The sequence below is a fragment of the Macaca fascicularis genome, chromosome 14, assembly GCF_037993035.2.
Source record: "Macaca fascicularis isolate 582-1 chromosome 14, T2T-MFA8v1.1".
Taxonomy (NCBI): Eukaryota; Metazoa; Chordata; class Mammalia; order Primates; family Cercopithecidae; genus Macaca; species Macaca fascicularis.
The window spans coordinates 12,982,990-13,053,091 of record NC_088388.1 but is presented as its reverse complement, the minus strand read 5'-3'; the positions used below and the strand labels follow the sequence as shown (position 1 = coordinate 13,053,091).

The window sequence follows — 70,102 nt, the reverse complement described above, 5'->3', positions numbered from 1 at the left end:
TAAGTCCTGCTGCAAAGTGATCTGTTTCATTTTAACTCAGCTCAGCTTGATCTCAGACTCTCTCTTGCTAGGAAGTCTATTACAGCCCTGGGCCTCTCAGCATGCACACTGGGAAAATTTCCATAGCTCCTGCTTCTGGTAACAGCCAACCCAGGCTGTCTGCTGAAGGCAGGGCCAGAGGCTGGAGCTGGGCTGTAGGAGGGCCAGGGATGATCTCCAACGCCCAGTCTCCCCGGGGTCACTCTCACCCTCCCAAGCCCACTTTCCATAGCTGAGTCAACTTTATGAAACATACATTTCGTCTCATCCCTTCCTTGCTTAAAACTCTTAATGCCTTCTTGCCATTGCCTTTGGAACAAAACAGCAAATCTTTGGCATAGTTCCAGGTCCTGTGTGCTCCTTTCCCTTAAAACCTTCCCTTCCTCACTCTGATCCCACTGCCCTGAGCTCCCTCCACCCTGGCTCCCACGGCCACGATAACCCAAGTGCTTTCCCACCTGAGACTTTGCACATGTTGTTTCCTTTGCCTGGGTTGCCTTTCCCTCTTTCTTGCCTTGCTAACACCTAGCATCTGCAGACGTGGCTTAAATGTCACTTCCCAACCAGGTGCGGTGGCTCACACATATAATCCCAGCACTCTGGGAGGCCGAGGTGGGCAGATGAACTGAGGTCAGGAATTGGAGACCAGCCTGGCCAACATGGTGAAATCCCATCTCTACTAAAAATACAAAAAATTAGCTTGGCGTGGTGGCGGGCACCTGTAATCCCAGCTACTCGGGAGGCTGAGGCAGGAGAATCGCTTGAACCCAGGAGGCAGACGTTGCAGTGAGCTGAGATCACGCCATTGTATTCCAGCCTGGGCAAAAAGAGTGAAACCCACCTCAAAAAAAAAAAGTCACTTCCCTGTAAAAGTGATCAGCCCTCCCTGACCACTCTCCCATAGAGCCTGGGCCCACCTTATCCCTCATGGTACTTGGCACGACTTGTAACGACACATTTAAGTGTTTCAGATTCACAAGGGCAGGGATGGTTATCGTATTTAGGGTTGAAGCCTGAGCAGAAAGAACAGGGCTTGGCACATAGTAGGTGGTCCCTAAATTGTTGCTGAATGAGTGAGTAGCGACGATGTTTTAAAAGGAAACAACTCAGATCGGATGAGAGTATGAGATGTGGATAGGGTTTGAGGAAGGCCACGTGAATGACAACAGGGGGGTCAGCTCCCACCCCCACCAACATTCCATCCTCCTCACATTTTGTCATGGGATAAGCAGGTGGATATCTCAAGTTTCTGGGAAGGAATTTCACCCTGTCCTGGCTCCTTTGCTGGATTTGTTTTTCTGACATTTCCCACGTAGCTACTTTGAAGCTAGGCAGTGTGCTAGGCTCCAGGGATACGGGTAGGCCTTCCTGGATGCTATCTGTTCTCCTGCGCCTGGCCCCATCCTTTCTTCCTCCCCCATCTCAACCCCAACAGCTACAGCTCAGCCTCTCTCTCCCAGCACCTCTTTCATTCCCACCCTGGGATTCCCGAACCCAGCCAGCATCTAAAGAGCTTCCTCGTTAGACAGATCATTTGACCGGAAAGCCCTGTGCCAACATATCCGAAGGGATCCTCCCTATGTTGCTGCACGAGAGACGGTGAATTCACAAGCCTTTACTGCAGTCTCAGGTCTCTGCTTCATGCATCTTCCTCTAAGGCCTTGGGGGTCTAAGCACAGCTCCTTCTGTTCTTTTCATTCACACTCGTCCAGGAGTGTTATTTTAATCTCACAGGTCTCCTGCCCCATCCATCCTCACCTGTCCCAAATGATCACTCCACACATTGCTGGTGGAAGTGTAAATTGGCACCACCCTAAGGAGCATGATGTGGCTGTTTCTGTCAAAACTTGAAGGGGTGGCCTGCCCCTCCACACCTGTGGGTGTTTCTCGTTAGGTGGAACGAGAGACTTCAGAAAAGAAATGAGACACAGAGACAAAGTATAGAGAAAGAAAAAGTGGGCCCAGGGAACCGGCGCTCAGCTTACAGAGGACCCACGCCAGCACCAGTCTCTGAGTTCCCTTAATATTTACTGATAATTATCTTTACCATCTTAAAGATAAGGGAGTGGCTGGACAATAGGATCATGGTAGGGAGGAAATCAGCAGTAAGACATATGAACAAAAATCTCTGTGACATGAATAAGTTTAAAGGAAAATGCTGTGCCTTGAGATGCATATGCAAACATCTCCATAAACCTTTGAGCAGCATTGTTTCAGCCTATCACATGGGGAGAAACCTTGGACAATACCTAGCTTTCCTAGGCAGAGGTCCCTGCGACCTTTGGCCTTGTACGTGTCCCTGGGTAGTTGAAATTAAGGGAATGGTGATGACTTTTAACCAGCAAGCTGCCTTCTGGCACTTGTTTAACAAAGACACATCCTGCACAGCCCAAAATCCATTAAACCTTGAGTCACCACAGCACATGTCTCTTGTAAGGACAAGGTTGGGGGAAGGGTCACAGATTAACAGCATCTCAAATACAGAACAAAATGGAGTCTCTTATATCTACTTCTTTCTATATAGACACAGTAACAGGCTGATCTCTTTCTTTTCCCCACAAAAACTAAAAATGCATATGCTGGCCGGGCTCAGTGGCTCATGCCTGTAATCCCAGCACTTTGGGAGGCTGAGGCAGGTGAATCACCTGAGATGAGGAGTTTGAGACCAGCCAGGTCAACATGGTGAAACCTCATCTGTACTAAAAATACAAAATTAGTCGGGCGTGGTGACACATGTCTGTAATTCCCAGCTACTTGGGAGGCTGAGACAGGAGAATCTCCTGAACCTGGGAGGCAGAGGTTGCAGTGAGCCAAGATGGCGCCATTGCACTTCAGCCTGGGCAACGGAGCGAGATTCTGTCTCCAAGAAAAGCAAAAGAATGATCAATGTTCAAGACGATAAATATGCTAATTACTCTGATCTGATCACTAAACATTATATGTACGGAAACACCCCTATGTACCCATAAATATGGACAATTATTACATTTGAATTAAAAACAAAGGAGCCAGGCACAGTAGCTCACGGTGTAACCCCAGCACTTGGGAAGGCCAAGGTGGGAGGACGGCTTGAGCCCAAGAGTTCAAGACCAGCCTGAGCAACACAGCAAGACTTCATGTCCATTATTTTTAATAAATAAATAAGAGGAAAAGAACGAAGATATATATTATAAGAGAATATTCATAGAGCACTGTTCCTAAGAACCCCACACTGGAAGCTACCCAAATGCCTAGGAACTGAAAAAGAGATAAGTAAAGGGTATATTGATGCAGTGGAATAATACATAGCAATGAACAGGACTGAGTAACAACTCCACACGACACCAGTCGCGGATGCCTCAACTAAACATGATTTTGAGCAAAGAAGCTCAATGCAAATAAAGTGCTTGTTATGTGGTACTGCTTATCAAAAGTACAAAAACAGGTGAAGTGTATCTTTGCTGTTTGGATATTAGAGTAGTGATATGCTTGGTTTGGCACTGGGGTAGTGACTGGGAAGAGCCTGGGGTGCGGTCCGGGGGTACCTGACATGCTCTTTTGCTGGGTCTGGGTTGTGGTTACATGCGTGTGCTTGGTTTGTGAAAATTCATCAAGCTATTTCTTACGATATGCACCTTTCTGTGTGCATACAATATTTCAAGAAAGGTTTAAAAATGATAACGTAGATTTCTAAAAAATTACTTGCAAAATACAGGACCACGGTATTTCTTTTAAAAGCAGGTTCAGGGTACAGATAAAGTAGCACAGCAGATGTGAGCTGAGCTCATCAAAACGGGTTGGTTGCAAAGCAACATGTGCCATATCTTGTGGTGCTATATTTGCAAGTAAACCAATATATTAATTTACTATGCTAACGGTGCTCAGCGCTGGGTAGCGGGGTTATAAGTCATTTCACAATTTTTCTTTACCTATGAATAATCTAAAATGATCGTGTATTACTTCTATAGTTGAGCCAAAAATGTTATCATAAATTTAACTTTAAAAACCTGCTTGCATCTTTGGAGAAACAGCCCAGCTCTGGGACTGGGGAGTAGAAAACACATTGTTCTCTTTGTTGTTGGAAGATCGTGTCCCTGGGGTGAGACCTTGATTGAAAGCTGCTAGGGGACCAGCCGCCACAATGCTTATCAGACCAGCTCGATAACACTTACCCTGCTTAAGTGCTCTGTCTCAGTCTTGCCATAATTGGGTTCCTTAGATCTCATTGCATTGCTTGATTTGATTCGTTCATGGAACATTTCTGAACACCTGGGCCCTTGGCAGGGGCTACCCTGCATCAGAGACACTGCAACCAGTGCCCCTGAAAGCCAGGCACTACCATACTGAGGACCAGGCAGGGCTAATGGCAAAATAAACGTTGTTATCTAATCTTTCTGCCGGGCCAGTCTGGTACAATGAGATGATGTGGCTTCCTTGCTGGCAGCCACAGATCAGCCCTGGCTGACAATCAGATCTCATGGGAGCATGTGATGGCAGAATCAGGATTCCCTTTTCCATCCCAAGGGTTCCTCTGGTAACAGGGGCTGAGTGGAATGGCTTCTCCAAGTGCTCCTGGGATGGAGGCTGCAGCCATCATGGAATGTACATGTCACACACTAACCCATGAACAGAAACCGGGTGGATGTACATGGTCACACAGTCTGGTCAGGGACCAGAGTCCCCTGAGACCCAGGTTCAGCTCCCACCTGTGTCATTACTTGGTTATGTGAACCTGCACTGATCACTTAACCCCTCTGAGCTATGTCATTTGGGAAAAACTGGGGGTAATCGTATAATAATTTTTTTTAAAATAATTCAAAGCATTCAGAAAAGCACAAAGAGCCACAGAAATATAAGCACTGCTGTGTTGAGGGAGGTTTGCAGATGACCTGACCAACAATGTCACCTTTCCCCTTTTCAGATCACTCACATTGCCTGAGCAGAAAACCACCTAGCAGAGCACTGAAAAGGTCTCAAAACACAGAAGAGCAAGAGGCAGCCAGGTGGATCTTTCTGGAGATTTCAACGAGGTGTCCAGTCCTGTTTTCTATTGCTGAAGACACTGATGACAATTTAACACACATTTCATGACTTACAACAACTCACATTGACTATCTCACAGTTTCTGTGGCTCAGGAATCCAGGCTCCATACAACTGAGGCCTCTGTCAGTCAGGGATGTCAGCCTGGTCTGTGGTCTCATCTGAGGCTCGACTGGAGAAGGATCTGCTTCCATGCTCACATGGTTGCTGGAAGGATTCAGTTACTTACAGATTGTCACACTGAAGGCCTCAGTTCCTTGCTGGCTGTTGGCTGGAGGCCACCCTTGGTTCCTTCCCCTTGGGCCTCTTTATAGGGCAGCTTTCTTTCTCAGAGCCAGCAAGGGGAAGAGTCTATACAGAGAGTGTGCTAGCAAGACACAAGCTATGGAGCCTGTATAATGTAATCGCAGAAGCAACGTCCCATCTACTTTGCTGTATCCTGTTGGTTAGAAGCAAGTCCTGCCTACACAAAAGGGGAGGGGATTACACAGGGGTGTGAACACCAGCAGCATGAATAATTGAGGGCCATCCTAGAGTCTCTCTGCCATACCCCTGAATTGGTGGCAGCAAGCATACCAGCGCCCCTCAGGATGCTAAAATCTCCAATGTGGAGAAACATTAACATCTTCACCAATCCGAGAGCTTCCCCTCAATGCGATCCAAATATCCATCCAGGTGGAAAGAAAGAGCCCCTTCCACACCAGCTTTCCCTTGAACTGATCACAAACGCACCAAAGGCACGGCCTATTCCTACCATGCTCAGGGATGTACCCCCAGCAGCTAGAGCATCCCTGCACGGTACACAGCGAGTGCACAATCAGGCATTCGAATGAATGTGTTAAGGTGCTTGCAGGTTTCTGCCTGGGGCATCTTCCTTCTGCTTCCCAAATATACTTCTCCTCTGCTCAAAATTCCCATGTGGGCCCAAGACAAGCTGTGCCCCCAAAACCAGCACCCATCCTTGGGCTCCAAACTCCCTCCCTTCCATCTGGTGGCAGCCTTGAGTGAGGGGATTCCATCTGGTGCCCCCAAAACTTAGGCAGGCATCGTCAGGACCATCAAGTTCTTCATATGACTGCTAGGATCAACCCATACTTAAGGTGATGGATACTCCAAATACCCTGACTTGATCATTACTCTTTCTATGCATGTAACACAATATCACAGGTACCCAAAAAATATGTAAAATATTATGTTTCCATAAAGAGAGAGAGGGCCAGGTGTACTGTGGTTCACTGTAATCCCAGCACTTTGAGAGGCTGAGGCAGGTGGATCACTTGACCCAAGCAGATGGAAACCAGCCTGGGTCACATAGTGAAGCCCTGTCTCTACAGAAAATACAAAAGTTAGCTGGGTGTCGTGGCTCATGCCCTTAGTCCCAGCTACTTGGAGCCTGAGGCCAGAGGACTGATTAAGCGTGGGAGGTTGAGGCTGCAGTAAGCCATGACCATGCCACTACATTCCACCCTGAGTGACAGAATAAGACCCTGTCTCAAAAAAAAAAAAAAAAAAAGAGAGAGAGAGAGAGAGGCTTGAGAGGGAGGAAAGAGAGAGGAAGAGAAGCAGGCACCTGAAGACGTGAACGTGGGAAATACAAGGGCTAGTCATACTGGAGAGAGATTGACAGTTAAAAAAACAAACAAACGGCCGGGCGCGGTGGCTCAAGCCTGTAATCCCAGCACTTTCGGAGGCCGAGACGGGGGGATCACGAGGTCAGGAGATCGAGACCATCCTGGCGAACATGGCGAAACCCCGTCTCTACTAAAAAAAAATACAAAAAACTAGCCGGGCGAGGTGGCGGGCGCCTGTAGTCCCAGCTACTCGGGAGGCTGAGGCAGGAGAATGGCGTGAACCTGGGAGGCAGAGCTTGCAGTGAGCTGAGATCCGGCCACTGCACTCTTGCCTGGGCGACAGAGCAAGACTCCGTCTCAATTAAAAAACAAACAAACAAACAAACAAACAAACAAAAGAAAAAATAATGAGCCCAGGATTCACATTTGGGGCACAAACATGTCAACTAACAGGGAAGTCTGAAATGTCCACGTGTTTCCTACTAACCACCACTGTCCCTGAACTTATTCACACTGCCCACTTCTGAATACTTACCTGGAGGCACTAGGGGTAACTTGGAGATTTTATAGAACCTGTAGCTCTTATGGCTGGACAGTCTGAGGATTCCCCAGGGGATGTGATTTCAGAACAAGACCCTGAGACAGGGCTTCCTATCTACCTGGGGACCACCCCACTCCCCTGTCCTCCTCCCCAGTAATTTATGCATCAGAGTTTTCACTCTACTTTGTCCACTGAATAAAAGCTCACAAAGTGGAGGATCCATTACGTTGGTAAGCATCCTCTTTTTTGTTGTTGGTGGTGTTGTTTGTTTGTTTGTTTGTTTGTTTTTTTGAGACGGAGTCTAGCTCTGTCGCCCAGGCTGGAGTGCAGCGGCAGGATCTCCGCTCACTGCACTGTCCGGAATTAGTTCCTTCCGGTGGGTTCTTGCTCTCGCTGAATTCAAGAATAAAACCTCGGACCCTCATGGTGAGTGTTACAGTTCTTAAATATGGTGAGCCCAGAGTTTGTTCCTTCACATGTTCAGATGTGTCAGGAGTTTCTTCCTTCCGGTGGGTTCGTGGTATCACTGGCTTCAGCAGTGAAGCTGCAGACCTTCTCGGTGAGTGTAACAGCTCTTAAAGGTGGCGTCCAGAGTTGTTCCTTCCTCCCGGTGGGTTCCTGATCTCACTGGCTTCAGGAGTGAAGCCGTAGACCTTTGCAGTGAGTGTTACAGCTCATGAAGGTAGTGCAGACACAGAGAGTGAGCAGCAGCAAGATTTATTGCAAAGAGCGAAACAGCAAAGCCTCCACAGCCTGGAAGGGGACCCGAGCGGGTTGCCGCTGCTGGCTCCGGTGGTCTGCTTTTATTCCCTTACTTGGCCCCACTCACATCCTACTGATTGGTCCATTTTACAGAGATCGGATTGGTGCATTTACAATCCATTAGCTAGATACAAAAGTTCTCCAACTCCCCACCCCATTAGCTAGACACACAGTGCTGACTGGAGCATTTACAAACCTTTAGCTAGCAACAGAGTGCTGATTGGTGCATTCACAATCCTTTAGCTAGACACAAAAGTTCTCCAAGTTCCCACCCGACTCAGAAGCCCAGCCGGCTTCACCTCTCACAACCTCTGTCTGCTGGGTTCAAGCGATTCTCCTGCCTCAGCCTCTCGAGTAGCTGGCATTACAGGCACCCACCACCATGCCCAGCTAACTTTTCTACTTTTAGTAGAGATGGGGTTTAGCTATGTTGGCCAGGCAGGTTTTGAACTCCTGACCTCTGGTGATTCACCTGCCTCAGCCTCCCAAAATACTGGCATTATAAGCGTGAGCCACGGCACCCAGCTAAGCATCCTCTTTCTAAGTCACTCACCCACGAGTATGAATTCTTTGCCCAGATTGCTTTGCTCCATTGTAGCTGATTTCAGCCCAGTTGTAAGCCTGGAGCACCTGGAGAAATCACACCCAGGTGGGATCCCAAAGGTGGAGAGGGTGGGAAGGGAGCAAAAGAAAGAGAAGGGGTGCAGAAAGAGAGGGACACAGATTCCAAAGAAATACCTGGCCGGTCGATCTCAAGTTTGCCTCCTCCAGGAAGGGAAGGCAGCATTCTGGCGGTGCTCTCTCCCTCCTCCCCCATGTACTGCGCACATCTCCTTCCCAGACTCAGCCCAGTTGCCACCAAAAGCAAGCTAGAAGTCCCATAGGCTACTCACATGCCCAACAACCCCACACAATGACACTAAACTGGGGAATTGTGTCCTGAGTCCCAAATGACCGACCCCCCAGTGTGCTGTGACTAAGCAGTGACCACAAGCAGTACCACCTATCACTGAGTCGGGGAGCTGCTCTCTAAGAACCCCAGCGGCGTGCCCCACGGGGACAAATCAGGCCACCTGGGGCTCCTTCCCATCTGTCTGTCCAATGCTGTGCTAAACACACTTGTAACCAACTTTGTGGAAATGCTCAGCTTGTAAAATGTTAATGTGGGCCCTTGTCAATGCTAAAGAAATAAGCCTGTGACTGGGCGACAGAACAAAACTCCATCAGAAGAAAGAAAAAGAAAGAGAGAGAGAGAGACAGAGAGGGAGGGAGGGAGGGAGGAAGAAAGGAAGAAAGAAAAGAAGGGAGGGAAGGAGGGACAGAGGAGGGAAGGAAGGAAGGAAGGAAGGGGAAGGGGAAGGGGAAGGGGAAGCAAAAGAAAAGAAAAACTAAGCCTTCAGGCCATTGCTTCTCTCTCCCTCTGCGGGTCAACCCCCATGGCAACCTCCCACCCCCGCCCCTGTCCGCAATGGCGCAAGGTTACAATGGAAAGTGCCTCCACTGGAACAGTCTCAGAACTGTTCTCGGGGCAGCGACAATCTTATCAGGAGCTTTTCTGTTTGGGATCAGGGGAACGGGTGACTTTCCAAGAGGCCGATAAGGCAGGACCCAAGTTGCATATAAGGGGCAGCTCATGCTGCTGCTCTGCACCTTCCTCCCGTCTTGCTTCTCCCTGGAGTTGGGACCTGGGAAGAACCATGAAGTGGCTGCTGCTGCTGGGTCTGGTGGCGCTCTCTGAGTGCATCATCTACAAGTGAGTCCCAGTGGCATGGGTGTGAAGACGCCTGCCTCTCACATCGCCCTTCTTTACTCCTGTGTCTTCCTTCTTCCCTTTTTTCTCTCTCTGTCTTTGGCTGTCTCCATCCCCCTTTTCTGCTTCTCTCTCCAACCTTTGGGAGGCAGCTCTGCAGACCTGGTTAAAACTCGGGCCCAGCCCGAGTCTGGTTCCCAGCTCCATCCCTAGTCAACTTAACTTCTTTGCATTATTGCACAGACGTGGGAGCATCTCCCTTCCTTCCATCTTCCTCTCTTAGACCAGCTGGTTAAGAGTCCAGCCTGGGTTTGGTTCCAGCTCCACCACTAGGCAGCTGAACTTCTTTGCATTATTGCACAGAAGTGGGAGCGTCTCCCTTCCTTCTTCCTCTCTTAGACCAGCTTCCCTTCCCTTCTGGGGCTGCCACAGAACCCGGTGAGCAGAATCCTTGCCTAATTCCTCTTCCTCCTCCAAACCACAGGGTCCCCCTCGTCAGAAAGAAGTCCTTGAGGCGCAACCTGTCCGAGCATGGCCTGCTGAAGGACTTCCTGAAGAAGCACAACCGCAACCCAGCCAGCAAGTACTTCCCCCAGGCAGAGGCGCCCACCCTGATAGACGAACAGCCCCTGGAGAACTACCTGGATGTGAGTGTGTGGGCAAGCGGCGGGGCCGGCTCTGAGGACTTGGCCGGCAGGAAAGAGTGTTTCCCTGGGGTCTTGGAGGATGGGCCGGGGCTCTGAGGCTCCAGGCAGTGACCCAGGGTCTGCCCCTAGGTGTCAGTGGCCCCGGGCAGGCAGGAAAGTTCACAGAGCTGTTGCTTCTTGTTCATTCATTCATTCCTTCACTTGTTCATGCAATGTTCATTTCTTCTGAGCGCCTCGTTAAATATCAGGGCCTCTGTGGGGCTCAGGAGGAAACAGCAGTGAGCAAAGTCATAGCCAAGGAGAGAAAGACAGTAATCAAGGAGTCTTGCAAAGCAATGAAAAGAACAGGCAGCAGGAGGACCACAGAGTGAAGGTGTCACACTACGAGACTCTGCCACTTGGGCAGGGAGCCTCCGCGGAGCCATGCAGGAAGAGCGGGAATATCCAATAGAAGACAGAACTCCGCACAGCCTGATCACTTGTGCCGAACCCTGTGCAGGCGGGAGCACAGGGCATTTGAAGGAGAGCCCAGAGGGAGGGAAGAAGGGTGCTGCAGACTGCGGCCCGAGGAGCCGAGGGGTGGACGGAGAGAGGCTCCATCCTAACTGCCACTGATTTATCTCAAACAGGGGGTGACAAAATCAGATCCGAGTTTCAGAAAGATCACTCTGACTTTATTATTTCAGAGCCGACAGCAAACACCCTGCCTTCCCACAGATATCGTATGTCCCCTCTGTGCCTGGCACAGGGCAGAGGGCACAGAGCAGTGATGCCTGTGGTTCAGAGATTGGCCTCCGCCATCCAGCAGACCTAGTGCAAATGTGGGTTCTAGCGCCTCTAAGTCACAGGACCTTGGCCAAGACATTTAAATCCTCTGAGCCCGTTTCTTGGTCTGGAAAACAAAAACACTAATATCTACCAACAGAGGTTGTTGCCAGGAATTCACGCAATCATGTTTTCTGGAGTGCTTAGCATGGGGTCTGGCAGGCCCTTGGTAAGAGGCTTAGTTAGTGCATTTATTTAGTTAACAAATATTTGGCAAATATTGGCACCTCTCTATGTGCCAGAGGCTATGCAAGTGGCCAAAACAATGGTGAATAATCAAAGTTCCTGGAGCTTATATTCTACAGGGGATGACAGATAAGCAAGCGTGGAAGATAATTTCAGGTACTGATGAGGGCCAAGACAAATTAATTAATTGGACTATGGGGAAAAAGAAGATCGAAAGGGAGCAAATTTAGATAAAGTGGTCACAGAAGGACTGTTGGTAGAGGGGACATTTGACTACACCCGAATGATTGATTTTTGAAAAAAAAGATCAGCCAAAGAAAGATCTAGAATAAACATTTTCCTAGCACAAGGAATAGCCAATGCTAAGGCCCTGGGGCAGGAGTGACTAGTCATCACCAAAGAACAGCAAGCAGACCAGTGTGGCGAGAACAGAGCCGGCAAGGGGGGAAAGTGCTGCCACTCAGAATAAAAATACTGGTTGGTTGGCTGAGGTGGGTGGATCACTTGAGGTCAGGAGTTCAAGATCAGCCTGGAAACATGGTGAAACCCTGTCACTACTACAAATACAAAAATTAGCCGGGCGTGATGGCACACACCTGTCATCCCAGCTACTTGGGAGGCTGAGGCAGGAGAATCACTGGAACCCAGGAGGCAGAGGCTGCAGTGAGCCGAGATCGTGCCACTGCACTCCAGCCTGGAAAACAGAGCAAGACTTGCCTCAGAAAAAAAAAAGAAGAAGAAAAATACTGGCAATGCCCTTTCTTGCAACCTGCTCACACATCTAGATGTAGAAATAAGAAAACCAGCCAGGTTTCCATCTTTAGGTGGCTTGCTTAGCTTCTGAAAAACAATTTAAGGCACAAGCACTTAAGCTGTCACTTGCCCGGTGCTAGAAGATTCCACCCCCATCCTCTGAGATTCCATCCTCTGAGAACATGTGCTGTAAGGATGGGAAGACTGTGACAGACAAGACAATGGCTGAAGAGGGAACAGCAGACTGTTAGATGCTTGTGGTGCTTAGGAGAGAGCAGAAGGTAAATTGGGGGAGCAATCAGGGAAGACTTCAAGGAGGAAGGGACGCCAGGGCTGGGCTTAGAAGGATGAAGGCAGTGGCTGGGAAGAGAAAGACAAGAACTGTGAGGAGGGAAGGAAAAGGTAGAGAGGGCAACCGAGGAGGTGACCCAGAGAGAGCCCCTAGGGAGGCCCTGACAGAGAGACCCCGGTCCATGAACTGTGCTGTCCCGGCCTCGGCAGGTGGAGTACTTCGGCACTATCGGCATCGGAACCCCTGCCCAGGATTTCACCGTGATCTTTGACACCGGATCCTCCAACCTGTGGGTGCCCTCAGTCTACTGCTCCAGTCTCGCATGCAGTAAGTTCCCAGCCTGCCCCACCCCACTCTCGCTCCCCAGCACCAGCTGACCCTGGGGAACCCTGGACACCCGTGGGCTTCTGACAGCTCCCACCTCAAGCCTGCTGGAGCCACTCGACAGGCATTTACTGAGCACCTACTACGTGCCAAGCACTGGGCGCAGGTGCTCCACGGGGTAAAGGGATGAGTGATACGATCCCTGCGGTCAAAGATTTTCCAGTCTGTGGGGAAGAGAGAAGCTCCCCAAAATACCCACAGCCTGGGAGAGGAAATGTAGGGGCCCAAAGCAAGACAGGGCCAACGGGCTGTAGAATAGCCCGCTAGGAAAGAGTCCAGTGTGAGGAAATGGCTCCAAAGCCTGGCCCGGACAGGCTAGAGGTGAGTGCTGAGCTCCTTTAAAAAAAAAAAAGAAAAATCATTGGTTGCTAATGAAAGAGAGCTTGTCTTTGGAAGTCATGAACAATGTGTGTTGTGGGTTCCTTCCTCTTCTAATGTTTTCACCTGAGTTTTAATTAAGATGGGGTGCCTGTGTCATCATCCACATAATGGGAGCACTGGCCGCGGGCTGGGGGGTGAAAGCGCTCGTCACTGGGTAGCCACCAGCCTGCTCAGCTCAATGTTGGCCTTGGGGAGTCCCCGGTAGGCCCTTGGGGTTTCCTGGGTACCTGCCATCAGTGAAGGGTCCCAGGAGTTCAATGAGACAGGACAGAACATGGGGTCTCTTGGGGTCCAAGGGTCTAGGGGAAAAGGTCACTGCTCACCTCCAGAGCCCTTCCTGGGGCCAGGGCACCCCATCCCAGGAAGACATCCCAGCCTGTGACCTTCACCCAGCTCTCAGAGACTGACAATCACTGCTTGCCGTTGCAGCCAACCACAACCTCTTCAACCCTCAGGATTCCTCCACCTACCAGTCCACCAGCGGGACACTCTCCATCACCTACGGCACCGGCAGCATGACAGGCATCCTCGGATACGACACTGTCCAGGTGGGCGCCTGCAGGCTGCCGCTGCATCCCGCCATCAGGCACCCCCAGAATCAGCTTATTCCAGCACGATGAGTCTTGGTGATCACAAAAGTAACCTGATTGGGGGTACGGGCTGGGGGAGAAGCAGCAGAGATGTCACAGACGTTGCTAGCTCGGGTGGCAGTGAGTAAAAGGGTGGGCTGCCGGGAGCCATAAGCCAGCCTCAGCTCCACCCAAGCAGAATGTTATGGAGGGTGGAGAGAGTCAGTAAAGGCTCAATTCTAACTGGCACCTCCTCCTCTTCCTCCTTCTCCCAACCTGCAGCCCCCCCACGTCCTCAAATCTCCACAAGCCCTCTCTGCTACTTTTGGGGCATGGCAGGGGTCAAAGGCCCTGATTCGCCCGGGGTCTGCTTTGCATTTCTTCATCCGTAACACAAACACACAGTGAATCTGTTCTCCAGCAAAATCTCACACTGAGTCATAGACCGTGGCCATCTGCAGATCAGCTGCCATGGTTACCTCCAGCAGAGGAACGAGCATTCCAGGAGACAGTCCCTCTCCCCTCCTTCTGGGCTGATGCCCTAGAAGCCAAGTCCTGCATGGGATGAACCAGGGCAGCTGTGGGCCTGAGGCTGGCACCCAGAGCTCAGTGGACATGACCTGATGGTGAACATCATCTCGGTTCCCCCACCCAGGTTGGAGGCATCTCAGACACCAATCAGATCTTCGGCTTGAGCGAGACCGAACCCGGCTCCTTCCTGTATTATGCTCCCTTCGACGGCATCCTGGGGCTGGCCTACCCCAGCATTTCCTCCTCCGGGGCCACACCCGTCTTTGACAACATCTGGGACCAGGGCCTGGTTTCTCAGGACCTCTTCTCTGTCTACCTGAGCGCGTAAGTTGGGTGGAGAGGGGCCTCCTCCCACCTCCCCCTCCAGAGGTCACAGTGTTCTGGCCCAGCAGCAGCTGTTCAAGGCTGGCTGCGATGGAGAGGGTCTTGGGAAGCAAGGGATTTGGAAAGTCAATTTTTGAGGCTAGAGAAATGTGTCTTTGGAGAGTGATAGTGCCAAGTCTCTCTCTGACGGGCCATGTGCACTCCATCTCATTTACCAGCATCTTTATCCCCTTGATGTGCACAACTCAAATGTCCTCAGCCATTTGCCCCTCAGTGCCAGTTCCCTCATCCTTGGCCCCCAAAGATGCCACTGAAATGAATACACTTGGCCAGACACGGTGGTTCATGCTTGTAATCCCAACACTTTGGGAGTCTGAGACATGAGGATCACCTGAAGTCAGGAGTTCAAGACCAGCCTGGTCAACATGGCAAAACCCTGTCTCTACTAAAAAATACAAAAATTAGCCAGGCGTGGTGGCAGGCACCAGTACACCCAGCTACTCGGGAGGCTGAGGCAGGGAGAATCGCTTGAGCCTGGGAGGCGGAGGTTGCAGTGAGCCAAGATTGTGCCACTGCATTCCAGTCTGGGCAACAGAGCGAGACTCCATCTCAGAAAATAAATAAATAAATAAACAAAGTGAATACACTTAAAACAGAACAAAATTCCATAACACAAAAATGAAAAGATTTGATCAAGATATATCATGGATGATGACATTTTTAAATCATGAAAGCAAGTTTCTTTTGTGATTTAATAAAACCTAGGTTCCATTTGTGACCGTGGGCTAATTCTAGGAATGAACAAAGAAATACATGAACAAACAAACAAATGAACAAAGAATAAATCAAATGTCAATTTGGGCTGAGTAGAGTGTTACGCAAGAATATCTGAGGGCATCATCCACTTTCTTAAGACACTCAACGTTCCTCTAACACTCACGAACGTCCTCGTCTTTTGAAAGGATTTGCCGTCATTCACTTGTTTCCTCGGTTCGTAACTACACATCTAGGTCCTCGCTATATAGCATTACACTGTGAGACGTTCACAGCAAAGGTGGGTGGGTTCAGTGAGGGGGTCATGTTTTATACATGGCCAGTTCTCCGATGACTGATTTCTTATTGCCATCTACATTTGTTCTGCATCTACCCTGAAACTGCAAAGATTTAGAAAATGAATATTGAAATAACAAGGACTCCTGCAATTTACAACAGGAAGGCTCTTTGTCATGTGTTCCTCTTGGCCAGTTGATGTTCAAGGTGGCTCTGAAACATAATCTGCCTTTATGAGCACTTAAATATTTCACGTGGGGCCGTTGTATCTCCCCAGCTAGATCTGAGTCTCTCAATCTGGGCATTATTAACATTTCAGACCAGCATAAGTCCTTGCCAGGGACTGTCCCATGCATTGTAGGACATTTGGCAGCATCCCCAGCCTCTAAACATTAGATGCCAGTAGCATCCACTACCCCCACCCAATCAATCCAAAATGTCTCCAGACATTCCCCTGGGGGCAAAACTGCTCCCAGCTAAGAACAAGAGATCTCCACCATCAAGTCCTTAAGAGCCGACACTGTCACCCATTCACATCCCTGGGGTCGCCATGGCAACTAGAGTGAGTACCACAGTGGAAACCACACATCAACCTAAAAGACCCGTGTTCTTCCAAACGTAGTTCCACCACTCCCCCGCTGTGTGACCTTGGGCAGGTGACCTCACCTCCCTCAGGCTCAGTGTCCTCATGGTAAGTGGAAATAACAGTGACAGTGTCCACTGCGTGGGCCCTGGCCTAAGAGGACAAGAAACCACATTTGTCACACCCCAGGACAGCCTGCCAAGTGCCCAATCAAGGGTAGCTCCGAGGAGCCAACAGCAGATGTTCACAGAAATGAACGAACAGAGAAATTCATGTCTTCTTCCCTCACTTTCCACAGCGATGACCAGAGTGGCAGCGTGGTGATATTTGGTGGCATTGACTCTTCTTACTACACTGGAAGTCTGAACTGGGTTCCTGTTTCTGTCGAGGGTTACTGGCAGATCTCCGTGGACAGGTGGGACTGCCACAGATAGGCAGCATCCAGGCCTGGGCCCCACATCCCATTTCCTTATGGATTCATAGCTAACCAGCTTTCCAGAATCCCCCCAGGGAGAGCTGACACAGGGGAACACACTCCAGGGGGAAGGCGGAAGTTGGCCCGGCCAGAGAAACCATAGAAAGACACGTCCCGGGCGGAGGAGGGAAGAGCTGTCTGGGAAGCCGAGACTCTGCAAGCGTCAGATAGCCAATGTCCTAATAGTCACGGAGGCAGAACAATCCACCGGCATCCCTGGGGAAAGCTGGGCAACCACCTGTCCACACATCTCAATTTAACGGGCCTGGGAACCAGCAATGCTCCTCCCACTCGAAGAAATGTGTCACTTTCAGTCTAGAAGTAGGGCAAAATGGCTAAGAAATTGTGTGAAGTCATTTCTCAAGAGTGAACAATTCTCCAGGACAAGGACTTTCGGTACTAAAACCGGGACCATCCCAGGCAAACCAGGACACATTGATCACCTCATGTCTGCCCAGCCATGCTAGCATTTCACCAGTTCCTCCAACTCCTGCCCCAGCCCTCTGGTCTCTGTCCCTCCCCGCATACCGTCCCCTGTTGATGTCCTCCTTCTCTCTTCACCTGCCTGGAATCCCTGGGTGTCTGCTCCCCTGGCTGCTTCCCTCCACCGCCTCTCACTCTGGACGCTGTTTTGTTCCCTGCCGCACGCCTGGCTTATCATCCTGCCCTTCTGCCACCATAACTTATCTTGCCAGCCAGGCCGGGAGCTCCCTGCAGCCTGGAACTGTGAGGCTGTCTGGTTTAGCTTTGCGTTTCCCATGCCTGGCAGAGAGTGGGCACTTGCAAAATATTTGTTGCATAAATGAATGCAGGATGAATGAATGTGTAAACGAGAGGAACAGAAATTTCACTCACTGGCCAATGGATGGGTGGGGAAGAAATGTCTGGGGTCACCTCCTGGTTCATCCTTGGAGAGATGTACCCCTGAGGGCTCAGGAACCTTCACTTGCTTCTTGCCCTCAGCATCACCATGAACGGAGAGGCCATCGCCTGCGCTGAGGGCTGCCAGGCCATTGTTGACACCGGCACCTCTCTGCTGACCGGCCCAACCAGCCCCATTGCCAACATCCAGAGCGACATCGGAGCCAGCGAGAACTCAGACGGCGAGGTGAGTCCAGCCCCGACGGCTCTGTTCTACACTCAAATAGTGGGTGTGCCAGGCACACGGGACCAAAACCCTTGTAACTTTTCTCACCTCACTCTTTCCAGATGGTGGTCAGCTGCTCAGCCATCAGCAGCCTGCCCGACATCGTCTTCACCATCAACGGAGTCCAGTACCCTTTGCCACCCAGTGCCTACATCCTGCAGGTGAGGGGGCTCTGGACCATCCACTAGAGGGGCTCACACAGAATGTGGCCACAGAGTCCCCTCTGCAGAGGGAAAGTGCGCTTCCACGAGCTGAAGCCGAGAGGCAGAGGCAGACGAACATCTGCCCCAGACAGCTCCGGAGGGAAGGAACAGATTGAAAACAAACGCAGGAATAAGAACTCGGATACAGCCCCCTAAGGGAACAAGTGAAGCAAAGGTTAATGGAGGGAAAAGAGGATTCTATTTGGATCCCTGGGTCCAAGTCCTGGGTCTGAATTACCAGCCCATTGATTCTCAGCAAGCCACAGCTCATCTCAGCCTCAGTTTTCTCCTCCAAAATGTAGACATGGCAGCTTTCCCCACCCTCAGAGTGCGGTTAGGTTAACCAAGTGAGACTGATCACATCCAAGTGAGACTGAGCTACCAAGGGTTGGGTAAAGGGAAATCCTCATTTCCACAGGCTGGGGCTTCCGACACTCCTACCATCTCTACCAAGTAGCAAATCTTTAGCTGTACGAGCCACAGGAAAACTCTCCCTTCTATTATTATAACGTCAGGTGGAAAACTGATTTTGCCAGTGGACTGATGTTACTCAACAAGAAGCACTGATGCCTGGGCTCCCCCAGTGATTCTGATTACATTAGGAGAGGGCAAGGCCTGAGCAATGGGATGGAGTTGCGGGAGTTCAAAGCTCCCCAGGTGACGTGCAGACAAGGTCACAGCCCAGTGACTTAGTGAGGCAAGAGGCTAACAGCTTCTCCGGTTTGCCCCTGGTCGGGATCAGAATAATCATGAGAAAAGGCTGTGTGGGCTGAGTTTTCACACTCCTTCCTACCAGCTGAATTCTCCCCAAGGCCTTAGCTCTGATGCTGATGTCAGGGTTCCTGTGCCTGCCAGAAACGCCAGATAATGTCCAGTAATGCGTAGAAACCAATCGTGCTGTGGACAGCTTCTACAGGCCGACTCCAGGCGAAGAACAGCCGAGTCCCTGGACACTGAGCCAGGAAGCTCCTCCTTGCACATGCCTTGCAGCTGGACATGGGCGCCCTGGATGTTTATCACCCAGTGCCTGTCACTGCTGAATCGGCGTCTCAACTCCACTTTTATTCTCCTTTTCTCCAGAGCCAGGGCAGCTGCATCAGCGGCTTCCAGGGCATGGACATCCCCACCGAATCTGGAGAGCTTTGGATCCTGGGTGATGTCTTCATCCGCCAGTACTTCACTGTCTTCGACAGGGCAAACAACCAGGTCGGCCTGGCTCCCGTGGCTTAAGCCCAGGTCTTTCCAGCCACCTCCCAGGAAGATCTGACCTCCGTCCTCTGCCCACTTTAGATGTATCTAATTCTCCTGACTGTCCTTCCCAGGGGAGTGTGGAGGTCTTGGCCCTGTTCCCTGTCTTACCAATAATGTAGAATAAAAACATAACCTACTGAAACAGGTTTTGTGGAGCTGCTTCTCTTTGCTGGTCTTTTTCCTTCACATCACTGGGGTTAGAACGCCAGGGCAGGGACCAAAATGACCACATCCACTTGGATGGCAGCCAACAGGGTGACCCCAGCAGCGGACACTTCATGGTAGAGCCAGGAAGACAGAGGCCTGCAGGGGGCTGTGCTGGAAGCATCATAAAAAGACCTGGGGGCCAAAAATGCTGGGCTCATTCTCTTCTCATAGAAGGGACAGTGAGAGCTGAGATCGTGCCATTGTACTCCAGCCTGGGCAACACAGAGAGACTCCATCTCAAAAAAAAAAAAAAAGAAAGAAAAGAGAGAGAAAAAAAGAAAAAATAGCACTGAAGCTCTTAGTTGAGGGAGTCAACTTCTTACTTCTGCCAAAACCAGTAAGAGATTATGACAAGGCTGGGAGCAGTGGCTCATACCTGTAATCCCAGCACTTTGGGAGGCTGAGACAGACAGGTCACAAGTTTGAGACCAGCCTGGCCAACATGGTGAAATCCCGTCTCTACTCAAAATGCAAAAATTAGCTGGGCGTGGTGGTGCGTGCCTGGAATCCCAGCTACTCGGGAGGCTGAGGCAGGAGAATCGCTTGAACCGGGAAGGTGGAGGTTGCAGTGAGCTGAGATCGCACCATTGCACTCTAGCCTGGGCAACAGAGTGAGACTGCAGCTCAAAAAAAAGGAGACAAAGATCATGAGGAAAAGAAAGCAATCAGGAGAGACAGGAGAGGTGGACACTAATGGCGATGTCCCTAAGTAGACAGGACAGGGCAGTGTTGTCTGCAAGACATGGACAGGAGAAGTGGAAGAAGCTGACACCCCACAATCTTCCAGGACGCCCCTGTGATTCGCTGGCTGACCAAGACTCACTGTCAATCTCCCGCAAGGTCCCAGGCACAAGACCCTGAACACATCTGTTTCCCCGTCTGTAACAAACAGAATGGTGTTCCACTTCCCTGAGCAGAGGCTGTGAGACAGAGAATTAAGCACGCTCAGTAGCATATATGCCCTAGAAAGGTAAAGAGGAAATGGAGCAGTTTCTCAGACTGAGCTTGGTAGCAAAACGTACAATGGAAAACATAGTTTCTAAATAAGTACAGAACACACTACGTTCCAGGCCCTTCCCCAGGGCTCACCAGCTACAGTTCCCAATCAAAGGCTCTGATAAGTCCTGCTGCAAAGTGATCTGTTTCATTTTAACTCAGCTCAGCTTGATCTCAGACTCTCTCTTGCTAGGAAGTCTATTACAGCCCTGGGCCTCTCAGCATGCACACTGGGAAAATTTCCATAGCTCCTGCTTCTGGTAACAGCCAACCCAGGCTGTCTGCTGAAGGCAGGGCCAGAGGCTGGAGCTGGGCTGTAGGAGGGCCAGGGATGATCTCCAACGCCCAGTCTCCCCGGGGTCACTCTCACCCTCCCAAGCCCACTTTCCATAGCTGAGTCAACTTTATGAAACATACATTTCGTCTCATCCCTTCCTTGCTTAAAACCCTTAATGCCTTCTTGCCATTGCCTTTGGAACAAAACAGCAAATCTTTGGCATAGTTCCAGGTCCTGTGTGCTCCTTTCCCTCAAAACCTTCCCTTCCTCACTCTGATCCCACTGCCCTGAGCTCCCTCCACCCTGGCTCCCATGGCCACGATAACCCAAGTGCTTTCCCACCTCCAGACTTTGCACATGCTGTTTCCTTTGCCTGGGTTGCCTTTCCCTCTTTCTTGCCTTGCTAACACCTAGCATCTGCAGACGTGGCTTAAATGTCACTTCCCAACCAGGTGCGGTGGCTCACACATATAATCCCAGCACTCTGGGAGGCCGAGGTGGGCAGATGAACTGAGGTCAGGAATTGGAGACCAGCCTGGCCAACATGGTGAAATCCCATCTCTACTAAAAATACAAAAAATTAGCTTGGCGTGGTGGCGGGCACCTGTAATCCCAGCTACTCGGGAGGCTGAGGCAGGAGAATCGCTTGAACCCAGGAGGCAGACGTTGCAGTGAGCTGAGATCACGCCATTGTATTCCAGCCTGGGCAAAAAGAGTGAAACCCACCTTAAAAAAAAAAGTCACTTCCCTGTAAAAGTGATCAGCCCTCCCTGACCACTCTCCCATAGAGCCTGGGCCCACCTTATCCCTCATGGTACTTGGCACGACTTGTAACGACACATTTAAGTGTTTCAGATTCACAAGGGCAGGGATGGTTATCGTATTTAGGGTTGAAGCCTGAGCAGAAAGAACAGGGCTTGGCACATAGTAGGTGGTCCCTAAATTGTTGCTGAATGAGTGATTAGCGACGATGTTTTAAAAGGAAACAACTCAGATCGGATGAGAGTATGAGATGTGGATAGGGTTTGAGGAAGGCCACGTGAATGACAACAGGGGGGTCAGCTCCCACCCCCACCAACATTCCATCCTCCTCACATTTTGTCATGGGATAAGCAGGTGGATATCTCAAGTTTCTGGGAAGGAATTTCACCCTGTCCTGGCTCCTTTGCTGGATTTGTTTTTCTGACATTTCCCACGTAGCTACTTTGAAGCTAGGCAGTGTGCTAAGCTCCAGGGATACGGGTAGGCCTCCTGGATGCTATCTGTTCTCCTGCGCCTGGCCCCATCCTTTCTTCCTCCCCCATCTCAACCCCAACAGCTGCAGCTCAGCCTCTCTCTCCCAGCACCTCTTTCATTCCCACCCTGGGATTCCCGAACCCAGCCAGCATCTAAAGAGCTTCCTCATTAGACAGATCATTTGACCGGAAAGCCCGGTGCCAACATATCTGAAGGGATCCTCCCTATGTTGCTGCACAAGAGACGATGAATTCACAAGCCTTTGCTGCAGTCTCAGGTCTCTGCTTCATGCATCTTCCTCTAAGGCCTTGGGGGTCTAAGCACAGCTCCTTCTGTTCTATTCATTCACACTCGTCCAGGAGTGTTATTTTAATCTCACAGGTCTCCTGCCCCATCCATCCTCACCTGTCCCAAATGATCACTCCACACATTGCTGGTGGAAGTGTAAATTGGCACCACCCTAAGGAGCATGATGTGGCTGTTTCTGTCAAAACTTGAAGGGGTGGCCTGCCCCTCCACACCTGTGGGTGTTTCTCGTTAGGTGGAACGAGAGACTTCAGAAAAGAAATGAGACACAGAGACAAAGTACAGAGAAAGAAAAAGTGGGCCCAGGGAACCGGCGCTCAGCTTACAGAGGACCCACGCCAGCACCAGTCTCTGAGTTCCCTTAATATTTACTGATAATTATCTTTACCATCTTAAAGATAAGGGAGTGGCTGGACAATAGGATCATGGTAGGGAGGAAATCAGCAGTAAGACATATGAACAAAAATCTCTGTGACATGAATAAGTTTAAAGGAAAATGCTGTGCCTTGAGATGCATATGCAAACATCTCCATAAACCTTTGAGCAGCATTGTTTCAGCCTATCACATGGGGAGAAACCTTGGACAATACCTAGCTTTCCTAGGCAGAGGTCCCTGCGACCTTTGGCCTTGTACGTGTCCCTGGGTAGTTGAAATTAAGGGAATGGTGATGACTTTTAACCAGCAAGCTGCCTTCTGGCACTTGTTTAACAAAGACACATCCTGCACAGCCCAAAATCCATTAAACCTTGAGTCACCACAGCACATGTCTCTTGCAAGGACAAGGTTGGGGGTAGGGTCACAGATTAACAGCATCTCAAATACAGAACAAAATGGAGTCTCTTATATCTACTTCTTTCTATATAGACACAGTAACAGGCTGATCTCTTTCTTTTCCCCACAAAAACTAAAAATGCATATGCTGGCCGGGCTCAGTGGCGCATGCCTGTAATCCCAGCACTTTGGGAGGCTGAGGCAGGTGAATCACCTGAGATGAGGAGTTTGAGACCAGCCAGGTCAACATGGTGAAACCTCATCTGTACTAAAAATACAAAATTAGTCGGGCGTGGTGACACATGTCTGTAATTCCCAGCTACTTGGGAGGCTGAGACAGGAGAATCTCCTGAACCTGGGAGGCAGAGGTTGCAGTGAGCCGAGATGGCGCCATTGCACTTCAGCCTGGGCAACGGAGCGAGATTCTGTCTCCAAAAAAAGCAAAAGAATGATCAATGTTCAAGACGATAAATATGCTAATTACTCTGATCTGATCACTAAACATTATATGTACGGTAACACCCCTATGTACCCATAAATATGGACAATTATTACATTTGAATTAAAAAGAAAGGAGCCAGGCCCAGTAGCTCATGGTGTAACCCCAGCACTTGGAAAGGCCAAGGTGGGAGGACGGCTTGAGTCCAAGAGTTCAAGACCAGCCTGAGCAACATAGAAAGACTTCATTTCCATTGTTTTTAATAAATAAATAAGAGGAAAAGAACGAAGATGTATATTATAAGAGAATATTCATAGAGCACTGTTCCTAAGAACCCCACACTGGAAGCTACCCAAATGCCTAGGAACTGAAAAAGAGATAAGTAAAGGGTATATTGATGCAGTGGAATAATACATAGCAATGAACAGGACTGAGTAACAACTCCACACGACACCAGTCGCGGATGCCTCAACTAAACATGATTTTGAGCAAAGAAGCTCAATGCAAATAAAGTGCTTGTTATGTGGTACTGCTTATCAAAAGTACAAAAACAGGTGAAATGTATATTTGCTGTTTGGATATTAGAGTAGTGATATGCTTGGTTTGGCACTGGGGTAGTGACTGGGAAGAGCCTGGGGTGCAGTCCGGAGGTACCTGACATGCTCTTTTGCTGGGTCTGGGTTGTGGTTACATGTGTGTGCTTGGTTTGTGAAAATTCATCAAGCTGTTTCTTATGATATGCACCTTTCTGTGTGCATATTGTATTTCAAGAAAGGTTTAAAAATGATAACGTAGATTTCTAAAAAATTACTTGCAAAATACAGGACCATGGTATTTCTTTTAAAAGCAGGTTCAGGTTACAGAGAAAGTAGCACAGCAGATGTGAGCTGAGCTCATCAAAACGGGTTGGTTGCAAAGCAACATGTGCCATATCTTGTGGTGCTATATTTGCAAGTAAACCAATATATTAATTTACTATGCTAACGGTCGTTAGCGCTGGGTAGCGGGGTTATAAGTCATTCCACAATTTTTCTTTACCTATGAATAATCTAAAATGATCATGTATTACTTCTATAGTTGAGCCAAAAATGTTATCATAAATTTAACTTTAAAAACCTGCTTGCATCTTTGGAGAAACAGCCCAGCTCTGGGACTGGGGAGTGGAAAACACATTGTTCTCGTTGTTGTTGGAAGATCATGTCCCTGGGGTGAGACCTTGATTGAAAGCTGCTAGGGGACCAGCCACCACAATGCTTATCAGACCAGCTCGATAACACTTATCTTGCTTAAGTGCTCCGTCTCAGGCTTGCCATAATTGAGTTCCTTAGATCTCATTGCATTGCTTGATTTGATTCGTTCATGGAACATTTCTGAACACCTGGGCCCTTGGCAGGGGCTACCCTGCATCAGAGACACTGCAACCAGTGCCCCTGAAAGCCAGGCACTACCATACTGAGGACCAGGCAGGGCTAATGGCAAAATAAACATTGTTATCTAATCTTTCTGCTGGGCCAGTCTGGTACAATGAGATGATGTGGCTTCCTTGCTGGCAGCCACGGATCAGCCCTGGCTGACAATCAGATCTCATGGGAGCATGTGATGGCAGAATCAGGATTCCCTTTTCCATCCCAAGGGTTCCTCTGGTAACAGGGGCTGAGTGGAATGGCTTCTCCAAGTGCTCCTGGGATGGAGGCTGCAGCCATCATGGAATGTACATGTCACACACTAACCCATGAACAGAAACCGGGTGGATGTACATGGTCACACAGTCTGGTCAGGGACCAGAGTCCCCTGAGACCCAGGTTCAGCTCCCACCTGTGTCATTACTTGGTTATGTGAACCTGCACTGATCACTTAACCCCTCTGAGCTATGTCAGTTGGGAAAAACTGGGGGTAATCGCATAATAATTCTTTTTAAAAATAATTCAAAGCATTCAGAAAAGCACAAAGAGCCACAGAAATATAAGCACTGCTATGTTGAGGAGGTTTACAGATGACCTGACCAACAATGTCACCTTTCCCCATTTCAGATCACTCACATTGCCTGAGCAGAAAACCACCTAGCAGAGCACTGAAAAGGTCTCAAAACACAGAAGAGCAAGAGGCAGCCAGGTGGATCTTTCTGTAGATTTCAATGAGGTTTCCAGTCCTGTTTTCTATTGCTGAAGACACTGATGACAACTTAACACACATTTCATGACTTACAACAACTCACATTGACTATCTCACAGTTTCTGTGGCTCAGGAATCCAGGCTCCATTCAACAGAGGCCTCTGTCAGTCAGGGATGTCAGCCTGGTCTGTGGTCTCATCTGAGGCTCGACTGGAGAAGGATCTGCTTCCATGCTCACATGGTTGCTGGCAGGATTCAGTTACTTACAAATTGTCACACTGAAGGCCTGACTTCCTTGCTGGCTGTTGGCTGGAGGCCACCCTTGGTTCCTTCCCCTTGGGCCTCTTTATAGGGCAGCTTTCTTTCTCAGAGCCAGCAAGGGGAAGAGTCTATACAGAGAGTGTGCTAGCAAGACATAAGCTATGAGCCTGTATAACGTAATCGCAGAAGCAACGTCCCATCTACTTTGCTGTATCCTGTTGGTTAGAAGGAAGTCCTGCCTACACAAAAGGGGAGGGGATTACACAGGGGTGTGAACACCAGCAGCATGAATAATTGAGGCCATCCTAGAGTCTCTCTGCCATACCCCTGAATTGGTGGCAGCAAGCATACCAGCATCCCTCAGGGTGCTAAAATCTCCAATGTGGAGAAACATTAACATCTTCATCTATCAGAGAGCTTCCCCTCAATGCGATCCAAATATCCATCCAGGTGGAAAGAAAGAGCCCCTTCCACACCAGCTTTCCCTTGAACTGATCACAAACGCACCAAAGACATGGCCTATTCCTACCATGCTCAGGGATGTACCCCCAGCAGCTAGAGCATCCCTGCACGATACACAGTGAGTGCACAATCAGGCATACAAATGAATGTGTTAAGGTGCTTGCAGGTTTCTGCCTGGGGAATCTTCCTTCTACTTCCCAAATATACTTCTCCTCTGCTCAAAATTCCCATGTGGGCCCAAGACAAGCTGTGCCCCCAAAACCAGCACCCATCCTTGGGCTCCAAACTCCCTCCCTTCCATCTGGTGGCAGCCTTGAGTGAAGGGATTCCATCTGGTGCCCCCAAAACTTAGGCAGGCATCGTCAGGACCATCAAGTTCTTCATATGAGTGCCAGGATCAACCCATACTTAAGGTGATGGATACTCCAAATACCCTGACTTGATCATTACTCTTTCTATGCATGTAACAGAATATCACAGGTACCCAAAAAATATGTAAAATACTATGTTTCCATTAAGAGAGAGAGGGCCAGGTGCACTGTGGTTCACTGTAATCCCAGCACTTTGAGAGGCTGAGGCAGGTGGATCACTTGACCCAAGCAGATGGAAACCAGCCTGGGTCACATAGTGAAGCCCTGTCTCTACAGAAAATACAAGTTAGCTGGGTGTGGTGGCTCATACCCTTAGTCCCAGCTACTTGGAGCCTGAGGCCAGAGGACTGTTTAAGCGTGGGAGGTTGAGGCTGCAGTAAGCCATGACCATCCCACTACATTCCACCCTGAGCGACAGAATAAGACCCTGTCTCACAAAAAAAAAAAAAAAAAAGAGAGAGAGAGAGAGGCTTGAGAGGGAGGAAAGAGAGAGGAAGAGAAGCAGGCACCAGAAGACGTGAACGTGGGAAATACAAGGGCTAGTCATACTGGAGAGAGATTGACAGTTAAAAAAACAAACAAACGGCCAGGCGCGGTGGCTCAAGCCTGTAATCCCAGCACTTTGGGAGGCCGAGACAGGGGGATCACGAGGTCAGGAGATCGAGACCATCCTGGCTAACACGGCGAAACCCTGTGTCTACTAAAAAAAAATACAAAAAACTAGCCGGGCGAGGTGGCGGGCGCCTGTAGTCCCAGCTACTCGGGAGGCTGAGGCAGGAGAATGGCGTGAACCTGGGAGGCGGAGCTTGCAGTGAGCTGAGATCAGGCCACTGCACTCCAGCCTGGGCGACAGAGCGAGACTCCGTCTCAATTAAAAAACAAACAAACAAACAAACAAAAGAAAAAATAATGAGCCCAGGATTCACATTTGGGGCACAAACATGTCAACTAACAGGGAAGTCTGAAATGTCCACGTGTTTCCTACTAACCACCACTGTCCCTGAACTTATCCACACTGCCCACTTCTGAATACTTACCTGGAGGCACTAGGGGTAACTTGGAGATTTTATAGAACCTGTGGCTCTCATGGCTGGACAGTCTGAGGATGCCCCAGGGGATGTGATTTCGGAACAAGACCCTGAGACAGGGCTTCCTATCTACCTGGTGACCTACCACCTCCCCTGTCCTCTTCCCCAGTAATTTATGCATCAGAGTTTTCACTCTACTTTGTCCACTATATAAAAGCTCACAAAGTGGAGGATCCATTGCGTTGGTAAGCATTCTCTTTTTTGTTGTTGGTGTTGTTTGTTTGTTTGTTTGTTTGTTTTTTTGAGACGGAGTCTAGCTCTGTCGCCCAGGCTGGAGTGCAGTGGCAGGATCTCCGCTCACTGCACTGTGTCCGGAATTGGTTCCTTCAGGTGGGTTCTTGCTCTCGCTGAATTCAAGAATAAAACCGCGGACCCTCATGGTGAGTGTTACAGTTCTTAAATATGGTGAGTCCGGAGTTTGTTCCTTCACATGTTCAGATGTGTCCGGAGTTTCTTCCTTCCGGTGGGTTCGTGGTATCACTGGCTTCAGCAGTGAAGCTGCAGACCTTCTCGGTGAGTGTAACAGCTCTTAAAGGTGGCGTCCAGAGTTGTTCCTTCCTCCCGGTGGGTTCCTGATCTCACTGGCTTCAGGAGTGAAGCCGCAGACCTTCGCAGTGAGTGTTACAGCTCATGAAGGTAGTGCAGACACAGAGAGTGAGCAGCAGCAAGATTTATTGCAAAGAGCGAAACAGCAAAGCCTCCACAGCCTGGAAGGGGACCCCAGCGGGTTGCCGCTGCTGGCTCCGGTGGTCTGCTTTTATTCCCTTACTTGGCCCCACTCACATCCTGCTGATTGGTCCATTTTACAGAGAGCAGATTGGTGCATTTACAATCCATTAGCTAGATACAAAAGTTCTCCAACTCTCCACCCCATTAGCTAGACACACAGTGCTGACTGGAGCATTTACAAACCTTTAGCTAGGCACAGAGTGCTGATTGGTGCATTCACAATCCTTTAGCTAGACACAAAAGTTCTCCAAGTCCCCACCCGACTCAGAAGTCCAGCCAGCTTCACCTCTCACAACCTCTGTCTGCTGGGTTCAAGCGATTCTCCTGCCTCAGCCTCTCGAGTAGCTGGCATTACAGGCACCCACCACCATGCCCAGCTAACTTTTCTACTTTTAGTAGAGATGGGGTTTCGCTATGTTGGCCAGGCAGGTTTTGAACTCCTGACCTCTGGTGATTCACCTGCCTCAGCCTCCCAAAATACTGGCATTATAAGCGCGAGCCACGGCACCCAGCTAAGCATCCTCTTTCTAAGTCACTCACCCACGAGTATGAATTCTTTGCCCAGATTGCTTTGCTCCATTGTAGCTGATTTCAGCCCAGTTATAAGCCTGGAGAACCTGGAGAAATCACACCCAGGTGGGATCTCAAAGGTGGAGAGGGTGGGAAGGGAGCAAAAGAAAGAGAAGAGGTGCAGAAAGGGAGGGACACAGATTCCAAAGAAATACCTGGCCAGTCTCAAGTTTGCCTCCTCCAGGAAGGGAAGGCAGCATTCTGCCGGTGCTCTCTCCCTCCTCCCCCATGTACTGCGCACATCCCCTTCCCAGACTCAGCCCAGTTGCCACCAAAAGCAAGCTAGAAGTTCCATAGGCTACTCACATGCCCAACAACCCCACACAATGACACTAAACTGGGGAATTGTGTCCTGAGTCCCAAATGACCGACCCCCCAGTGTGCTGTGACTAAGCAGTGACCACAAGCAGTACCACCTATCACTGAGTCGGGGAGCTGCTCTCTAAGAACCCCAGCGGCGTGCCCCACAGGGACAAATCAGGCCACCTGGGGCTCCTTCCCATCTGTCTGTCCAATGCTGTGCTAAACGCACTTGTAACCAACTTTGTGGAAATGCTCAGCTTGTAAAATGTTAACGTGGGCCCTTGTCAATGCTAAAGAAATAAGCCTGTGACTGGGCGACAGAACAAAACTCCATCAGAAGAAAGAAAAAGAAAGAAAGAGAGAGAGGGAGGGAGGGAGGGAGGGAGGAAGAAAGGAAGAAAGAAAAGAAGGGAGGGAGGGAGAGACAGAGGAGGGAAGGAAGGAAGGAAGGAAGGAAGGGGAAGGGGAAGGGGAAGCAAAAGAAAAGAAAAACTAAGCCTTCAGGCCATTGCTTCTCTCTCCCTCTGCGGGTCAACCCCCATGGCAACCTCCCACCCCCGCCCCTGTCCACAATGGTGCAAGGTTACAATGGAAAGTGCCTCCGCTGGAACAGTCTCAGAACTGTTCTCGGGGCAGCGACAATCTTATCAGGAGCTTTTCTGTTTGGGATCAGGGGAACAGGTGACTTTCCAAGAGGCCAATAAGGCACGACCCAAGTTGTATATAAGGGGCAGCTCATGCTGCTGCTCTGCACCTTCCTCCCGTCTTGCTTCTCCCTGGAGTTGGGACCTGGGAAGAACCATGAAGTGGCTGCTGCTGCTGGGTCTAGTGGCGCTCTCTGAGTGCATCATCTACAAGTGAGTCCCAGTGGCATGGGTGTGAAGACGGCTGCCTCCCACATCGCCCTTCTTTACTCCTGTGTCTTCCTTCTTCCCTTTTTTCTCTCTCTCTCTTCGGCTGTCTCCATCCCCCTTCTCTGCCTCTCTCTCCACCCTTTGGGAGGCAGCTCTGCAGACGTGGTTAAAACTCAGGCCCAGCCTGAGTCTGGTTCCCAGCTCCAGCCCTAGTCAACTTAACTTCTTTGCATTATTGCACAGAAGTGGGAGCGTCTCCCTTCCTTCCTTCTTCCTCTCTTAGACCAGCTTCCCTTCCCTTCTGGGGCTGCCACAGAACCCGGTGAGCAGAATCCTTGCCTAATTCCTCTTCCTCCTCCAAACCACAGGGTCCCCCTCGTCAGAAAGAAGTCCTTGAGGCGCAACCTGTCCGAGCATGGCCTGCTGAAGGACTTCCTGAAGAAGCACAACCTCAACCCAGCCAGCAAGTACTTCCCCCAGGCGGAGGCGCCCACCCTGATAGACGAACAGCCCCTGGAGAACTACCTGGATGTGAGTGTGTGGGCAAGCGGCGGGGCCGGCTCTGAGGACTTGGCCGGCAGGAAAGAGGGTTTCCCTGGGGTCTTGGAGGACGGGCCAGGGCTCTGAGGCTCCAGGCAGTGACCCAGGGTCTGCCCCTAGGTGTCAGTGGCCCCGGGCAGGCAGGAAAGTTCACAGAGCTGTTGCTTCTTGTTCATTCATTCATTCCTTCACTCGTTCATGCAATGTTCACTTCTTCTGAGCGCCTCGTTATATGTCAGGGCCTCTGTGGGGCTCAGGAGGAAACAGCAGTGAGCAAAGTCATAGGCAAGGAGACAAAGACAGTAATCAAGGAGTCTTGCAAACCAATGAAAAGAACAGGCAGCAGGAGGACCACAGAGTGAAGGTGTCACACTACAAGACTCTGCCACTTGGGCAGGGAGCCTCTGCGGAGCCATGCAGGAAGAGCGGGAATTTCCAAGAGAAGACAGAACTCCGCACAGCCTGATCACTTGTGCCGAACCCTGTGCAGGCGGGAGCACAGGGCATTTGAAGGAGAGCCCAGAGGGAGGGAAGAAGGGTGCTGCAGACTGCGGCCCGAGGAGCCGAGGGGTGGACGGAGAGAGGCTCCATCCTAACTGCCACTGATTTATCTCAAACAGGGGGTGACAAAATCAGATCCGAGTTTCAGAAAGATCACTCTGACTTTATTATTTGAGACCCGATAGCAAACACCCTGCCTTCCCACAGAAATCGTATGCCCCCTCTGTGCCTGGCACAGGGCAGAGGGCACAGAGCAGTGATGACTGTGGTTCAGAGATTGGCCTCTACCATCCAGCAGACCTGTTGCAAATGAGGGTTCTAGTGCCTCTAAGTCACAGGACCTTGGCCAAGACATTTAAATTCTCTGAGCCTGTTTCTTGGTCTGGAAAACAAAAACACTAATACCTACCAACAGAGGTTGTTGCCAGGAATTAACGCAATCATGTTTTCTGGAGTGCTTAGCATGGGGTCTGGCAGGCCCTTGGTAAGAGGCTTAGTTAGCGCATTTATTTAGTTAACAAATATTTAACAAATATTGGCACCTCTCTATGTGCAAGTTGCCAAAACGATGGTGAATAAGCAAAGTTCCTGGAGCTTATATTCTACAGGGGATGACAGATAAACAAGCATGAAAGATAATTTCAGGTACTGATGAGGGCCAAGACAAATTAATTAATTGGACTATGGGGAAAAAGAAGATCGAGAGGGAGCAAATTTAGATAAAGTGGTCACAGAAGGACTGTTGGCAGAGGGGACATTTGACTAGAGACCCGAATGATTGATTTTTGAAAAAAAGATCAACCAAAGAAAGATCTAGAATAAACATTTCCTAGCACAAGGAATAGCCAATGCAAAGGCCCTGGGGCAGGAGTGACTAGTCATCGCCAAGGAGCAGCAAGCAGACCAGAGTGGCGGGAACAGAGCCGGCAAGCGGGGGAAATGCTGCCACTCAGAAGAAAAATACTGGTTGGTTGGCTGAGGTGGGTGGATCACTTGAGGTCAGGAGTTCAAGATCAGCCTAGAAACATGGTGAAACCCCGTCACTACTACAAAAACAAAAAATAGCCGGGTGTGATGGCACACACCTGTCATCCCAGCTACTTGGGAGGCTGAGGCAGGAGAATCACTGGAACCCAGGAGGTGGAGGCTGCAGTGAGCCGAGATCATGCCACTGCACTCCAGCCTGGACAACAGAGCAAGACTTGCCTCAGAAAAAAAAAAGAAGAAGAAAAATACTGGCAATGCCCTTTCTTGCAAACTGCTCACACATCTAGATGTAGAAATAAGAAAACCAGCCATGTTTCCATCTTTAGGTGGCTTGCTTAGCTTCTGAAAAACAATTTAAGGCACAAGCACTTAAGCTGTCACTTGCCCGGTGCTAGAAGATTCCACCCCCATCCTCTGAGAACATGTGCTGTAAGGATGGGAAGACTGTGACAGACAAGACAATGGCTGAAGAGGGAACAGCAGACTGTTAGATGCTTGTGGTGCTTAGGAGGGAGCAGAGGGTAAACTGGGGGAGCAATCAGGGAAGACTTCAAGGAGGAAGGGACGCCAGGGCTGGGCTTAGAAGGATGAAGGCGGTGGCTGGGAAGAGAAAGACAAGAACTGTGAGGAAGGAAGGAAAAGGTAGAGAGGGCAACCGAGGAGGTGACCCAGAGAGAGCCCCTAGGGAGGCCCCGACAGAGAGACCCCAGTCTATGAACTGCCCTGTCCCGGCCTCGGCAGGTGGAGTACTTCGGCACTATCGGCATCGGAACCCCTGCCCAGGATTTCACCGTGATCTTTGACACCGGATCCTCCAACCTGTGGGTGCCCTCAGTCTACTGCTCCAGTCTCGCGTGCAGTAAGTTCCCAGCCCGCCCCACCCCACTCTCGCTCCCCAGCACCAGCTGACCCTGGGGAACCCTGGACACCCGTGGGCTTCTGACAGCTCCCACCTCAAGCCTGCTGGAGCCACTCGACAGGCATTTACTGAGCACCTACTACGTGCCAAGCACTGGGCGCAGGTGCTCCACGGGGTAAAGGGATGAGTGATATGATCCCTGCGGTCAAAGATTTTCCAGTCTGTGGGGAAGAGAGAAGCTCCCCAAAATACCCACAGCCTGGGAGAGGAAATGTAGGGGCCCAAAGCAAGACAGGGCCAACGGGCTGTAGAATAGCCCGCTAGGAAAGAGTCCAGTGTGAGGAAATGGCTCCAAAGCCTGGCCCGGACAAGCTAGAAGTGAGTGCTGAGCTCCTTTAAAAAAAAAAAGAAAAATCATTGGTTGCTAATGAAAGAGAGCTTGTCTTTGGAAGTCATGAACAATGTGTGTTGCGGGTTCCTTCCTCTTCTAATGTTTTCACCTGAGTTTTAATTAAGATGGGGTGCCTGTGTCATCATCCACATAATGGGAGCACTGGCCGCGGGCTGGGGGGTGAAAGCGCTCGTCACTGGGTAGCCACCAGCCTGCTCAGCTCAATGTTGGCCTTGGGGAGTCCCCGGTAGGCCCTTGGGGTTGCCTGGGTACCTGCCATCAGTGAAGGGTCCCAGGAGTTCAATGAGACAGGACAGAACATGGGGTCTCTTGGGGTCCAAGGGTCTAGGGGAAAAGGTCACTGCTCACCTCCAGAGCCCTTCCTGGGGCTAGGGCACCCCATCCCAGGAAGACGTCCCAGCCTGTGACCTTCACCCAGCTCTCAGAGGCTGACAATCACCGCTTTCCCTTGCAGCCAACCACAACCTCTTCAACCCTCAGGATTCCTCCACCTACCAGTCCACCAGCGGGACACTCTCCATCACCTACGGCACCGGCAGCATGACAGGCATCCTCGGATACGACACTGTCCAGGTGGGCGCCTGCAGGCTGCCGCTGCATCCCGCCATCAGGCACCCCCAGAATCAGCTTATTCCAGCACGATGAGTCTCGGTGATCACAAAAGTAACCTGATTGGGGGTACGGGCTGGGGGAGAAGCAGCAGAGATGTCACAGACGTTGCTAGCTCGGGTGGCAGTGAGTAAAAGGGTGGGCTGCCGGGAGCCATAAGCCAGCCTCAGCTCCACCCAAGCAGAATGTTATGGAGGGTGGGGAGAGTCAGTAAAGGCTCAATTCTAACTGGCACCTCCTCCTCTTCCTCCTTCTCCCAACCTGCAGCCCCCCCACGTCCTCAAATCTCCACAAGCCCTCTCTGCTACTTTTGGGGCATGGCAGAGGTCAAAGGCCCTGATTCGCCCGGGGTCTGCTTTGCATTTCTTCATCGGTAACACATACATACAGTGAATCTGTTCTCCAGCAAAATCTCACACTGAGTCATAGACCGTGGCCATCTGCAGATCAGCTGCCATGGTTACCTCCAGCAGAGGAACGAGCATTCCAGGAGACAGTCCCTCTCCCCTCCTTCTGGGCTGATGCCCTAGAAGCCAAGTCCTGCATGGGATGAACCAGGGCAGCTGTGGGCCTGAGGCTGGCACCCAGAGCTCAGTGGACATGACCTGATGGTGAACATCATCTCGGTTCCCCCACCCAGGTTGGAGGCATCTCGGACACCAATCAGATCTTCGGCTTGAGCGAGACCGAACCCGGCTCCTTCCTGTATTATGCTCCCTTCGACGGCATCCTGGGGCTGGCCTACCCCAGCATTTCCTCGTCCGGGGCCACACCCGTCTTTGACAACATCTGGGACCAGGGCCTGGTTTCTCAGGACCTCTTCTCTGTCTACCTGAGCGCGTAAGTTGGTTGGAGAGGGGCCTCCTCCCACCTCCCCCTCCAGAGGTCACAGTGTTCTGGCCCAGCAGCAGCTGTTCAAGGCTGGCTGCGATGGAGAGGGTCTTGGGAAGCAAGGGATTTGGAAAGTCAATTTTTGAGGCTAGAGAAATGTGTCTTTGGAGAGTGATAGTGCCAAGTCTCTCTCTGACGGGCCATGTGCACTCCATCTCATTTACCAGCATCTTTATCCCCTTGATGTGCACAACTCAAATGTCCTCAGCCATTTGCCCCTCAGTGCCAGTTCCCTCATCCTTGGCCCCCAAAGATGCCACTGAAATGAATACACTTGGCCAGACACGGTGGTTCATGCTTGTAATCCCAACACTTTGGGAGTCTGAGACATGAGGATCACCTGAAGTCAGGAGTTCAAGACCAGCCTGGTCAACATGGCAAAACCCTGTCTCTACTAAAAAATACAAAAATTAGCCAGGCGTGGTGGCAGGCACCAGTACACCCAGCTACTCGGGAGGCTGAGGCAGGGAGAATCGCTTGAGCCTGGGAGGCGGAGGTTGCAGTGAGCCAAGATTGTGCCACTGCATTCCAGTCTGGGCAACAGAGCGAGACTCCATCTCAGAAAATAAATAAATAAATAAACAAACTGAATACACTTAAAACAGAACAAAATTCCATAACACAAAAATGAAAAGATTTGATCAAGATATATCATGGATGATGACATTTATAAATCATGAAAGCAAGTTTCTTTTGTGATTTAATAAAACCTAGGTTCCATTTGTGACCGTGGGCTAATTCTAGGAATGAACAAAGAAATACATGAACAAACAAACAAATGAACAAAGAATAAATCAAATGTCAATCTGGGCTGAGTAGAGTGTTACGCAAGAATATCTGAGGGCATCATCCACTTTCTTAAGACACTCAACGTTCCTCTAACACTCACGAACGTCCTCGTCTTTTGAAAGGATTTGCCATCATTCACTTGTTTCCTCGGTTCGTAACTACACATCTAGGTCCTCGCTATATAGCATTACACTGTGAGACGTTCACAGCAAAGGTGGGTGGGTTCAGTGAGGGGGTCATGTTTTATACATGGCCAGTTCTCCGATGACTGATTTCTTATTGCCATCTACATTTGTTCTGCATCTACCCTGAAACTGCAAAGATTTAGAAAATGAATATTGAAATAACAAGGACTCCTGCAATTTACAACAGGAAGGCTCTTTGTCATGTGTTCCTCTTGGCCAGTTGATGTTCAAGGTGGCTCTGAAACATAATCTGCCTTTATGAGCACTTAAATATTTCACGTGGGGCCGTTGTCTCTCCCCAGCTAGATCTGAGTCTCTCAATCTGGGCATTATTAACATTTCAGACCAGCATAAGTCCTTGCCAGGGACTGTCCCATGCATTGTAGGACATTTGGCAGCATCCCCAGCCTCTAAGCATTAGATGCCAGTAGCATCCACTACCCCCACCCAATCAATCCAAAATGTCTCCAGACATTCCCCTGGGGGCAAAACTGCTCCCAGCTAAGAACAAGAGATCTCCACCATCAAGTCCTTAAGAGCCGACACTGTCACCCATTCACATCCCTGGGGTCGCCATGGCAACTAGAGTGAGTACCACAGTGGAAACCACACATCAACCTAAAAGACCCGTGTTCTTCCAAACGTAGTTCCACCACTCCCCCGCTGTGTGACCTTGGGCAGGTGACCTCACCTCCCTCAGGCTCAGTGTCCTCATGGTAAGTGGAAATAACAGTGACAGTGTCCACTGCGTGGGCCCTGGCCTAAGACGACAAGAAACCACATTTGTCACACCCCAGGACAGCCTGCCAAGTGCCCAATCAAGGGTAGCTCTGAGGAGCCAACAGCAGATGTTCACACAAATGAACGAACAGAGAAATTCATGTCTTCTTCCCTCACTTTCCACAGTGATGACCAGAGTGGCAGCGTGGTGATATTTGGTGGCATTGACTCTTCTTACTACACTGGAAGTCTGAACTGGGTTCCTGTTTCTGTCGAGGGTTACTGGCAGATCTCCGTGGACAGGTGGGACAGCCACAGACAGGCAGCATCCAGGCCTGGGCCCCACATCCCATTTCCTTATGGATTCATAGCTAACCAGCTTTCCAGAATCCCCCCAGGGACAGCTGACACAGGGGAACACACTCCAGGGGGAAGGCGGAAGTTGGCCCAGCCAGAGAAACCCTAGAAAGACACGTCCCGGGCGGAGGAGGGAAGAGCTGTCTGGGAAGCCGAGACTCTGCAAGGGTCAGATAGCCACTGTCCTAATAGTCACGGAGGCAGAACAATCCACCAGCATCCCTGGGGAAAGCTGGGCAACCACCTGTCCACACATCTCAATTTAACAGACCTGGGAACCAGCAATGCTCCTCCCACTCGAAGAAATGTGTCACTTTCAGTCTAGAAGTAGGGCAAAATGGCTAAGAAATTGTGTGAAGTCATTTCTCAAGAGTGAACAATTCTCCAGGACAAGGACTTTCGGTACTAAAACCGGGACCATCCCAGGCAAACCAGGACACATTGATCACCTCATGTCTGCCCAGCCATGCTAGCATTTCACCAGTTCCTCCAACTCCTGCCCCAGCCCTCTGGTCTCTGTCCCTCCCCGCATACCATCCCCTGTTGATGTCCTCCTTTTCTCTTCACCTGCCTGGAATCCCTGGGTGTCTGCTCCCCTGGCTGCTTCCCTCCACCGCCTCTCACCCTGGACCCTGTTTTGTTCCCTGCCGCACGCCTGGCTTATCATCCTGCCCTTCTGCCACCATAACTTATCTTGCCAGCCAGGCCGGGAGCTCCCTGCAGCCTGGAACTGTGAGGCTGTCTGGTTTAGCTTTGCGTTTCCCATGCCTGGCAGAGAGTAGGCACTTGTAAAATATTTGTTGCATAAATGAATGCAGGATGAATGAATGTGTAAACGAGAGGAACAGAAATTTCACTCACTGGCCAATGGATGGGTGGGGAAGAAATGTCTGGGGTCACCTCCTGGTTCCTCCTTGGAGAGATGTACCCCTGAGGGCTCAGGAACCTTCACTTGCTTCTTGCCCTCAGCATCACCATGAACGGAGAGGCCATCGCCTGCGCTGAGGGCTGCCAGGCCATTGTTGACACCGGCACCTCTCTGCTGACCGGCCCAACCAGCCCCATTGCCAACATCCAGAGCGACATCGGAGCCAGCGAGAACTCAGACGGCGAGGTGAGTCCAGCCCCGACGGCTCTGTTCTACACTCAAATAGTGGGTGTGCCAGGCACACGGGACCAAAACCCTTGTAACTTTTCTCACCTCACTCTTTCCAGATGGTGGTCAGCTGCTCAGCCATCAGCAGCCTGCCCGACATCGTCTTCACCATCAATGGAATCCAGTATCCTGTGCCACCCAGTGCCTACATCCTGCAGGTGAGGGGGCTCTGAACCATCCACTAGAGGGGCTCACACAGAATGTGGCCACAGAGTCCCCTCTGCAGAGGGAAAGTGCGCTTCCACGAGCTGAAGCCGAGAGGCAGAGGCAGACGAACATCTGCCCCAGACAGCTCCGGAGGGAAGGAACAGATTGAAAACAAACGCAGGAATAAGAACTCGGATACAGCCCCCTAAGGGAACAAGAGAAGCAAAGGTTAATGGAGGGAAAAGAGGATTCTATTTGGATCCCTGGGTCCAAGTCCTGGGTCTGAATTACCAGCCCATTGATTCTCAGCAAGCCACAGCTCATCTCAGCCTCAGTTTTCTCCTCCAAAATGTAGACATGGCAGCTTTCCCCACCCTCAGAGTGCGGTTAGGTTAACCAAGTGAGACTCATCACATCCAAGTGAGACTGAGCTACCAAGGGTTGGGTAAAGGGAAATCCTCATTTCCACAGGCTGGGGCTTCCGACAAACCTACCATCTCTACCAAGTAGCAAATCTTTAGCTGTACGAGCCACAGGAAAACTCTCCCTTCTATTATTATAACGTCAGGTGGAAAACTGATTTTGCCAGTGGACTGATGTTACTCAACAAGAAGCACTGATGCCTGGGCTCCCCCAGTGATTCTGATTACATTAGGAGAGGGCAAGGCCTGAGCAATGGGATGGAGCTGCGGGAGTTCAAAGCTCCCCAGGTGACGTGCAGACAAGGTCACAGCCCAGTGACTTAGTGAGGCAAGAGGCTAACAGCTTCTCCAGTTTGCCCCTGGTCGAGATCAGAATAATCATGAGAAAAGGCTGTGTGGGCTGAGTTTTCACACTCCTTCCTACCAGCTGAATTCTCCCCAAGGCCTTAGCTCTGATGCTGATGTCAGGGTTCCTGTGCCTGCCAGAAACGCCAGATAATGTCCAGTAATGCGTAGAAACCAATTGTGCTGTGGACAGCTTCTACAGGCCGACTCCAGGCCAAGAACAGCCGAGTCCCTGGACACTGAGACAGGAAGCTCCTCCTTGCACGTGCCTTGCAGCTGGACATGGGCGCCCTGGATGTTTATCACCCAGTGCCTGTCACTGCTGAATCGGCGTCTCAACTCCACTTTTATTCTCCTTTTCTCCAGAGCCAGGGCAGCTGCACCAGCGGCTTCCAGGGCATGGACGTCCCCACCGAATCTGGAGAGCTTTGGATCCTGGGTGATGTCTTCATCCGCCAGTACTTCACTGTCTTCGACAGGGCAAACAACCAGGTCGGCCTGGCTCCCGTGGCTTAAGCCCAGGTCTTTCCAGCCACCTCCCAGGAAGATCTGACCTCCGTCCTCTGCCCACTTTAGATGTATCTAATTCTCCTGACTGTCCTTCCCAGGGGAATGCGAAGGTCTTGGCCCTGTTCCCTGTCTTACCAATAATGTAGAATAAAAACATAACCTACTGAAACAGGTTTTGTGGAGCTGCTTCTCTTTGCTGGTCTTTTTCCTTCACATCACTGGGGTTAGAACGCCAGGGCAGGGACCAAAATGACCACATCCACTTGGATGGCAGCCAACAGGGTGACCCCAGCAGTGGACACTTCAAGGTAGAGCCAGGAAGACAGAGGCCTGCAGGGGGCTGTGCTGGAAGCATCATAAAAAGACCTGGGGGCCAAAAATGCTGGGCTCATTCTCTTCTCATAGAAGGGACAGTGAGAGCTGAGATCGTGCCATTGTACTCCAGCCTGGGCAACACAGAGAGACTCCATCTCAAAAAAAAAAAAAAAAGAAAGAAAAGAGAGAGAAAAAAAGAAAAAAATAGCACTGAAGCTCTTAGTTGAGGGAGTCAACTTCTTACTTCTGCCAAAACCAGTAAGAGATTATGACAAGGCTGGGAGCAGTGGCTCATACCTGAAATCCCAGCACTTTGGGAGGCTGAGACAGACAGGTCACAAGTTTGAGACCAGCCTGGCCAACATGGTGAAATCCCGTCTCTACTCAAAATGCAAAAATTAGATGGGCGTGGTGGTGCGTGCCTGGAATCCCAGCTACTCGGGAGGCTGAGGCAGGAGAATCGCTTGAACCGGGAAGGTGGAGGTTGCAGTGAGCTGAGATCGCACCATTGCACTCTAGCCTGGGCAACGGAGTGAGACTGCAGCTCAAAAAAAAAGAGACAAAGATCATGAGGAAAAGAAAGCAATCAGGAGAGACAGGAGAGGTGGACACTAATGGCGATGTCCCTAAGTAGATAGGACAGGGCAGTGTTGTCTGCAAGACATGGACAGGAGAAGTGGAAGAAGCTGACACCCCACAATTTTCCAGGACGCCCTGTGATTCGCTGGTGACCAAGACTCACTGTCAATCTCCCGCAAGGTCCCAGGCACAAGACCCTGAACACATCTGTTTCCCCGTCTGTAACAAACAGAATGGTGTTCCACTTCCCTGAGCAGAGGCTGTGAGACAGAGAATTAAGCACGCTCAGTAGCATATATTCCCTAGAAAGGCAAAGAGGAAATGGAGCAGTTTCTCAGACTGAGCTTGGTAGCAAAACGTACAATGGAAAACATAGTTTCAAAATAAGTACAGAACACACTACATTCCAGGCCCTTCCCCAGGGCTCACCAGCTACAGTTCCCAATCAAAGGCTCTGATAAGTCCTGCTGCAAAGTGATCTGTTTCATTTTAACTCAGCTCAGCTTGATCTCAGACTCTCTCTTGCTAGGAAGTCTATTACAGCCCTGGGCCTCTCAGCATGCACACTGGGAAAATTTCCATAGCTCCTGCTTCTGGTAACAGCCAACCCAGGCTGTCTGCTGAAGGCAGGGCCAGAGGCTGGAGCTGGGCTGTAGGAGGGCCAGGGATGATCTCCAACGCCCAGTCTCCCCGGGGTCACTCTCACCCTCCCAAGCCCACTTTCCATAGCTGAGTCAACTTTATGAAACATACATTTCGTCTCATCCCTTCCTTGCTTAAAACTCTTAATGCCTTCTTGCCACTGCCTTTGGAACAAAACAGCAAATCTTTGGCATAGTTCCAGGTCCTGTGTGCTCCTTTCCCTCAAAACCTTCCCTGCCTCACTCTGATCACACTGCCCTGAGCTCCCTCCACCCTGGCTCCCATGGCCACGATAACCCAAGTGCTTTCCCACCTCCAGACTTTGCACATGCTGGTTCCTTTGCCTGGGTTGCCTTTCCCTCTTTCTTGCCTTGCTAACACCTAGCATCTGCAGACATGGCTTAAATGTCACTTCCCAACCAGGTGTGGTGGCTCACACATATAATCCCAGCACTCTGGGAGGCCGAGGTGGGCAGATGAACTGAGGTCAGGAATTGGAGACCAGCCTGGCCAACATGGTGAAATCCCATCTCTACTAAAAATACAAAAAATTAGCTTGGCGTGGTGGCGGGCACCTGTAATCCCAGCTACTCGGGAGGCTGAGGCAGGAGAATCGCTTGAACCCAGGAGGCAGACGTTGCAGTGAGCTGAGATCATGCCATTGTATTCCAGCCTGGGCAAAAAGAGTGAAACTCCACCTCAAAAAAAAAAAGTCACTTCCCTGTAAAAGTGATCAGCCCTCCCTGACCACTCTCCCATAGAGCCTGGGCCCACCTTATCCCTCATGGTACTTGGCACGACTTGTAACGACACATTTAAGTGTTTCAGATTCACAAGGGCAGGGATGGTTATCGTATTTAGGGTTGAAGCCTGAGCAGAAAGAACAGGGCTTGGCACATAGTAGGTGGTCCCTAAATTGTTGCTGAATGAGTGATTAGCGATGATGTTTTAAAAGGAAACAACTCAGATAGGATGAGAGTATGAGATGTGGAGAGGGTTTGACAAAGGCCAGGTGAATGACAACAGGGGGGTCAGCTCGCACCCCCACCAACATTCCATCCTCCTCACATTTTGTCATGGGATAAGCAGGTGGATTTCTCAAGTTTCTGGGAAGGAATTTCACCCTGTCCTGGCTCCTTTGCTGGATTTGTTTTTCTGACATTTCCCACGTAGCTACTTTGAAGCTAGGCAGTGTGCTAGGCTCCAGGGATACGGGTAGGCCTTCCTGGATGCTATCCGTTCTCCTGCGCCTGGCCCCATCCTTCCTTCCTCCCCCATCTCAACCCCAGCAGCTGCAGCTCAGCCTCTCTCTCCCAGCACCTCTTTCATTCCCACCCTGGGATTCCCGAACCCAGCCAGCATCTAAAGAGCTTCCTCATTAGACAGATCATTTGACCGGAAAGCCCTGTGCCAACATATCCGAAGGGATCCTCCCTATGTTGCTGCACGAGAGACGATGAATTCACAAGCCTTTGCTGCAGTCTCAGGTCTCTGCTTCATGCATCTTCCTCTAAGGCCTTGGGGGTCTAAGCACAGCTCCTTCTGTTCTTTTCATTCACACTCGTCCAGGAGTGTTATTTTAATCTCACAGGTCTCCTGCCCCATCCATCCTCACCTGTCCCAAATGATCACTCCACACATTGCTGGTGGAAGTGTAAATTGGCACCACCCTAAGGAGCATGATGTGGCTGTTTCTGTCAAAACTTGAAGGGGTGGCCTGCCCCTCCACACCTGTGGGTGTTTCTCATTAGGTGGAACGAGAGACTTGAGAAAAGAAATGAGACACAGAGACAAAGTATAGAGAAAGAAAAAGTGGGCCCAGGGAACCGGCGCTCAGCTTACAGAGGACCCACGCCAGCACCAGTCTCTGAGTTCCCTTAATATTTACTGATAATTATCTTTACCATCTTAAAGATAAGGGAGTGGCTGGACAATAGGATCATGGTAGGGAGGAAATCAGCAGTAAGACATATGAACAAAAATCTCTGTGACATGAATAAGTTTAAAGGAAAATGCTGTGCCTTGAGATGCATATGCAAACATCTCCATAAACCTTTGAGCAGCATTGTTTCAGCCTATCACATGGGGAGAAACCTTGGACAATACCTAGCTTTCCTAGGCAGAGGTCCCTGCGACCTTTGGCCTTGTACGTGTCCCTGGGTAGTTGAAATTAAGGGAATAGTGATGACTTTTAACCAGCAAGCTGCCTTCTGGCACTTGTTTAACAAAGACACATCCTGCACAGCCCAAAATCCATTAAACCTTGAGTCACCACAGCACATGTCTCTTGCAAGGACAAGGTTGGGGGTAGGGTCACAGATTAACAGCATCTCAAATACAGAACAAAATGGAGTCTCTTATATCTACTTCTTTCTATATAGACACAGTAACAGGCTGATCTCTTTCTTTTCCCCACAAAAACTAAAAATGCATATGCTGGCCGGGCTCAGTGGCTCATGCCTGTAATCCCAACACTTTGGGAGGCTGAGGCAGGTGAATCACCTGAGATGAGGAGTTTGAGACCAGCCAGGTCAACATGGTGAAACCTCATCTGTACTAAAAATACAAAATTAGTCGGGTGTGGTGACACATGTCTGTAATTCCCAGCTACTTGGGAGGCTGAGACAGGAGAATCTCCTGAACCTGGGAGGCAGAGGTTACAGTGAGCCGAGATGGCGCCATTGCACTTCAGCCTGGGCAACGGAGCGAGATTCTGTCTCCAAGAAAAGCAAAAGAATGATCAATGTTCAAGACGATAAATATGCTAATTACTCTGATCTGATCACTAAACATTATATGTACGGAAACACCCCTACGTACCCATAAATATGGACAATTATTACATTTGAATTAAAAAGAAAGGAGCCAGGCACAGTAGCCCACGGTGTAACCCCAGAACTTGGGAAGGCCAAGGTGGGAGGACGGCTTGAGCCCAAGAGTTCAAGACCAGCCTGAGCAACACAGCAAGACTTCATTTCCATTGTTTTTAATAAATAAATAAGAGGAAAAGAACGAAGATGTATATTACACGAGAATATTCATAGGGCACTGTTCCTAAGAACCCCACACTGGAAGCTACCCAAATGCCTAGGAACTGAAAAAGAGATAAGTAAAGGGTATATTGATGCAGTGGAATAATACATAGCAATGAACAGGACTGAGTAACAACTCCACACGACACCAGTCGCGGATGCCTCAACTAAACATGATTTTGAGCAAAGAAGCTCAATGCAAATAAAGTGCTTGTTATGTGGTACTGCTTATCAAAAGTACAAAAACAGGTGAAATGTATCTTTGCTGTTTGGATATTAGAGTAGTGATACGCTTGGTTTGGCACTGGGGTAGTGACTGGGAAGAGCCTGGGGTGCGGTTCGGGGGTACCTGACATGCTCTTTTGCTGGGTCTGGGTTGTGGTTACATGCGTGTGCTTGGTTTGTGAAAATTCATCAAGCTATTTCTTACGATATGCACCTTTCTGTGTGCATACAATATTTCAAGAAAGGTTTAAAAATGATAACGTAGATTTCTAAAAAATTACTTGCAAAATACAGGACCATGGTATTTCTTTTGAAAGCAGGTTCAGGGTACAGATAAAGTAGCACAGCAGATGTGAGCTGAGCTCATCAAAACGGGTTGGTTGCAAAGCAACATGTGCCATATCTTGTGGTGCTATATTTGCAAGTAAACCAATATATTAATTTACTATGCTAACGGTGCTTAGCGCTGGGTAGCGGGGTTATAAGTCATTTCACAATTTTTCTTTACCTATGAATAATCTAAAATGATCATGTATTACTTCTATAGTTGAGCCAAAAATGTTATCATAAATTTAACTTTAAAAACCTGCTTGCATCTTTGGAGAAACAGCCCAGCTCTGGGACTGGGGAGTGGAAAACACATTGTTCTCTTTGTTGTTGGAAGATCGTGTCCCTGGGGTGAGACCTTGATTGAAAGCTGCTAGGGGACCAGCTGCCACAATGCTTATCAGACCAGCTCGATAACACTTATCCTGCTTAAGTGCTCTGTCTCAGTCTTGCCATAATTGGGTTCCTTAGATCTCATTGCATTGCTTGATTTGATTCGTTCATGGAACATTTCTGAACACCTGGGCCCTTGGCAGGGGCTACCCTGCATTACAGACACTGCAACCAGTACCCCTGAAAGCCAGGCACTACCATACTGAGGACCAGGCAGGGCTAATGGCAAAATAAACGTTGTTATCTAATCTTTCTGCTGGGCCAGTCTGGTACAATGAGATGATGTGGCTTCCTTGCTGGCAGCCACAGATCAGCCCTGGCTGACAATGAGATCTCATGGGAGCATGTGATGGCAGAATCAGGATTCCCTTTTCCATCCCAAGGGTTCCTCTGGTAACAGGGGCTGAGTGGAATGGCTTCTCCAAGTGCTCCTGGGATGGAGGCTGCAGCCATCATGGAATGTACATGTCACACACTAACCCATGAACAGAAACCGGGTGGATGTACATGGTCACACAGTCTGGTCAGGGACCTGAGTCCCCTGAGACCCAGGTTCAGCTCCCACCTGTGTCATTACTTGGTTATGTGAACCTGCACTGATCACTTAACCCCTCTGAGCTATGTCAGTTGGGAAAAACTGGGGGTAATCGTATAATAATTATTTTTAAAATAATTCAAAGCATTCAGAAAAGCACAAAGAGCCACAGAAATATAAGCACTGCTGTGTTGAGGGAGGTTTGCAGATGACCTGACCAACAATGTCACCTTTCCCCTTTTCAGATCACTCACATTGCCTGAGCAGAAAACCACCTAGCAGAGCACTGAAAAGGTCTCAAAACACAGAAGAGCAAGAGGCAGCCAGGTGGATCTTTCTGGAGATTTCAACGAGGTGTCCAGTCCTGTTTTCTATTGCTGAAGACACTGATGACAATTTAACACACATTTCATGACTTACAACAACTCACATTGACTATCTCACAGTTTCTGTGGCTCAGGAATCCAGGCTCCATTCAACTGAGGCCTCTGTCAGTCAGGGATGTCAGCCTGGTCTGTGGTCTCATCTGAGGCTCGACTGGAGAAGGATCTGCTTCCATGCTCACATGGTTGCTGGAAGGATTCAGTTACTTACAGATTGTCACACTGAAGGCCTCAGTTCCTTGCTGGCTGTTGGCTGGAGGCCACCCTTGGATCCTTCCCCTTGGGCCTCTTTATAGGGCAGCTTTCTTTCTCAGAGCCAGCAAGGGGAAGAGTCTATACAGAGAGTGTGCTAGCAAGACACAAGCTACGAGCCTGTATAATGTAATTGCAGAAGCAACATCCCATCTACTTTGCTGTATCCTGTTGGTTAGAAGCAAGTCCTGCCTACACAAAAGGGGAGGGGATTACACAGGGATGTGAACACCAGCAGCATGAATAATTGAGGGCCATCCTAGAGTCTCTCTGCCATACCCCTGAATTGGTGTCAGCAAGCATACCAGCATCCCTCAGGGTGCTAAAATCTCCAATATGGAGAAACATTAACATCTTCACCAATCCGAGAGCTTCCCCTCAATGCGATCCAAATATCCATCCAGGTGGAAAGAAAGAGCCCCTTCCACACCAGCTTTCCCTTGAACTGATCACAAACGCACCAAAGGCACGGCCTATTCCTACCATGCTCAGGGATGTACCCCCAGCAGCTAGAGCATCCCTGCACGGTACACAGCGAGTGCACAATCAGGCATTCGAATGAATGTGTTAAGGTGCTTGCAGGTTTCTGCCTGGGGAATCTTCCTTCTACTTCCCAAATATACTTCTCCTCTGCTCAAAATTCCCATGTGGGCCCAAGACAAGCTGTGCCCCCAAAACCAGCACCCATCCTTGGGCTCCAAACTCCCTCCCTTCCATCTGGTGGCAGCCTTGAGTGAAGGGATTCCATCTGGTGCCCCCAAAACTTAGGCAGGCATCGTCAGGACCATCAAGTTCTTCATATGAGTGCCAGGATCAACCCATACTTAAGGTGATGGATACTCCAAATACCCTGACTTGATCATTACTCTTTCTATGCATGTAACACAATATCACAGGTACCCAAAAAATATGTAAAATATTATGTTTCCATAAAGAGAGAGAGGGCCAGGTGTACTGTGGTTCACTGTAATCCCAGCACTTTGAGAGGCTGAGGCAGGTGGATCACTTGACCCAAGCAGATGGAAACCAGCCTGGGTCACATAGTGAAGCCCTGTCTCTACAGAAAATACAAAAGTTAGCTGGGTGTCGTGGCTCATGCCCTTAGTCCCAGCTACTTGGAGCCTGAGGCCAGAGGACTGATTAAGCGTGGGAGGTTGAGGCTGCAGTAAGCCATGACCATGCCACTACATTCCACCCTGAGTGACAGAATAAGACCCTGTCTCAAAAAAAAAAAAAAAAAAAAAAAAAAAGAGAGAGAGAGAGAGAGGCTTGAGAGGGAGGAAAGAGAGAGGAAGAGAAGCAGGCACCTGAAGACGTGAACGTGGGAAATACAAGGGCTAGTCATACTGGAGAGAGATTGACAGTTAAAAAAACAAACAAACGGCCGGGCGCGGTGGCTCAAGCCTGTAATCCCAGCACTTTCGGAGGCCGAGACGGGGGGATCACGAGGTCAGGAGATCGAGACCATCCTGGCGAACATGGCGAAACCCCGTCTCTACTAAAAAAAAATACAAAAAACTAGCCGGGCGAGGTGGCGGGCGCCTGTAGTCCCAGCTACTCGGGAGGCTGAGGCAGGAGAATGGCGTGAACCTGGGAGGCAGAGCTTGCAGTGAGCTGAGATCCGGCCACTGCACTCTTGCCTGGGCGACAGAGCAAGACTCCGTCTCAATTAAAAAACAAACAAACAAACAAACAAACAAAAGAAAAAATAATGAGCCCAGGATTCACATTTGGGGCACAAACATGTCAACTAACAGGGAAGTCTGAAATGTCCACGTGTTTCCTACTAACCACCACTGTCCCTGAACTTATCCACACTGCCCACTTCTGAATACTTACCTGGAGGCACTAGGGGTAACTTGGAGATTTTATAGAACCTGTAGCTCTCATGGCTGGACAGTCTGAGGATTCCCCAGGGGATGTGATTTCAGAACAAGACCCTGAGACAGGGCTTCCTATCTACCTGGGGACCACCCCACTCCCCTGTCCTCCTCCCCAGTAATTTATGCATCAGAGTTCTCACTCTACTTTGTCCACTGAATAAAAGCTCACAAAGTGGAGGATCCATTACGTTGGTAAGCATCCTCTTTTTTGTTGTTGGTGGTGTTGTTTGTTTGTTTGTTTGTTTGTTTGAGACGGAGTCTAGCTCTGTCGCCCAGGCTGGAGTGCAGTGGCAGGATCTCCGCTCACTGCACTGTCCGGAATTAGTTCCTTCCGGTGGGTTCTTGCTCTCGCTGAATTCAAGAATAAAACCTCGGACCCTCATGGTGAGTGTTACAGTTCTTAAATATGGTGAGCCCAGAGTTTGTTCCTTCACATGTTCAGATGTGTCCGGAGTTTCTTCCTTCCGGTGGGTTGGTGGTATCGCTGGCTTCAGCAGTGAAGCTGCAGACCTTCTCGGTGAGTGTAACAGCTCTTAAAGGTGGCGTCCAGAGTTGTTCCTTCCTCCCGGTGGGTTCCTGATCTCACTGGCTTCAGGAGTGAAGCCGTAGACCTTTGCAGTGAGTGTTACAGCTCATGAAGGTAGTGCAGACACAGAGAGTGAGCAGCAGCAAGATTTATTGCAAAGAGCGAAACAGCAAAGCCTCCACAGCCTGGAAGGGGACCCGAGCGGGTTGCCGCTGCTGGCTCCGGTGGTCTGCTTTTATTCCCTTACTTGGCCCCACTCACATCCTACTGATTGGTCCATTTTACAGAGATCGGATTGGTGCATTTACAATCCATTAGCTAGATACAAAAGTTCTCCAACTCCCCACCCCATTAGCTAGACACACAGTGCTGACTGGAGCATTTACAAACCTTTAGCTAGCAACAGAGTGCTGATTGGTGCATTCACAATCCTTTAGCTAGACACAAAAGTTCTCCAAGTTCCCACCCGACTCAGAAGCCCAGCCGGCTTCACCTCTCACAACCTCTGTCTGCTGGGTTCAAGCGATTCTCCTGCCTCAGCCTCTCGAGTAGCTGGCATTACAGGCACCCACCACCATGCCCAGCTAACTTTTCTACTTTTAGTAGAGATGGGGTTTAGCTATGTTGGCCAGGCAGGTTTTGAACTCCTGACCTCTGGTGATTCACCTGCCTCAGCCTCCCAAAATACTGGCATTATAAGCGTGAGCCACGGCACCCAGCTAAGCATCCTCTTTCTAAGTCACTCACCCACGAGTATGAATTCTTTGCCCAGATTGCTTTGCTCCATTGTAGCTGATTTCAGCCCAGTTGTAAGCCTGGAGCACCTGGAGAAATCACACCCAGGTGGGATCCCAAAGGTGGAGAGGGTGGGAAGGGAGCAAAAGAAAGAGAAGAGGTGCAGAAAGAGAGGGACACAGATTCCAAAGAAATACCTGGCCGGTCGGTCTCAAGTTTGCCTCCTCCAGGAAGGGAAGGCAGCATTCTGGCGGTGCTCTCTCCCTCCTCCCCCATGTACTGCGCACATCTCCTTCCCAGACTCAGCCCAGTTGCCACCAAAAGCAAGCTAGAAGTCCCATAGGCTACTCACATGCCCAACAACCCCACACAATGACACTAAACTGGGGAATTGTGACCTGAGTCCCAAATGACCGACCCCCCAGTGTGCTGTGACTAAGCAGTGACCACAAGCAGTACCACCTATCACTGAGTCGGGGAGCTGCTCTCTAAGAACCCCAGCGGCGTGCCCCACGGGGACAAATCAGGCCACCTGGGGCTCCTTCCCATCTGTCTGTCCAATGCTGTGCTAAACACACTTGTAACCAACTTTGTGGAAATGCTCAGCTTGTAAAATGTTAACGTGGGCCCTTGTCAATGCTAAAGAAATAAGCCTGTGACTGGGCGACAGAACAAAACTCCATCAGAAGAAAGAAAAAGAAAGAGAGAGAGAGAGACAGAGAGGGAGGGAGGGAGGGAGGAAGAAAGGAAGAAAGAAAAGAAGGGAGGGAAGGAGGGACAGAGGAGGGAAGGAAGGAAGGAAGGAAGGGGAAGGGGAAGGGGAAGGGGAAGCAAAAGAAAAGAAAAACTAAGCCTTCAGGCCATTGCTTCTCTCTCCCTCTGCGGGTCAACCCCCATGGCAACCTCCCACCCCCGCCCCTGTCCGCAATGGCGCAAGGTTACAATGGAAAGTGCCTCCACTGGAACAGTCTCAGAACTGTTCTCGGGGCAGCGACAATCTTATCAGGAGCTTTTCTGTTTGGGATCAGGGGAACGGGTGACTTTCCAAGAGGCCGATAAGGCACGACCCAAGTTGCATATAAGGGGCAGCTCATGCTGCTGCTCTGCACCTTCCTCCCGTCTTGCTTCTCCCTGGAGTTGGGACCCGGGAAGAACCATGAAGTGGCTGCTGCTGCTGGGTCTGGTGGCACTCTCTGAGTGCATCATCTACAAGTGAGTCCCAGTGGCATGGGTGTGAAGACGCCTGCCTCTCACATCGCCCTTCTTTACTCCTGTGTCTTCCTTCTTCCCTTTTTTCTCTCTCTGTCTTTGGCTGTCTCCATCCCCCTTTTCTGCTTCTCTCTCCAACCTTTGGGAGGCAGCTCTGCAGACCTGGTTAAAACTCGGGCCCAGCCCGAGTCTGGTTCCCAGCTCCATCCCTAGTCAACTTAACTTCTTTGCATTATTGCACAGACGTGGGAGCATCTCCCTTCCTTCCATCTTCCTCTCTTAGACCAGCTGGTTAAGAGTCCAGCCTGGGTTTGGTTCCAGCTCCACCACTAGGCAGCTGAACTTCTTTGCATTATTGCACAGAAGTGGGAGCGTCTCCCTTCCTTCTTCCTCTCTTAGACCAGCTTCCCTTCCCTTCTGGGGCTGCCACAGAACCCGGTGAGCAGAATCCTTGCCTAATTCCTCTTCCTCCTCCAAACCACAGGGTCCCCCTCGTCAGAAAGAAGTCCTTGAGGCGCAACCTGTCCGAGCATGGCCTGCTGAAGGACTTCCTGAAGAAGCACAACCGCAACCCAGCCAGCAAGTACTTCCCCCAGGCAGAGGCGCCCACCCTGATAGACGAACAGCCCCTGGAGAACTACCTGGATGTGAGTGTGTGGGCAAGCGGCGGGGCCGGCTCTGAGGACTTGGCCGGCAGGAAAGAGTGTTTCCCTGGGGTCTTGGAGGATGGGCCGGGGCTCTGAGGCTCCAGGCAGTGACCCAGGGTCTGCCCCTAGGTGTCAGTGGCCCCGGGCAGGCAGGAAAGTTCACAGAGCTGTTGCTTCTTGTTCATTCATTCATTCCTTCACTTGTTCATGCAATGTTCATTTCTTCTGAGCGCCTCGTTAAATATCAGGGCCTCTGTGGGGCTCAGGAGGAAACAGCAGTGAGCAAAGTCATAGCCAAGGAGAGAAAGACAGTAATCAAGGAGTCTTGCAAAGCAATGAAAAGAACAGGCAGCAGGAGGACCACAGAGTGAAGGTGTCACACTACGAGACTCTGCCACTTGGGCAGGGAGCCTCCGCGGAGCCATGCAGGAAGAGCGGGAATATCCAATAGAAGACAGAACTCCGCACAGCCTGATCACTTGTGCCGAACCGTGTGCAGGCGGGAGCACAGGGCATTTGAAGGAGAGCCCAGAGGGAGGGAAGAAGGGTGCTGCAGACTGCGGCCCGAGGAGCCGAGGGGTGGACGGAGAGAGGCTCCATCCTAACTGCCACTGATTTATCTCAAACAGGGGGTGACAAAATCAGATCCGAGTTTCAGAAAGATCACTCTGACTTTATTATTTCAGAGCCGACAGCAAACACCCTGCCTTCCCACAGATATCGTATGTCCCCTCTGTGCCTGGCACAGGGCAGAGGGCACAGAGCAGTGATGCCTGTGGTTCAGAGATTGGCCTCCGCCATCCAGCAGACCTAGTGCAAATGTGGGTTCTAGCGCCTCTAAGTCACAGGACCTTGGCCAAGACATTTAAATCCTCTGAGCCCGTTTCTTGGTCTGGAAAACAAAAACACTAATATCTACCAACAGAGGTTGTTGCCAGGAATTCACGCAATCATGTTTTCTGGAGTGCTTAGCATGGGGTCTGGCAGGCCCTTGGTAAGAGGCTTAGTTAGTGCATTTATTTAGTTAACAAATATTTGGCAAATATTGGCACCTCTCTATGTGCCAGAGGCTATGCAAGTGGCCAAAACAATGGTGAATAATCAAAGTTCCTGGAGCTTATATTCTACAGGGGATGACAGATAAGCAAGCGTGGAAGATAATTTCAGGTACTGATGAGGGCCAAGACAAATTAATTAATTGGACTATGGGGAAAAAGAAGATCGAAAGGGAGCAAATTTAGATAAAGTGGTCACAGAAGGACTGTTGGTAGAGGGGACATTTGACTACACCCGAATGATTGATTTTTGAAAAAAAAGATCAGCCAAAGAAAGATCTAGAATAAACATTTTCCTAGCACAAGGAATAGCCAATGCTAAGGCCCTGGGGCAGGAGTGACTAGTCATCACCAAAGAACAGCAAGCAGACCAGTGTGGCGAGAACAGAGCCGGCAAGGGGGGAAAGTGCTGCCACTCAGAATAAAAATACTGGTTGGTTGGCTGAGGTGGGTGGATCACTTGAGGTCAGGAGTTCAAGATCAGCCTGGAAACATGGTGAAACCCTGTCACTACTACAAATACAAAAATTAGCCGGGCGTGATGGCACACACCTGTCATCCCAGCTACTTGGGAGGCTGAGGCAGGAGAATCACTGGAACCCAGGAGGCAGAGGCTGCAGTGAGCCGAGATCGTGCCACTGCACTCCAGCCTGGACAACAGAGCAAGACTTGCCTCAGAAAAAAAAAAGAAGAAGAAAAATACTGGCAATGCCCTTTCTTGCAACCTGCTCACACATCTAGATGTAGAAATAAGAAAACCATCCAGGTTTCCATCTTTAGGTGGCTTGCTTAGCTTCTGAAAAACAATTTAAGGCACAAGCACTTAAGCTGTCACTTGCCCGGTGCTAGAAGATTCCACCCCCATCCTCTGAGATTCCATCCTCTGAGAACATGTGCTGTAAGGATGGGAAGACTGTGACAGACAAGACAATGGCTGAAGAGGGAACAGCAGACTGTTAGATGCTTGTGGTGCTTAGGAGAGAGCAGAAGGTAAATTGGGGGAGCAATCAGGGAAGACTTCAAGGAGGAAGGGACGCCAGGGCTGGGCTTAGAAGGATGAAGGCAGTGGCTGGGAAGAGAAAGACAAGAACTGTGAGGAGGGAAGGAAAAGGTAGAGAGGGCAACCGAGGAGGTGACCCAGAGAGAGCCCCTAGGGAGGCCCTGACAGAGACACCCCGGTCCATGAACTGTGCTGTCCCGGCCTCGGCAGGTGGAGTACTTCGGCACTATCGGCATCGGAACCCCTGCCCAGGATTTCACCGTGATCTTTGACACCGGATCCTCCAACCTGTGGGTGCCCTCAGTCTACTGCTCCAGTCTCGCATGCAGTAAGTTCCCAGCCTGCCCCACCCCACTCTCGCTCCCCAGCACCAGCTGACCCTGGGGAACCCTGGACACCCGTGGGCTTCTGACAGCTCCCACCTCAAGCCTGCTGGAGCCACTCGACAGGCATTTACTGAGCACCTACTACGTGCCAAGCACTGGGCGCAGGTGCTCCACGGGGTAAAGGGATGAGTGATACGATCCCTGCGGTCAAAGATTTTCCAGTCTGTGGGGAAGAGAGAAGCTCCCCAAAATACCCACAGCCTGGGAGAGGAAATGTAGGGGCCCAAAGCAAGACAGGGCCAACGGGCTGTAGAATAGCCCGCTAGGAAAGAGTCCAGTGTGAGGAAATGGCTCCAAAGCCTGGCCCGGACAGGCTAGAGGTGAGTGCTGAGCTCCTTTAAAAAAAAAAAAGAAAAATCATTGGTTGCTAATGAAAGAGAGCTTGTCTTTGGAAGTCATGAACAATGTGTGTTGTGGGTTCCTTCCTCTTCTAATGTTTTCACCTGAGTTTTAATTAAGATGGGGTGCCTGTGTCATCATCCACATAATGGGAGCACTGGCCGCGGGCTGGGGGGTGAAAGCGCTCGTCACTGGGTAGCCACCAGCCTGCTCAGCTCAATGTTGGCCTTGGGGAGTCCCCGGTAGGCCCTTGGGGTTGCCTGGGTACCTGCCATCAGTGAAGGGTCCCAGGAGTTCAATGAGACAGGACAGAACATGGGGTCTCTTGGGGTCCAAGGGTCTAGGGGAAAAGGTCACTGCTCACCTCCAGAGCCCTTCCTGGGGCCAGGGCACCCCATCCCAGGAAGACATCCCAGCCTGTGACCTTCACCCAGCTCTCAGAGACTGACAATCACTGTTTGCCGTTGCAGCCAACCACAACCTCTTCAACCCTCAGGATTCCTCCACCTACCAGTCCACCAGCGGGACACTCTCCATCACCTACGGCACCGGCAGCATGACAGGCATCCTCGGATACGACACTGTCCAGGTGGGCGCCTGCAGGCTGCCGCTGCATCCCGCCATCAGGCACCCCCAGAATCAGCTTATTCCAGCACGATGAGTGTCGGTGATCACAAAAGTAACCTGATTGGGGGTACGGGCTGGGGGAGAAGCAGCAGGGATGTCACAGACGTTGCTAGCTCGGGTGGCAATGAGTAAAAGGGTGGGCTGCCGGGAGCCATAAGCCAGCCTCAGCTCCACCCAAGCAGAATGTTATGGAGGGTGGAGAGAGTCAGTAAAGGCTCAATTCTAACTGGCACCTCCTCCTCTTCCTCCTTCTCCCAACCTGCAGCCCCCCCACGTCCTCAAATCTCCACAAGCCCTCTCTGCTACTTTTGGGGCATGGCAGGGGTCAAAGGCCCTGATTCGCCCGGGGTCTGCTTTGCATTTCTTCATCCGTAACACAAACACACAGTGAATCTGTTCTCCAGCAAAATCTCACACTGAGTCATAGACCGTGGCCATCTGCAGATCAGCTGCCATGGTTACCTCCAGCAGAGGAACGAGCATTCCAGGAGACAGTCCCTCTCCCCTCCTTCTGGGCTGATGCCCTAGAAGCCAAGTCCTGCATGGGATGAACCAGGGCAGCTGTGGGCCTGAGGCTGGCACCCAGAGCTCAGTGGACATGACCTGATGGTGAACATCATCTCGGTTCCCCCACCCAGGTTGGAGGCATCTCGGACACCAATCAGATCTTCGGCTTGAGCGAGACCGAACCCGGCTCCTTCCTGTATTATGCTCCCTTCGACGGCATCCTGGGGCTGGCCTACCCCAGCATTTCCTCCTCCGGGGCCACACCCGTCTTTGACAACATCTGGGACCAGGGCCTGGTTTCTCAGGACCTCTTCTCTGTCTACCTGAGCGCGTAAGTTGGGTGGAGAGGGGCCTCCTCCCACCTCCCCCTCCAGAGGTCACAGTGTTCTGGCCCAGCAGCAGCTGTTCAAGGCTGGCTGCGATGGAGAGGGTCTTGGGAAGCAAGGGATTTGGAAAGTCAATTTTTGAGGCTAGAGAAATGTGTCTTTGGAGAGTGATAGTGCCAAGTCTCTCTCTGACGGGCCATGTGCACTCCATCTCATTTACCAGCATCTTTATCCCCTTGATGTGCACAACTCAAATGTCCTCAGCCATTTGCCCCTCAGTGCCAGTTCCCTCATCCTTGGCCCCCAAAGATGCCACTGAAATGAATACACTTGGCCAGACACGGTGGTTCATGCTTGTAATCCCAACACTTTGGGAGTCTGAGACATGAGGATCACCTGAAGTCAGGAGTTCAAGACCAGCCTGGTCAACATGGCAAAACCCTGTCTCTACTAAAAAATACAAAAATTAGCCAGGCGTGGTGGCAGGCACCAGTACACCCAGCTACTCGGGAGGCTGAGGCAGGGAGAATCGCTTGAGCCTGGGAGGCGGAGGTTGCAGTGAGCCAAGATTGTGCCACTGCATTCCAGTCTGGGCAACAGAGCGAGACTCCATCTCAGAAAATAAATAAATAAATAAACAAACTGAATACACTTAAAACAGAACAAAATTCCATAACACAAAAATGAAAAGATTTGATCAAGATATATCATGGATGATGACATTTTTAAATCATGAAAGCAAGTTTCTTTTGTGATTTAATAAAACCTAGGTTCCATTTGTGACCGTGGGCTAATTCTAGGAATGAACAAAGAAATACATGAACAAACAAACAAATGAACAAAGAATAAATCAAATGTCAATTTGGGCTGAGTAGAGTGTTACGCAAGAATATCTGAGGGCATCATCCACTTTCTTAAGACACTCAACGTTCCTCTAACACTCACGAACGTCCTCGTCTTTTGAAAGGATTTGCCGTCATTCACTTGTTTCCTCGGTTCGTAACTACACATCTAGGTCCTCGCTATATAGCATTACACTGTGAGACGTTCACAGCAAAGGTGGGTGGGTTCAGTGAGGGGGTCATGTTTTATACATGGCCAGTTCTCCGATGACTGATTTCTTATTGCCATCTACATTTGTTCTGCATCTACCCTGAAACTGCAAAGATTTAGAAAATGAATATTGAAATAACAAGGACTCCTGCAATTTACAACAGGAAGGCTCTTTGTCATGTGATCCTCTTGGCCAGTTGATGTTCAAGGTGGCTCTGAAACATAATCTGCCTTTATGAGCACTTAAATATTTCACGTGGGGCCGTTGTATCTCCCCAGCTAGATCTGAGTCTCTCAATCTGGGCATTATTAACATTTCAGACCAGCATAAGTCCTTGCCAGGGACTGTCCCATGCATTGTAGGACATTTGGCAGCATCCCCAGCCTCTAAACATTAGATGCCAGTAGCATCCACTACCCCCACCCAATCAATCCAAAATGTCTCCAGACATTCCCCTGGGGGCAAAACTGCTCCCAGCTAAGAACAAGAGATCTCCACCATCAAGTCCTTAAGAGCCGACACTGTCACCCATTCACATCCCTGGGGTCGCCATGGCAACTAGAGTGAGTACCACAGTGGAAACCACACATCAACCTAAAAGACCCGTGTTCTTCCAAACGTAGTTCCACCACTCCCCCGCTGTGTGACCTTGGGCAGGTGACCTCACCTCCCTCAGGCTCAGTGTCCTCATGGGAAGTGGAAATAACAGTGACAGTGTCCACTGCGTGGGCCCTGGCCTAAGAGGACAAGAAACCACATTTGTCACACCCCAGGACAGCCTGCCAAGTGCCCAATCAAGGGTAGCTCCGAGGAGCCAACAGCAGATGTTCACACAAATGAACGAACAGAGAAATTCATGTCTTCTTCCCTCACTTTCCACAGCGATGACCAGAGTGGCAGCGTGGTGATATTTGGTGGCATTGACTCTTCTTACTACACTGGAAGTCTGAACTGGGTTCCTGTTTCTGTCGAGGGTTACTGGCAGATCTCCGTGGACAGGTGGGACTGCCACAGACAGGCAGCATCCAGGCCTGGGCCCCACATCCCATTTCCTTATGGATTCATAGCTAACCAGCTTTCCAGAATCCCCCCAGGGAGAGCTGACACAGGGGAACACACTCCAGGGGGAAGGCGGAAGTTGGCCCAGCCAGAGAAACCCTAGAAAGACACGTCCCGGGCGGAGGAGGGAAGAGCTGTCTGGGAAGCCGAGACTCTGCAAGGGTCAGATAGCCAATGTCCTAATAGTCACGGAGGCAGAACAATCCACCGGCATCCCTGGGGAAAGCTGGGCAACCACCTGTCCACACATCTCAATTTAACGGGCCTGGGAACCAGCAATGCTCCTCCCACTCGAAGAAATGTGTCACTTTCAGTCTAGAAGTAGGGCAAAATGGCTAAGAAATTGTGTGAAGTCATTTCTCAAGAGTGAACAATTCTCCAGGACAAGGACTTTCGGTACTAAAACCGGGACCATCCCAGGCAAACCAGGACACATTGATCACCTCATGTCTGCCCAGCCATGCTAGCATTTCACCAGTTCCTCCAACTCCTGCCCCAGCCCTCTGGTCTCTGTCCCTCCCCGCATACCGTCCCCTGTTGATGTCCTCCTTCTCTCTTCACCTGCCTGGAATCCCTGGGTGTCTGCTCCCCTGGCTGCTTCCCTCCACCGCCTCTCACTCTGGACGCTGTTTTGTTCCCTGCCGCACGCCTGGCTTATCATCCTGCCCTTCTGCCACCATAACTTATCTTGCCAGCCAGGCCGGGAGCTCCCTGCAGCCTGGAACTGTGAGGCTGTCTGGTTTAGCTTTGCGTTTCCCATGCCTGGCAGAGAGTGGGCACTTGCAAAATATTTGTTGCATAAATGAATGCAGGATGAATGAATGTGTAAACGAGAGGAACAGAAATTTCACTCACTGGCCAATGGATGGGTGGGGAAGAAATGTCTGGGGTCACCTCCTGGTTCATCCTTGGAGAGATGTACCCCTGAGGGCTCAGGAACCTTCACTTGCTTCTTGCCCTCAGCATCACCATGAACGGAGAGGCCATCGCCTGCGCTGAGGGCTGCCAGGCCATTGTTGACACCGGCACCTCTCTGCTGACCGGCCCAACCAGCCCCATTGCCAACATCCAGAGCGACATCGGAGCCAGCGAGAACTCAGACGGCGAGGTGAGTCCAGCCCCGACGGCTCTGTTCTACACTCAAATAGTGGGTGTGCCAGGCACACGGGACCAAAACCCTTGTAACTTTTCTCACCTCACTCTTTCCAGATGGTGGTCAGCTGCTCAGCCATCAGCAGCCTGCCCGACATCGTCTTCACCATCAATGGAATCCAGTACCCTTTGCCACCCAGTGCCTACATCCTGCAGGTGAGGGGGCTCTGGACCATCCACTAGAGGGGCTCACACAGAATGTGGCCACAGAGTCCCCTCTGCAGAGGGAAAGTGCGCTTCCACGAGCTGAAGCCGAGAGGCAGAGGCAGACGAACATCTGCCCCAGACAGCTCCGGAGAGAAGGAACAGATTGAAAACAAACGCAGGAATAAGAACTCGGATACAGCCCCCTAAGGGAACAAGTGAAGCAAAGGTTAATGGAGGGAAAAGAGGATTCTATTTGGATCCCTGGGTCCAAGTCCTGGGTCTGAATTACCAGCCCATTGATTCTCAGCAAGCCACAGCTCATCTCAGCCTCAGTTTTCTCCTCCAAAATGTAGACATGGCAGCTTTCCCCACCCTCAGAGTGCGGTTAGGTTAACCAAGTGAGACTGATCACATCCAAGTGAGACTGAGCTACCAAGGGTTGGGTAAAGGGAAATCCTCATTTCCACAGGCTGGGGCTTCCGACACTCCTACCATCTCTACCAAGTAGCAAATCTTTAGCTGTACGAGCCACAGGAAAACTCTCCCTTCTATTATTATAACGTCAGGTGGGAAACTGATTTTGCCAGTGGACTGATGTTACTCAACAAGAAGCACTGATGCCTGGGCTCCCCCAGTGATTCTGATTACATTAGGAGAGGGCAAGGCCTGAGCAATGGGATGGAGCTGCGGGAGTTCAAAGCTCCCCAGGTGACGTGCAGACAAGGTCACAGCCCAGTGACTTAGTGAGGCAAGAGGCTAACAGCTTCTCCGGTTTGCCCCTGGTCGGGATCAGAATAATCATGAGAAAAGGCTGTGTGGGCTGAGTTTTCACACTCCTTCCTACCAGCTGAATTCTCCCCAAGGCCTTAGCTCTGATGCTGATGTCAGGGTTCCTGTGCCTGCCAGAAACACCAGATAACGTCCAGTAATGCGTAGAAACCAATTGTGCTGTGGACAGCTTCTACAGGCCGACTCCAGGCCAAGAACAGCCGAGTCCCTGGACACTGAGCCAGGAAGCTCCTCCTTGCACGTGCCTTGCAGCTGGACCAGGGCGCCCTGGATGTTTATCACCCAGTGCCTGTCACTGCTGAATCGGCGTCTCAACTCCACTTTTATTCTCCTTTTCTCCAGAGCCAGGGCAGCTGCACCAGCGGCTTCCAGGGCATGGACGTCCCCACCGAATCTGGAGAGCTTTGGATCCTGGGTGATGTCTTCATCCGCCAGTACTTCACTGTCTTCGACAGGGCAAACAACCAGGTCGGCCTGGCTCCCGTGGCTTAAGCCCAGGTCTTTCCAGCCACCTCCCAGGAAGATCTGACCTCCGTCCTCTGCCCACTTTAGATGTATCTAATTCTCCTGACTGTCCTTCCCAGGGGAGTGTGGAGGTCTTGGTCCTGTTCCCTGTCTTACCAATAATGTAGAATAAGAACATAACCTGCTGAAACAGGTTTTGTGGAGCTGCTTCTCTTTGCTGGTCTTTTTCCTTCACATCACTGGGGTTAGAACGCCAGGGCAGGGACCAAAATGACCACATCCACTTGGATGGCACCCAACAGAGTGACACCAGCAGCGGACACTTCATGGTAGAGCCAGGAAGACAGAGGCCTGCAGGGGGCTGTGCTGGAAGCATCATAAAAAGACCTGGGGGCCAAAAATGCTGGGCTCATCGTCTTCTCATAGAAGGGACAGTGACAGCTGAGATTGTGCCATTGTACTCCAGCCTGGGCAACACAGAGAGACTCTGTCTCAAAAAAAAAAAAAAAAGAAAGAAAGAGAGAAAAAAAAAGAAAAAATAGCACTGAAGCTCTTAGTTGAGGGAGTCAACTTCTTACTTCTCCCAAAACCAATAAGAGATCATGACAAGGCTGGGAGCAGTGGCTCACACCTGTAATCCCAGCACTTTGGGAGGCTGAGACAGACAGGTCACAAGTTTGAGACCAGCCTGGCCAACATGGTGAAATCCCGTCTCTACTCAAAATGCAAAAATTAGCTGGGCGTGGTGGTGCGTGCCTGGAATCCCAGCTACTCGGGAGGCTGAGGCAGGAGAATCGCTTGAACCGGGAAGGTGGAGGTTGCAGTGAGCTGAGATCGCACCATTGCACTCTAGCCTGGGCAACAGAGTGAGACTGCAGCTCAAAAAAAAGGAGACAAAGATCATGAGGAAAAGAAAGCAATCAGGAGAGACAGGAGAGGTGGACACTAATGGCGATGTCCCTAAGTAGACAGGATAGGGCAGTGTTGTCTACAAGACATGGACAGGAGAAGTGGAAGAAGCTGACACCCCACAATCTTCCAGGACGCCCCTGTGATTCGCTGGTGACCAAGACTCACTGTCAATCTCCCGCAGGGTCCCAGGCACAAGACCCTGAACACATCTGTTTCCCCGTCTGTAACAAACAGAATGGTGTTCCACTTCCCTGAGCAGAGGCTGTGAGACAGAGAATTAAGCACGCTCAGTAGCATATATGCCCTAGAAAGGTAAAGAGGAAATGGAGCAGTTTCTCAGACTGAGCTTGGTAGCAAAACGTACAATGGAAAACATAGTTTCAAAATAAGTACAGAACACACTACGTTCCAGGCCCTTCCCCAGGGCTCACCAGCTACAGTTCCCAATCAAAGGCTCTGATAAGTCCTGCTGCAAAGTGATCTGTTTCATTTTAACTCAGCTCAGCTTGATCTCAGACTCTCTCTTGCTAGGAAGTCTATTACAGCCCTGGGCCTCTCAGCATGCACACTGGGAAAATTTCCATAGCTCCTGCTTCTGGTAACAGCCAACCCAGGCTGTCTGCTGAAGGCAGGGCCAGAGGCTGGAGCTGGGCTGTAGGAGGGCCAGGGATGATCTCCAACGCCCAGTCTCCCCGGGGTCACTCTCACCCTCCCAAGCCCACTTTCCATAGCTGAGTCAACTTTATGAAACATACATTTCGTCTCATCCCTTCCTTGCTTAAAACTCTTAATGCCTTCTTGCCATTGCCTTTGGAACAAAACAGCAAATCTTTGGCATAGTTCCAGGTCCTGTGTGCTCCTTTCCCTTAAAACCTTCCCTTCCTCACTCTAATCCCACTGCCCTGAGCTCCCTCCACCCTGGCTCCCACGGCCACGATAACGCAAGTGCTTTCCCACCTGAGACTTTGCACATGTTGTTTCCTTTGCCTGGGTTGCCTTTCCCTCTTTCTTGCCTTGCTAACACCTAGCATCTGCAGACGTGGCTTAAATGTCACTTCCCAACCAGGTGCGGTGGCTCACACATATAATCCCAGCACTCTGGGAGGCCGAGGTGGGCAGATGAACTGAGGTCAGGAATTGGAGACCAGCCTGGCCAACATGGTGAAATCCCATCTCTACTAAAAATACAAAAAATTAGCTTGGCGTGGTGGCGGGCACCTGTAATCCCAGCTACTCGGGAGGCTGAGGCAGGAGAATCGCTTGAACCCAGGAGGCAGACGTTGCAGTGAGCTGAGATCACGCCATTGTATTCCAGCCTGGGCAAAAAGAGTGAAACCCACCTCAAAAAAAAAAAGTCACTTCCCTGTAAAAGTGATCAGCCCTCCCTGACCACTCTCCCATAGAGCCTGGGCCCACCTTATCCCTCATGGTACTTGGCACGACTTGTAACGACACATTTAAGTGTTTCAGATTCACAAGGGCAGGGATGGTTATCGTATTTAGGGTTGAAGCCTGAGCAGAAAGAACAGGGCTTGGCACATAGTAGGTGGTCCCTAAATTGTTGCTGAATGAGTGAGTAGCGACGATGTTTTAAAAGGAAACAACTCAGATCGGATGAGAGTATGAGATGTGGAGAGGGTTTGAGGAAGGCCACGTGAATGACAACAGGGGGGTCAGCTCCCACCCCCACCAACATTCCATCCTCCTCACATTTTGTCATGGGATAAGCAGGTGGATATCTCAAGTTTCTGGGAAGGAATTTCACCCTGTCCTGGCTCCTTTGCTGGATTTCTTTTTCTGACATTTCCCACGTAGCTACTTTGAAGCTAGGCAGTGTGCTAGGCTCCAGGGATACGGGTAGGCCTTCCTGGATGCTATCTGTTCTCCTGCGCCTGGCCCCATCCTTTCTTCCTCCCCCATCTCAACCCCAACAGCTGCAGCTCAGCCTCTCTCTCCCAGCACCTCTTTCATTCCCACCCTGGGATTCCCGAACCCAGCCAGCATCTAAAGAGCTTCCTCGTTAGACAGATCATTTGACCGGAAAGCCCTGTGCCAACATATCCGAAGGGATCCTCCCTATGTTGCTGCACGAGAGACGGTGAATTCACAAGCCTTTACTGCAGTCTCAGGTCTCTGCTTCATGCATCTTCCTCTAAGGCCTTGGGGGTCTAAGCACAGCTCCTTCTGTTCTTTTCATTCACACTCGTCCAGGAGTGTTATTTTAATCTCACAGGTCTCCTGCCCCATCCATCCTCACCTGTCCCAAATGATCACTCCACACATTGCTGGTGGAAGTGTAAATTGGCACCACCCTAAGGAGCATGATGTGGCTGTTTCTGTCAAAACTTGAAGGGGTGGCCTGCCCCTCCACACCTGTGGGTGTTTCTCGTTAGGTGGAACGAGAGACTTCAGAAAAGAAATGAGACACAGAGACAAAGTATAGAGAAAGAAAAAGTGGGCCCAGGGAACCGGCGCTCAGCTTACAGAGGACCCACGCCAGCACCAGTCTCTGAGTTCCCTTAATATTTACTGATAATTATCTTTACCATCTTAAAGATAAGGGAGTGGCTGGACAATAGGATCATGGTAGGGAGGAAATCAGCAGTAAGACATATGAACAAAAATCTCTGTGACATGAATAAGTTTAAAGGAAAATGCTGTGCCTTGAGATGCATATGCAAACATCTCCATAAACCTTTGAGCAGCATTGTTTCAGCCTATCACATGGGGAGAAACCTTGGACAATACCTAGCTTTCCTAGGCAGAGGTCCCTGCGACCTTTGGCCTTGTACGTGTCCCTGGGTAGTTGAAATTAAGGGAATGGTGATGACTTTTAACCAGCAAGCTGCCTTCTGGCACTTGTTTAACAAAGACACATCCTGCACAGCCCAAAATCCATTAAACCTTGAGTCACCACAGCACATGTCTCTTGTAAGGACAAGGTTGGGGGAAGGGTCACAGATTAACAGCATCTCAAATACAGAACAAAATGGAGTCTCTTATATCTACTTCTTTCTATATAGACACAGTAACAGGCTGATCTCTTTCTTTTCCCCACAAAAACTAAAAATGCATATGCTGGCCGGGCTCAGTGGCTCATGCCTGTAATCCCAGCACTTTGGGAGGCTGAGGCAGGTGAATCACCTGAGATGAGGAGTTTGAGACCAGCCAGGTCAACATGGTGAAACCTCATCTGTACTAAAAATACAAAATTAGTCGGGCGTGGTGACACATGTCTGTAATTCCCAGCTACTTGGGAGGCTGAGACAGGAGAATCTCCTGAACCTGGGAGGCAGAGGTTGCAGTGAGCCAAGATGGCGCCATTGCACTTCAGCCTGGGCAACGGAGCGAGATTCTGTCTCCAAGAAAAGCAAAAGAATGATCAATGTTCAAGACGATAAATATGCTAATTACTCTGATCTGATCACTAAACATTATATGTATGGAAACACCCCTATGTACCCATAAATATGGACAATTATTACATTTGAATTAAAAACAAAGGAGCCAGGCACAGTAGCTCACGGTGTAACCCCAGCACTTGGGAAGGCCAAGGTGGGAGGACGGCTTGAGCCCAAGAGTTCAAGACCAGCCTGAGCAACACAGCAAGACTTCATGTCCATTATTTTTAATAAATAAATAAGAGGAAAAGAACGAAGATATATATTATAAGAGAATATTCATAGAGCACTGTTCCTAAGAACCCCACACTGGAAGCTACCCAAATGCCTAGGAACTGAAAAAGAGATAAGTAAAGGGTATATTGATGCAGTGGAATAATACATAGCAATGAACAGGACTGAGTAACAACTCCACACGACACCAGTCGCGGATGCCTCAACTAAACATGATTTTGAGCAAAGAAGCTCAATGCAAATAAAGTGCTTGTTATGTGGTACTGCTTATCAAAAGTACAAAAACAGGTGAAATGTATCTTTGCTGTTTGGATATTAGAGTAGTGATACGCTTGGTTTGGCACTGGGGTAGTGACTGGGAAGAGCCTGGGGTGCGGTCCGGGGGTACCTGACATGCTCTTTTGCTGGGTCTGGGTTGTGGTTACATGCGTGTGCTTGGTTTGTGAAAATTCATCAAGCTATTTCTTACGATATGCACCTTTCTGTGTGCATACAATATTTCAAGAAAGGTTTAAAAATGATAACGTAGATTTCTAAAAAATTACTTGCAAAATACAGGACCACGGTATTTCTTTTAAAAGCAGGTTCAGGGTACAGATAAAGTAGCACAGCAGATGTGAGCTGAGCTCATCAAAACGGGTTGGTTGCAAAGCAACATGTGCCATATCTTGTGGTGCTATATTTGCAAGTAAACCAATATATTAATTTACTATGCTAACGGTGCTCAGCGCTGGGTAGCGGGGTTATAAGTCATTTCACAATTTTTCTTTACCTATGAATAATCTAAAATGATCATGTATTACTTCTATAGTTGAGCCAAAAATGTTATCATAAATTTAACTTTAAAAACCTGCTTGCATCTTTGGAGAAACAGCCCAGCTCTGGGACTGGGGAGTAGAAAACACATTGTTCTCTTTGTTGTTGGAAGATCGTGTCCCTGGGGTGAGACCTTGATTGAAAGCTGCTAGGGGACCAGCCGCCACAATGCTTATCACACCAGCTCGATAACACTTATCCTGCTTAAGTGCTCTGTCTCAGTCTTGCCATAATTGGGTTCCTTAGATCTCATTGCATTGCTTGATTTGATTCGTTCATGGAACATTTCTGAACACCTGGGCCCTTGGCAGGGGCTACCCTGCATCAGAGACACTGCAACCAGTGCCCCTGAAAGCCAGGCACTACCATACTGAGGACCAGGCAGGGCTAATGGCAAAATAAACGTTGTTATCTAATCTTTCTGCCGGGCCAGTCTGGTACAATGAGATGATGTGGCTTCCTTGCTGGCAGCCACAGATCAGCCCTGGCTGACAATCAGATCTCATGGGAGCATGTGATGGCAGAATCAGGATTCCCTTTTCCATCCCAAGGGTTCCTCTGGTAACAGGGGCTGAGTGGAATGGCTTCTCCAAGTGCTCCTGGGATGGAGGCTGCAGCCATCATGGAATGTACATGTCACACACTAACCCATGAACAGAAACCGGGTGGATGTACATGGTCACACAGTCTGGTCAGGGACCAGAGTCCCCTGAGACCCAGGTTCAGCTCCCACCTGTGTCATTACTTGGTTATGTGAACCTGCACTGATCACTTAACCCCTCTGAGCTATGTCATTTGGGAAAAACTGGGGGTAATCGTATAATAATTTTTTTAAAAATAATTCAAAGCATTCAGAAAAGCACAAAGAGCCACAGAAATATAAGCACTGCTGTGTTGAGGGAGGTTTGCAGATGACCTGACCAACAATGTCACCTTTCCCCTTTTCAGATCACTCACATTGCCTGAGCAGAAAACCACCTAGCAGAGCACTGAAAAGGTCTCAAAACACAGAAGAGCAAGAGGCAGCCAGGTGGATCTTTCTGGAGATTTCAACGAGGTGTCCAGTCCTGTTTTCTATTGCTGAAGACACTGATGACAATTTAACACACATTTCATGACTTACAACAACTCACATTGACTATCTCACAGTTTCTGTGGCTCAGGAATCCAGGCTCCATACAACTGAGGCCTCTGTCAGTCAGGGATGTCAGCCTGGTCTGTGGTCTCATCTGAGGCTCGACTGGAGAAGGATCTGCTTCCATGCTCACATGGTTGCTGGAAGGATTCAGTTACTTACAGATTGTCACACTGAAGGCCTCAGTTCCTTGCTGGCTGTTGGCTGGAGGCCACCCTTGGTTCCTTCCCCTTGGGCCTCTTTATAGGGCAGCTTTCTTTCTCAGAGCCAGCAAGGGGAAGAGTCTATACAGAGAGTGTGCTAGCAAGACACAAGCTATGGAGCCTGTATAATGTCATCGCAGAAGCAACGTCCCATCTACTTTGCTGTATCCTGTTGGTTAGAAGCAAGTCCTGCCTACACAAAAGGGGAGGGGATTACACAGGGGTGTGAACACCAGCAGCATGAATAATTGAGGGCCATCCTAGAGTCTCTCTGCCATACCCCTGAATTGGTGGCAGCAAGCATACCAGCACCCCTCAGGATGCTAAAATCTCCAATGTGGAGAAACATTAACATCTTCACCAATCCGAGAGCTTCCCCTCAATGCGATCCAAATATCCATCCAGGTGGAAAGAAAGAGCCCCTTCCACACCAGTTTTCCCTTGAACTGATCACAAACGCACCAAAGGCACGGCCTATTCCTACCATGCTCAGGGATGTACCCCCAGCAGCTAGAGCATCCCTGCACGATACACAGTGAGTGCACAATCAGGCATTCAAATGAATGTGTTAAGGTGCTTGCAGGTTTCTGCCTGGGGAATCTTCCTTCTACTTCCCAAATATACTTCTCCTCTGCTCAAAATTCCCATGTGGGCCCAAGACAAGCTGTGCCCCCAAAACCAGCACCCATCCTTGGGCTCCAAACTCCCTCCCTTCCATCTGGTGGCAGCCTTGAGTGAGGGGATTCCATCTGGTGCCCCCAAAACTTAGGCAGGCATCGTCAGGACCATCAAGTTCTTCATATGACTGCTAGGATCAACCCATACTTAAGGTGATGGATACTCCAAATACCCTGACTTGATCATTACTCTTTCTATGCATGTAACACAATATCACAGGTACCCAAAAAATATGTAAAATATTATGTTTCCATAAAGAGAGAGAGGGCCAGGTGTACTGTGGTTCACTGTAATCCCAGCACTTTGAGAGGCTGAGGCAGGTGGATCACTTGACCCAAGCAGATGGAAACCAGCCTGGGTCACATAGTGAAGCCCTGTCTCTACAGAAAATACAAAAGTTAGCTGGGTGTGGTGGCTCATGCCCTTAGTCCCAGCTACTTGGAGCCTGAGGCCAGAGGACTGTTTAAGCGTGGGAGGTTGAGGCTGCAGTAAGCCATGACCATCCCACTACATTCCACCCTGAGTGACAGAATAAGACCCTGTCTCAAAAAAAAAAAAAAAAAAAAAAAAGACAGAGAGAGAGAGGCTTGAGAGGGAGGACAGAGAGAGGAAGAGAAGCAGGCACCTGAAGACGTGAACGTGGGAAATACAAGGGCTAGTCATACTGGAGAGAGATTGACAGTTAAAAAAACAAACAAACGGCCGGGCGCGGTGGCTCAAGCCTGTAATCCCAGCACTTTCAGAGGCCGAGACGGGGGGATCACGAGGTCAGGAGATCGAGACCATCCTGGCTACACGGCGAAACCCCGTCTCTACTAAAAAAAAAATACAAAAAACTAGCCGGGCGAGGTGGCGGGCGCCTGTAGTCCCAGCTACTCGGGAGGCTGAGGCAGGAGAATGGCGTGAACCTGGGAGGCAGAGCTTGCAGTGAGCTGAGATCAGGCCACTGCACTCTTGCCTGGGCGACAGAGCAAGACTCCGTCTCAATTAAAAAACAAACAAACAAACAAAAGAAAAAATAATGAGCCCAGGATTCACATTTGGGGCACAAACATGTCAACTAACAGGGAAGTCTGAAATGTCCACGTGTTTCCTACTAACCACCACTGTCCCTGAACTTATCCACACTGCCCACTTCTGAATACTTACCTGGAGGCACTAGGGGTAACTTGGAGATTTTATAGAACCTGTAGCTCTCATGGCTGGACAGTCTGAGGATTCCCCAGGGGATGTGATTTCAGAACAAGACCCTGAGACAGGGCTTCCTATCTACCTGGTGACCTACCACCTCCCCTGTCCTCCTCCCCAGTAATTTATTCATCAGAGTTTTCACTCTACTTTGTCCACTGAATAAAAGCTCACAAAGTGGAGGATCCATTACGTTGGTAAGCATCCTCTTTTTTGTTGTTGGTGGTGGTGTTTGTTTGTTTGTTTGTTTGTTTGAGACGGAGTCTAGCTCTGTCGCCCAGGCTGGAGTGCAGTGGCAGGATCTCCGCTCACTGCACTGTCCGGAATTGGTTCCTTCCGGTGGGTTCTTGCTCTCGCTGAATTCAAGAATAAAACCGCGGACCCTCAGGGTGAGTGTTACAGTTCTTAAATATGGTGAGTCCAGAGTTTGTTCCTTCACATGTTCAGATGTGTCAGGAGTTTCTTCCTTCCGGTGGGTTCGTGGTATCACTGGCTTCAGCAGTGAAGCTGCAGACCTTCTCGGTGAGTGTAACAGCTCTTAAAGGTGGCGTCCAGAGTTGTTCCTTCCTCCCGGTGGGTTCCTGATCTCACTGGCTTCAGGAGTGAAGCCGTAGACCTTTGCAGTGAGTGTTACAGCTCATGAAGGTAGTGCAGACACAGAGAGTGAGCAGCAGCAAGATTTATTGCAAAGAGCGAAACAGCAAAGCCTCCACAGCCTGGAAGGGGACCCGAGCGGGTTGCCGCTGCTGGCTCCGGTGGTCTGCTTTTATTCCCTTACTTGGCCCCACTCACATCCTACTGATTTGTCCATTTTACAGAGAGCGGATTGGTGCCTTTACAATCCATTAGCCAGATACAAAAGTTCTCCAACTCCCCACCCCATTAGCTAGACACACAGTGCTGACTGGAGCATTTACAAACCTTTAGCTAGCAACAGAGTGCTGATTGGTGCATTCACAATCCTTTACCTAGACACAAAAGTTCTCCAAGTCCCCACCCGACTCAGAAGCCCAGCCGGCTTCACCTCTCACAACCTCTGTCTCCTGGGTTCAAGCGATATTCCTGCCTCAGCCTCTCGAGTAGCTGGCATTACAGGCACCCACCACCATGCCCAGCTAACTTTTCTACTTTTAGTAGAGATGGGGTTTCGCTATGTTGGCCAGGCAGGTTTTGAACTCCTGACCTCTGGTGATTCACCTGCCTCAGCCTCCCAAAATACTGGCATTATAAGCGTGAGCCACGGCACCCA

The 70,102-nt window shown here is 50.1% G+C and overlaps 3 protein-coding genes across 3 annotated transcripts; all 3 read left to right on the top strand.

Moving 5' to 3' along the window:
- The first annotated feature begins 9,579 nt into the window (after positions 1-9,579).
- LOC135967005 (pepsin A-like) lies at positions 9,580-19,421 on the top strand. Its single transcript, XM_065528116.2, has 9 exons — positions 9,580-9,686; positions 10,168-10,330; positions 12,596-12,713; positions 13,581-13,699; positions 14,376-14,575; positions 16,507-16,623; positions 17,647-17,791; positions 17,893-17,991; positions 19,114-19,421. The coding sequence occupies exons 1-9, from the start codon at positions 9,631-9,633 to the stop codon at positions 19,261-19,263; spliced, it is 1,167 nt and encodes a 388-aa protein (XP_065384188.2). The 5' UTR covers positions 9,580-9,630; the 3' UTR covers positions 19,264-19,421.
- A 10,793-nt stretch (positions 19,422-30,214) lies between these two features.
- Positions 30,215-39,868, top strand: LOC135967004 (pepsin A-1). The gene is made up of 9 exons (XM_065528115.2): positions 30,215-30,270; positions 30,636-30,798; positions 33,037-33,154; positions 34,021-34,139; positions 34,816-35,015; positions 36,947-37,063; positions 38,087-38,231; positions 38,333-38,431; positions 39,554-39,868. Exons 1-9 carry the CDS (start codon positions 30,215-30,217, stop codon positions 39,701-39,703), a joined length of 1,167 nt encoding a protein of 388 aa, XP_065384187.1. The 3' UTR covers positions 39,704-39,868.
- Positions 39,869-50,680: 10,812 nt separating this feature from the next.
- LOC135967003 (pepsin A) lies at positions 50,681-60,467 on the top strand. Its single transcript, XM_065528114.2, has 9 exons — positions 50,681-50,736; positions 51,218-51,380; positions 53,646-53,763; positions 54,631-54,749; positions 55,426-55,625; positions 57,557-57,673; positions 58,697-58,841; positions 58,943-59,041; positions 60,164-60,467. Exons 1-9 carry the CDS (start codon positions 50,681-50,683, stop codon positions 60,311-60,313), a joined length of 1,167 nt encoding a protein of 388 aa, XP_065384186.2. The 3' UTR covers positions 60,314-60,467.
- Positions 60,468-70,102: the final 9,635 nt, after the last annotated feature.

Bases quoted from the DNA above. Each gene is read 5' to 3' on its own strand.
- LOC135967003 (XM_065528114.2), top strand. From the start codon at position 50,681: ATGAAGTGGCTGCTGCTGCTGGGTCTGGTGGCACTCTCTGAGTGCATC. The intron at 54,750-55,425 runs GTGGGCGCCTGC...TCCCCCACCCAG, and splicing joins TCGGATACGACACTGTCCAG to GTTGGAGGCATCTCGGACAC. The intron at 55,626-57,556 runs GTAAGTTGGGTG...CACTTTCCACAG, and splicing joins TTCTCTGTCTACCTGAGCGC to CGATGACCAGAGTGGCAGCG.
- LOC135967005 (XM_065528116.2), top strand. From the start codon at position 9,631: ATGAAGTGGCTGCTGCTGCTGGGTCTGGTGGCGCTCTCTGAGTGCATC. The intron at 9,687-10,167 runs GTGAGTCCCAGT...TCCAAACCACAG, and splicing joins TCTGAGTGCATCATCTACAA to GGTCCCCCTCGTCAGAAAGA. The intron at 10,331-12,595 runs GTGAGTGTGTGG...CGGCCTCGGCAG, and splicing joins CCCTGGAGAACTACCTGGAT to GTGGAGTACTTCGGCACTAT.
- LOC135967004 (XM_065528115.2), top strand. From the start codon at position 30,215: ATGAAGTGGCTGCTGCTGCTGGGTCTAGTGGCGCTCTCTGAGTGCATC. The intron at 35,016-36,946 runs GTAAGTTGGTTG...CACTTTCCACAG, and splicing joins TTCTCTGTCTACCTGAGCGC to TGATGACCAGAGTGGCAGCG. The intron at 38,432-39,553 runs GTGAGGGGGCTC...CCTTTTCTCCAG, and splicing joins CCAGTGCCTACATCCTGCAG to AGCCAGGGCAGCTGCACCAG.